The sequence below is a fragment of the Lygodium microphyllum genome, chromosome 25, assembly GCF_053477565.2.
Source record: "Lygodium microphyllum isolate KBCC chromosome 25, Lygodium_microphyllum_v1.1.10, whole genome shotgun sequence".
Taxonomy (NCBI): domain Eukaryota; kingdom Viridiplantae; phylum Streptophyta; class Polypodiopsida; order Schizaeales; family Lygodiaceae; genus Lygodium; species Lygodium microphyllum.
Genome location: NC_141159.1, coordinates 97,157,738 through 97,229,826, shown reverse-complemented (window position 1 = coordinate 97,229,826; position 72,089 = coordinate 97,157,738). Strand labels below are relative to the sequence as shown.

General features: G+C 40.8%; 1 protein-coding gene across 3 annotated transcripts; it reads right to left on the bottom strand.

The window, feature by feature from the left end:
• Positions 1–13,903: 13,903 nt before the first annotated feature.
• Positions 13,904–62,671, bottom strand: DDL (SMAD/FHA domain-containing protein). 3 transcript variants are annotated; one of them, XM_087667398.1, is made up of 12 exons: positions 62,415–62,671; positions 61,708–62,257; positions 16,870–16,898; positions 16,667–16,726; positions 16,094–16,169; positions 15,681–15,738; positions 15,498–15,590; positions 15,269–15,404; positions 15,112–15,159; positions 14,964–15,009; positions 14,754–14,824; positions 13,904–14,652 (listed from the first exon to the last, which is right to left on the bottom strand). In XM_087667398.1, exons 1-12 carry the CDS (start codon positions 62,477–62,479, stop codon positions 14,613–14,615), a joined length of 1,272 nt encoding a protein of 423 aa, XP_087523524.1. In that variant the 5' UTR covers positions 62,480–62,671; the 3' UTR covers positions 13,904–14,612. The 3 variants fall into 3 exon arrangements, with proteins under 3 accessions (XP_087523524.1, XP_087523526.1, XP_087523525.1); XM_087667399.1 differs by having other exon boundaries at positions 13,918–14,652; positions 15,269–15,383; positions 62,415–62,667; XM_087667400.1 differs by lacking the exon at positions 16,667–16,726 and having other exon boundaries at positions 13,906–14,652; positions 62,415–62,669.
• Between the last annotated feature and the right edge of the window lie 9,418 nt (positions 62,672–72,089).

Below are 72,089 nucleotides of genomic sequence, written 5' to 3'. Positions count from 1 at the left end.
CTCGGCCGCTATCCTAGCCACAAGCGCAACACTAGCAGGAGGGGATTCCCCAGCCTCAACGGCTAGGCCAGCGTGTAAGAAGCCTGCCTCCAAGGCCTCCACAATCAGATTTGGTGGGGTCTTGACAAAAATCATTCAGGAAGCATTGAGAGAGGCAAAAGGAGTTGAGGAAGAAGTGGGAGAGACACCCCATCGGTCACCTCACCTTGATGTAGAGCAATCAAGTGAGCAAACCATTAGTGACCGGGGAGAACAGGAGGTGTAGACGACCTAGGAGGCCAGGGCACAAGAGAAGTGACCAACTTACATTAGTTGTTATCGGAGCTACATACTCTCTTCTCCAACATCATTCTTCTCCGCTCTATCACACACACTTTACAACCATAAAATAAGGATAAGGCTTTTTCCTTATTTTTCAACACTCCCGCTCAGAATGAGCTTGCAAAGGTAATATTCCAAGTGCACTCCTGAAATACTCAAACTTATCTTTACCTAATGCTTTGGTAAAGATATCAGCAACTTGGTCATTTGTTTTGACATGGACCAGGTCAATCTCACCATCAATGACTTTTTCTCTAATGAAGTGATAGTGCACTTCTATGTGTTTTGTCCTTGCATGGTAGACTAGGTTCTTTGCCACCCAACATAATGCTGCTAACATTGTCACAATACATAATGACTCCACCATCAATCGCTATCCCCCTGTCATATAAGATCAATCTCATCCATGTCTACTCACATGTTGCCAATGCAATGCCTCTATACTCTGATTTAGTGCTTGATAGAGCAATTGTAGGTTGCTTCTTACTACTCCAATTTACCATGGCTAAACCAATGAGAATGCATAGCCATTAGTAGATCTTCTATCCATAGAGCTACCTGCCTAGTCTACATCTGAGTATCCAAACAATGTAGGCTTGATTCCTTTTTCATAAAACAAGCCATAGCCAACTGTCTTCTTCACATACCTAAGAACTCTTCTCACTACATCCAAATGTGATTTGCATGGTTTTTGCATAAACTGACTTATCAATCCAACACCATAACTCAAGTCTGGTGTGGTAATGGTCAAGTAAATAAGACTACCAACCATCTTTTTGAACATAGTGGCATCCTCAACATAAGATCCATCATCCATCAACATAACATTTTGATCCAATGGTGTATCAACTAGTTTGCATCCTCTCATGCCATATTTTTCCAACATTTCCAATGCATATTGCCTTTGTATCAGCCATATACCATGAGGGGTGTCAATAACCTCAATACCCAAGAAGTATCTCAACAAACCAAGTTCCTTTATATCAAACTCTTTATGTAACCCATGCTTGACTTCGGTAATCTCCTTCTCAAAAGTTCCTGTAATAATGAGGTCATCAACATAGATGACAACAACAACCATACCATCTTTTGTATGACTCACATAAAGTGAATAATTAGCTTTGCTCTGTTGAAATCCCATACTGCATAAGAATTTGCTAATTCTATCACACCATTCTCTTGGTGCTTGCTTCAGTCCATATAAAGCCTTCTTCAACCTGCATACATAATGTGGGTATTTTGGATCTACATAGCCCTCTGGCTGATCCATGTACACTTCCTCTTCTAAGTTTCCATTCAAAAATGCATTTTTCACATCCATTTGATAAAGCTTCCAGCCATAGATAGAAGCCAAGGCAATCACTGATCTCACTGTCGTCATTTTTGCTACTGGATTGAATGTTTCTTCATAGTCCAAGCCATAAGTTTATGCATATGCTTTTGCAACCAGCCTTGCTTTATACCTCTCAAGAGAACCATCCAACCATCTTCCACATGTTGATTTTCAGCCTCGTTGTTTGCTGAAATTTTCCTTCCATAGCCATCATCATCACTGCTTTCATAGGAATCAACATCCACTGCAATTTTGGGCTTGAACCATGATTCATATTCACTGAATCTGACATCCCTACTTATGTATACTTCCTTACTCACTGGATCATAGCATTTGTATCCCTTCTTCTCATCAGGATATCCAAGGAAAATGCATTTTACAGCCTTTGATTCCATCTTCTTTCTCAAATCATCCGGAACATGAACATAACAAACACATCCAAAGACTCTAAAGTATGCAATAGTGGGTGTCCTGCCATACATTTGCTCATATGGTGACATATTATGAGTCAAGGCTGTAGGTGTTCTTTTCATAATGTGAACTACAATATGCACTGCTTTTGCCCAATATGACAATGGCATGTTCATTTGGTTCATCATTGCCCTTGCCACCTCTACAATGATCCGATTTTTCCTTTCAACCACACCATTTTGCTAAGGTGTGTACCTGCATGTCAATTTCCTTTTGATACCATGATCTCTCAAGAAGTCACAAAACTCATATGACATGTACTCTCCACCATTATCTGACCTCAAACATTTTATGTAGCATCCAAATTGCTTTTCAATCATAGATTTAAATTCCAAAAACTTTTCAAATGCTTCACTTTTATGCTGCATAAAGTACACCCAAGTCATTCTGCTAAAATCATCAATGAAGGTGATATAGAATCTACATCTTTCGCTCATGGAAACATTCTAACATGGGCCCCAAATATCTGAGTGTACGATTTCCAAAGGATAGCTACTTATTCTCCCCCTCTTTGGAAATGGCAATATGGACTGCTTGCCAAATTGACAAGCCTCACATACATGATCGAAATTCACATATCCAAAATGTGGTAGACCACGGACTATCTGTCTCGATTGCATTTGCTTCAATCTTTGCAAAATGACATGACCAATCCTTCTATCCCATAATTCCACATCCTTATCTTGCCCATGTCCTTTCTCAACATACATAGAGTTTTGAATCACTGGAGTACCTGCATCCAAAGCAAATAATCTCCCTTTCTTTCTACCATGAGCAATCACCCTGCCAGGTCTTCCATTATGGAACTCCTCAATGAAACATCCAAACTTATTGAATCTCACTTGCAATCCTTGATCTGTCATTTGACCAAGCGATGCTAAGTTCTTAGTTATTGTGGGCACATAAAGTACATCACCTAGCTTATTCTCAATCCCATCTTTGGTAACAAGTGGCACACTACCAATATGAGTGATTTTATGTAAAGTATCATCACAAATGGCAACATATTTCTCATTCTGCATCTACTCCTTGCTATCAAACCACTCAGCATGATGAGTCATGTGGTTTGTAGCTCCTGAATCTAAAAACCAGTCATTCTCACGAAGAGGGTGAGTCATGCTCCCAAGCACATGCTCCATAGCAAATAGGTGACCTCTAGGCGATACACCTCTAGGTACATAACATGTACCACCATAAGTACCTGCATAGTGGCCATATTGGGTCACAATAATGACAAGTGCCATCTCTTTGTGAAGGACTAGACCGTCCTCTGCCTCTAGGGAAAGATTTTCCCTTGCCTCTATGCATGAAGTCACCACCACCAAGTTACCTCTTCCATGAGCAAAACCATAATTACTACGACCAAGTGAAGAGCCTCTAGCTCTAGATGAGCTGCCATGACCTCTTTGGTGATAGAAATCACTGTCTCCACCTACATTTTTGCCACTGCTAGATGCATTCAATTCCAACTTGATTTCTTCTGTAAGGAGCAATCCAATAAGCTCCTGTAAGTCAAGCATAGAGCCTCCTCTAACTAAAATAGAGATATCCAAAGATTTGAAAGCTGGTCCAAGTCCATTTAGTGTCACTGACACTAAATCGTCATCATCAATAGGTGCATTAATGGATGCAAGGTCTTCTGCAATTTGCTTTATTTTTGCCACATAGTCACTGATACTGCAATTGCCTCTCCATGCACCATGTAATCTCTACTTGAGTTGTATCTTACGAGCCTCTGTACATGTTCCATATATTTTTTCTATGATTTCCCATGCCTCCTTACCAGTACTTGCCTTTTTTATACGAGGAATCAAGGCTTCTGAAATACATATGGAGATCCAATGCAAAACCTTCATGTTTTTCCCTGCCTAATCCTTGTATGCTTTCTTTTTCTCTTCAGTTGGATGTTCAGGAACTTCTGGACATTCATCATCACCTGTTATGAGGTCCCATAGACCTCTAGCCATCAAAAAATTCTCCATCCTGTAAGACCAAACACTATAGTTGTCTTTGGTCAATTTGTCTCCCACAATCTGAGTGATATGTGCCGTGTCAGACATTATGGCTACTACAAATTCAGAAAAACCAGCAATACAACTTGTCCACAAATGGTATTCAGTAGCATGCCCCAATTCGGAACATCAATGGTCCAATCCGAGACCAAAAAGCATTAAAAATATTCCAAAAATGCATGTAAAAATAGCTTCCAACAATATGATTGTCATACGTGTGTCCAAAATCTTTTCATGTACATCCATCCATGATGCCAACATGTCATACATTCAGTTCCCAACAAGAAACATCCAATTTGGATTCCAAACAATGTCCGTATGATCCAAAATGCATCAAAACATGGGTCTAAAATTGACCATTTTTCCTGTAATTTTTCTACAATTTTTTATGCGAAGCTATAAGTACAGATCAAGTTGAAGCTATAGAAATTTTTGTGGAATTTTTCTGCAATTTTTGGCTTCCAAAAAGGCTAGGTCACCTCCTTGCTTTACTCATATGGGGTGTTGTAAATAGGCTCAGGCTTATCTCGGAAGAATGATCATACGGGATCCTGTTTGGAAGATTCGTGAGCATTATTTGATACTGGCACTGAGCATTGCTCAAAATGGAGAAAGCTGAGTGTTGTTCTTGGACACGTGGTGGCTTGAAGGTCTATCACTGCGCAGGGGAAGCAATGCTCTTCGAGTTAAACAACTAGGCCCAAAAACGACTTTCTCTATTCTCAAAGAGGACACAAAAGCAATTTTAGAGGATGTTAAGCTAACTCCAAGTGGATTGGTTGCAGTAACTTTGGGTGTTTTTGCAAGATGTTATGTGCTATTTGAATGGAAAAAAACGGTTCAGTTTGTTGGGGTTGATTTGCATAGGCCAGGTGCTTTATTCTCGGCTTAACTCCTACGAGAGTGCGGATGATGTCAAAGATGATCTATGGACTCCCCTGTTACTCCTGACCCAGCTCTAAAGGAAGGGGTCCATGCTTAGTTGTTGCTTAGATTGTCCAGCTATCCACGCAATTCAAGGAGCATCAGGAAACCTCAGCTACAGAAGAAACACCTTCTGCATGGTCAAACGCGGGAAACACACAAGAACAATAGCATGTAGCTGTTGGATGGACTGGTAATGACGATGGCTCCAAACTACAAAATCACTGAAACATTCAATCAGAAACGAAGGATGCTTCTCCTCCTTGTCCTTGATGTTGACTGTAGCAATCCTGTCTTCTTCTTCTCAACACCATAAGAGATGCTCCAAGCCCTACAAATGATTTTCTTCCAAAACGGCCCCTTTAGTAGGCCGTTATTCTGCTGCCCTCTCTTTGAGCAGCTCACAAGGCGCTTTCTGTAGTGGCTTCGACTCAGCTCCCCAGCTACTCTTCACATGATAAGGCTGCTTTTAGTCCACTTATCTCTTGGTTCTGCTCCACAGTTGGCTATCACCCAATAATCTCTAGCTTATTGCTCTGCTTTGATACCAACTGACCAACTTACATTAGTTGTTATCGAAGCTACATACTCTCTTCTCCAACATCATTCTTCTCTGCTCTATCACACACACTTTACAACCATAAAATAAGGATAAGGCTTTTTCCTTATTTTTCAACAAGAAGAAGAAGGTCACAAAACCCCAGCAATAGAGGAGGGAGGAGATGACGAAAGAAGAACAGGCGGAACTAAAAAGAGCCCAAAAAGAATCCAAAAGGGAGGAGGAAAGAGGAGGAAGAAATGAAGAGGGGGAGAGAGGAATCACAGAAAGTCGAGGAGGAGAGAAAACAGAGAGCAAAAGAAGAGGCTGAGGAGCTAAGGAGAAAGGAGGATGAAGACATGACGGAGGCCATGCACAGGTCTGTCGAGGAGACCCATGGTACTAGAGAGATAAACCCCTTGAGCCCATGACAGGAGGGCGAGCCCAACGGTAGCGTGGGAGCGGCCCTTGTTGTTGCAGGAAGGGGCAAGGCCCCACTACATCCCCTCCCTTCCAACTTTCGCATCTCAAACCACCACCGCCCCAACACAAGAGCCAGCGCTTGCCATGGACACCACTTAGCTCATGTCCATGATGGAGTTCTTGGTCATGAAAGTACAAGAGATAGTGCCAAAGGCAGGAGCCAAAAGGTTGGCTCCAACAGACGCCAAGTCAAGGCAAGACCCAAAGCGGCAAAAGTTGGAAGCGTCCACCACCATACCACCACCTACAATCCCCCTAGTTGCGAATTAAGACACATATGTAGTTGAACTTCTAGCCCAGTTGGAGAAGGCTAGGAGAAGAAGGCAACAGCGACAAAACCAGAAGCCAAAAGAGAAGTTTTTGTGACGCTAAGGCTAGAGGTGACATGGCAAGCCGTGGATAGAAAGAAATCCGAAAACTGAAGGAGCAACTCAATGCCAAAGAAAAGGAGGCACAAGAGAATGAAGATTGCCTAAGGCAGAGGCTGGAAGATGAGGCACAAGACCTGATGGCCGAGCAGCAAAGCCACAAGCTACTTGTCCTGGAATATGATGAGCTTCAAGCAAGGGTGCAAAAACTGGAAGAGATAAATGCAGAATTGTGAGAAAACCAGTGCGACAGATACCAGGCATCCGAAGAACAATGCCAAGAGCAGGATGATGCCATGGAATTCAGGTTGATTATGGAGCTAGAGGAGCAGGGAAGGCTCAAGAGAGAGATGGAAGCTGTAGTGCAAGAAAAGGAAGAGGAAATCAAGGAAGCTACCAGGATCCTGCAAGACAACCTGGAAAACGCCCAACAAGAAGTGGAGGCGTTGATGGCCATGGCCATGACCGAAAGAAGGCTGCACCGAGTAGAACTACAAAACCAAGCGCAAGTCAATGAAGAACTATAACAAAGGCTTGTTGAAACCCACATGCAATTCACCATGGCCGATCAAGGAAGAAGAATAGCCAAAGAGTAGCTGAACCGCAGGGACAAAGAGAAGACCCAAATGCTAGAAGTGTGAAATGAGCAGTAGCAGGTGGTAATGATGATATCTCAGGAAATGGAAAAGGGCAAGAAAGATTTGGAAGAGAAAGCACAACAATGGGAGAGGCACAATTTTGAAAGAGTGTGAGGATTGACAGAGCGCCTTGCAATGGCAGAGTGCGAGCAGAATCTAGAGCAGAAGTTGCAAAAGGATGCTCAGACACTCAAAGGCAAGCTTTTTTTTAGCACGGTGCTTCATGTCACTCAAGTTGAAGGCGAGGATTCGGTGGAGAGAATGAAAAGGAAGCTGGAGTTGATAACCAGAGCCCTGAGGTATGGCCTGCAAGAGAAGCGCACACTCCCAACCGGCACATGCATAACCAAGGAGCTACAACTTACAACAAGCTGGCCTCTCCACTGATGAGCTCAGGGAACTTCGATTCAAAGAACAAGAGCAGGCCCATCCACCCCCAGTCCAACCCATGATGGAACAAGACACCGAGGAAGGACCAACTTCGAGCACGAATTCGAAGAACCACAAACCAAAGAGCCCAATCCGCCCTTGCCTGACCTACCCCTAGAAGAGCTAGAGGGTGCCCAAGTCCTTGAATGCATCATTGCTGCTAGAAAAAGAAGACGAGAACTTGTGGAGCAAGCACAGCCACGATAACTTCCTATGACGAGTCCATGCCACTGCGTCAAGATCACCATCTCACCAACTAGCCGCACGCTTGAACTCCAATCCCGACCCTTTGAGTTCTCCTTGGACAGCGAGCCTTGGAACAAGTCCTACCTTTGGATGTGGTGGAAAGGATCATTCGCCTAGGCAACACCCTAGTAAACCAATGGGTCGAGGAGCGGAGCATCGTAATCACGCAATGGAGGTGGGAGCCCACGAATTACTGGGAGGACAAGGTCTATCAGGTTCCCAATTCCGTCCGAGAGTATGAGGCACAGCCAAAGTGGCGAATGAGGATTTGGGATACTAATTTTGATGCATGGATGGCCTTCTGCGGCACGCTACCTAAGGAACGGAATGATCCTATCTACATGCCCTACCCGCACAGATATGGAGTAGATTATGATAGGAATGTGCATGGAAGATACGACTTTTCAAAGATCTACAACGTCAATGCAAAGACTCTCGAGAGATGCATGACTTTCAAAACAGGGGACTTACGCCCATCCATCAACCGCTTCCTCCAGGATTTCTCTTCGTGCCCAGATCCTTCATTTATAACTACCTATAACTACCTTAGAACCATTAGGTTTTTACTTAAGCAAAAACTAGCAACTGAGGAAGCCCACCTTCCCCCACTCTTTTTTAACATTAACTTAGGAATAGATAGTTGCGCTATGGCTAGGCTCATGATGAGGGCAACCCTGCTTCCCTCTTTTTGTATGAAGATCCTTGAGGACATGAGCAATAGCCGCTTTACGAGGTGCAATCATCCTTTCTTATCCACCACACCTCTTAATGTAAAGGCTAGTATCAAGAAATACCTATAGAGCTGCGCCTTTTTGACTGAGTCCCTAAGACCACCTCGCAAATCGTCCAAGGAAGATCAGGGCACAGCCTAAGCACACCCCTGTGTTACAATGTCGGCTGTAATCATCTCATCCAAAAAAAAGGGAAGAAGGAAAAGAAAAAAAGAAGAAAAAGAAAAAGAAAGAAATGTGGAAACATTGGACCCCCCTAAAAGCATCTTGAGTGCCACAATCACTGCATCTATGGTTTCCATACCTAGCCCCATCCCCCACAGTACATGCTTAGGGCACATCAAGGGCAAGACATTCTCCCAAACCTCTCTCCCTAAGTGACATACCGCACATATGGCGCACGAACTGGGTCCGCAAGTGTGGGACACCACCAAGGGAGACCCATCTCCCAATTCCACAAGCACATACACCGCACACCACATAGTAAGGCAAACGCACCCCTTAGGAAGTGCACAACTTTGTCTTAAAGGTTAAGATCGTGTCGCATCAAGGAGAGGGCGCAATGAAGGAAACCCATCCAACCGCATCCTCAACCTTGAGAATAGGTCCACCATCTTCGGCTTCTCCAAGGAGGATCAGCCCAACACTATTTTTAACTTCAAGGGTAGATCCATACGTGGCCAAGGGGGTTTGCCTTAACACCATCGTCAATTTCAAAGGCAGATCGCCACCACAACCAGCTCCCCGGAGGGACTCACTCCAACACCATCTTTAATTTCAAGCATGAATCCCTCAAACACATCCTCAACTAGGACTTGTATACACACTCAAAAAGCCACCATCCAACTCACCACCCACCAGCAGTGCCATGGGACTGGCACTCGGCTAAGAGGGGGGTAATGTTTACTGCAAAGCAGAGAAAGCAGAAAAAGTGGCATCAATATTACAAAGCAAAGAAAGCGAAAAAAGAGGCATCAAGAGGAAAAGTGTTTGGCAAAAAAAAGTAAAAGGTTCCTCACAAGGGAACAAACCCGAAAAAAATCCAAAAGCATGGGAACAACCAGCAAGAGTCCAAGACGCAACCATGGAAGGTGCAAAAAAGCCAAAAGCAAGAAGGCACACCTTTAAATATAAAGGCGCAGCCAAAATCTTTATAAAAGAGCGTCAAGCTCCCTTCTATGCAATTTGTAACCATGGACAAGCGGTAGGACTAAGCTAGGAAGTCAGGGCAAAGGGAAAAAGGGCCTAGTAGGCCATGGTTGGCCATGTAAAAAGGGGATGACTAGCCAGGGGAAAGAGGGCATGTATATAAGCCAAAAAGTTAATGGAAACTCCCATTCTTGGAATATGACAAAAATCTTATTCTCTTCTTCTTGCCTTCTTGTGTATGCTTAAGTGAGGGAGTGAGTGTGTGAGAGTAAGGGATCGAGGAGAAGAAGCTCCCTATCTCTCATCTTCTCTTCTCTTCTCTTCTCTTCTCTTCTCTCACATGACTATGGAGGATGGAGCTTGATGGAGAGGGATTAAGGTTACTTGAGCTTGCATCCAAGATCATGGAGCTACCAATGTGCACTAGAGCAGGGTACTCGATTGGGCATCAAGGTAAGCTCATTACACCCCATAGGTAGGGAGAGCGTGTCGGCTATGTGAGAGGTAGCCATGGCCGCTCGGCTTGAAACGCGTAACCAATAAGCGGTCCGTAGGTCTCAAGGGTTGAGCAAGAAAGTTCCCTTCACCAAAAAACTAATTATTTCCTAGGATGCATTTTAAATAAAAGATAGCATTGACTAACTACTTTTGACACTCAAGTTAATTCAAGACTATCATTGAGCTATCCAATGGTTTAAGTCAATTAAAGACACTACAAGAAAGGATGTCATTTCAATAATATTATATCCCTATCATTTTTTAACTACACATTAATAATAAGCAAAACAATATCATGGTACCATGGTTTAGAACAAAAAGGATAATGGTTGTATAACGTGTGGAAGCTACACAATGTCACATACATACCTTGGTCACAAATTTGAATCCAAACAATAAGGTTGATTGATTTAGATCTTTGTTAATGATCTACTAAAAACCTATTTATTAAATCCTATCTTCACATTTTGAACTCAACAAATCATGATACTAATAACTGAAGCCTTTAAATACCAAGTTCTTACTATTCATCATTTGAGAAATCCTAGTGGTGATCAAAAGGCCTTTCAATGTAATAAAACCTTTAATTCCAAACATTAAACGGAGCTAAAAAACCAACATCACAGAATTATTTTCCTTGTATCATCCATCATTAGAGTATTATTCTTGAAGCATGTTGAGCATTTTTTAGTATTGGGCAAATTAGTCAAGTTGACTTATGGGGCACCCTCAAGTTTGATGCCAATAAACTACTATAGCCTAATATGGCAACCTCAATCATACATGCATACAACATCCATAGAGAACATAGTTGAGGAGAAGGCCCAATATCATTGTAGGTAAATCCTCTAATTTAGTTGGCCTAGCATGTTACACAACATCAACATGTCTCATGCAATCAACTCCCATTTTCACCTACAAACAAGAACCTATTAAGAAGGTGAAAAGTAAATATTTATTAGCACCTTGTGCAAATCTAAAGGATTTGTTGTAACTTCTTGATTCAACACTTTATAGAACCTCTAGTTGCATTACTTTATTGTCTTCTTTTTATATGTTTGTGCGTCTATCTGTCTAGTTTTTTGTTTTTGGGCAAAGAATGTGTATTGGTGTTGTCGATGTTTTTTTTTTTGTCAAGGATTTTTGGGGAGAGAGGGGTGCAAGAAAGATCAAAAGTGGGTGCAACAATGGAGCTATAAAAAGCTATTGTAATAGACTACGTGACATGAGTGAAACGAAAAGAAAGACACTACAAAGAAAAGAACTCAAGAAGAAATAGATACTCAAAAAATGAGATCCATATGCCAAGACAAGAGTATAAAAACATGAGTCACTGGTTGTATGGGCACTAGCACTTGCTCTCCCTCTCCATTGGTCCCTGCTATGGAAGTATGCAAAGTGATATAAAGAATGACAAAAGGAGGAAATGCTTGAATAAATAGGTCAAAAATATCCCATCAATATGATCAACTCAACTAACAATAAATACCTAAATTACCATGAAAATGTCATTAAAAACACCTAAAATATACGATTGTGCCAAGCCAACTAAAGTATGCACAAACTCATGAGCTGACATATCCAATCTCTCTCTGATCATGAGTAATCTAGTACAATACAATACACAATTATAATAAGCCATCGAAGCACATCCAACAACATTCATCAAATAGAACCATCAATACCCAAGCAATGGTTATGCAAGCCACTATCAAGGTGTCTCACAAATAACCTAATATCGATGTCAATCATACTAGCTCTTGAAAATAAACGAATTATAGCAACTCTCTGTCTATCAACAATGCCATTGAAATAGCACGTGACCATCTTACCACCAATGCTGCAGTGCATAAATGATCAACCATGGATTATCCACCTCTAGCCAAGCTGCCAAAGTGTCCCCTCATGAACTCGAACTAAAAGCCAAGCCCACTCCTCTATCAAATGGCTCATCATGAACTTAAATATCAATCCCAACTCCAAGATTTAAAAACCTACCAAACTTTAATCACCTCTCTAGATCCTGTAAACATGTATACCTATATAGATGAGACCGAACTACCCCATCTCACCACCCTTTTACACTCCCTATCTAGCACGGGAGAGATGTGAGGGATGTTCTCCATCACCTGTACTAGCAAGCAAGGGAGACCCTGACAACCATTGCCAAGGCCACATGATAAGATCCTAAACCTAGACCTATAGGTAGGAAAGACTCCTCAAGAGTCATCACCTTACATCATCTTCAACCTCTTCCCCATACTAAGACTTCATTTTCTCCTTCCATATATCATCCCTATCTAAAATTGGAATATCTGAAGCACCAAGAGACATCTTCACCAAGACCTAAATCTCAACATATCAAGTCTCCAATATCACACTCATAGATAAGCAAACAATGTCTGCATGCTTAGCATCAATATGAGAAGTTGAAGAAGCCATGATAAGGAAAATATAAAGAAGATGAATAGAGACAAGATATCTTGAGGCATAAATGTGTGCCAAAAATACAAACTCACAAGAGTTCCAAGAGTTTTAGTAAAAAAACACATATAAGAGTTTGGATCTACATTACACAGTGGTGTAGAGAAAAGCAACCACCAAAATGATAATCACAAAGGCTCATCAAAAAAATAAGACGACTGCGATGCAAAATAAGATAAGTTAGGAGAAATTAGAGCAAACGCAACCATGCAAATATCAATCAAACAGTTGGCAACATCAAGAGACCTAAAAATATTATATACCAACCTTCAAAGAATCAAAAACCTTAAAACACAAATAGCTGAAGCAAAAAGCACAAAGCAATAAATGCAACCATGTAGTGGTTAAGAAATCACCCCAACCAAGGAACAAGACAAAAACAATAAACCCAAATTATTGTAGTAAAAATGTAGGTTGAGAATGATAAAAACACACCAAAAGATACCAAGTTTTCAAAGCTGATAAAGACTCATGTCTAGATCAAGTCCAATGAATTGTAAACAATATCAAACACAAATCTACAACACTAGAGATCAACACTAACACACTGTAGATGACTGGTCACCAAGCAAGAGCAAAGCCCAAACTAAAATACAATACCATGTCAAAAGCAGATGTAGCAATGGATATATTAAAAATTGTTATAATAGATTATGTAACACAAGTGAAGAAAATCAAAATACTGCAAAAAAAAACTCGAAAAAAAACACTCAAGAAACGGAATCCATATACCAAATACGTGACAATACAAACTGGGTCATGGAATGTATAGATACTAGCACTTGTTCCCTCTTCCCATCGATCCCTGCCATGAAAGTACGTAGAGTAGTACGACGACTGAAAAGAGAAAGTGCTTGTATAAATAGACCAAAAATATGCCATCAATATGATCAAATCGACTAGCATTAAATATTGATTGACCCACGATGTCTAAATCACCATGAAAATAACAAACAAAAAATACCCTAAATATCTGATTATACTCAAGTCACTAAAACATGAACAAACTCACTTGAGAGTCGATATGTCCCCTTGCACATGTTTTTGTTTGGCGAGGGGAGAGAAAGTGTGGTAGTTTGTTGTAAGGGCTTTGTAACTATCGATGGCATTGGTGCCAAAAACATCTATATAGGGAGTACTCACTCAAGCTTTGATTGGTGTGTGCTACATATGATTCCCTAAGCTCGATGGTAAACACTCGCATGTGCAACATCATGAGGATGTAGTCCTAAGATGTGCCTCAACATTGTATCTTTCTATATCATGAATACAAAAAGAACTCCTTGTTGATATATATCGTCTTTTCGTTGTGCCATTTTTGTGCCTCCTAACAGGTTGACTTGGAAGTCTCATGAAGGTCCGTTACAGGGGGGAGGGAAGCAACGTCGACGCTGTGTGGGTGAAAGTATGGTAGGTGGATATGTGTGGGGTAGCAAACGCCACTTCCAAAATTGCACCCCAAAATGACTTCCATTGCAAACCTACTCACATTTGAATTTCCATGTAACATCTAGTTACTTTTTAACTTGGGTATAAGTAGCCAATCCTCCAAAATCCAACTCTAATGAACATCTAAATCCATTTGTGAGGATTACTTTGTATCGATTTTAAGACCTTTCCTGCTTGGGCACTGCTATGGGTATTTGTGAGGAATACATCATCCATTTTGTTCAGCACAACTTTGCATCTAATAGTTGCACTGAAAATTTTTGATACTACAGGAAAGACACAGACCACTTGGACCAAAGCGTCAATAAATCAGTAATACATTAGGCAAGTATACCCCAGCACAGTGATGTGAATTTTTCTATAGCCAAAACTCTGATGATTGATGTGCTCCAAGAATGGAAACTTGTGACTCCCTCCATTGTGTATCTAGGATAACCCTAGATGTGAATATACCAATACACCCCCAACATTCTTTTAGCAGATACTGCTACAATTAAGCCTGCACAAAAAGCAGTTTTTTTTTTTTAGCTTATTGCTTTCAGCCAGCAGAATGTTCATGGAGGAGGACATATTCCCGGCTGCAGGAAAAAAAAAACACAATCAAACTATGTTTTTTAATGCACAAAGGTAAAGCCTCCACATAATTGCACACATCTGTCAAAGCTAGATTGCAACACACCTGCTATTGCCAAACTTGATTGTATCCTTTTCAAAAAGCTCATAATAGCGCTCAGGTTCAATGCGCTCACCCTGCCAAATCAGATATTAGACAGCAAGAAAGAAATAACAAAGCAGCTTTAGTGAGATAAATGATAACATTCTCAAACATGGACACAGAATGTGAACCAGTTTTAGAAAAGAAGCCCAAGCAAAGAAAGAGAATATTCACATTTATGAAGGTGCCATTTGTGCTCCCAAGGTCCATCAAATATGGTCTGAAACCCACATTTACACAATGCCGTTAATATCCAAGAATACCTTTTGGTATCCATTACAAGCTAGTTATAATGTCCTTTCAAACACATGACAAACATTACTTGACTTCACTTGAGGTGGTACCATCCGCTGCTATTTTCTCAACAAGCCTGCAAAAGGCAGCAAAGCAAATACATTTTGGAGCCATTCGTCACAATGACAAAACGACTCCACCTGAATAGCAATGATACAGCAGTTAATTCATATTGGCTTTTGCACCTGTATTGAACGATGGCATGTTGCTTACTACATGATGGATGATCAGTAGGAACATCAGCAACTCTCCGCTCGCGTCCAAACAAATAGCAACTTAGCCGATGAATGTAAAGAGGTTCTGAATACAGCAACAAGGCCGCTGAGAGCTTTTAGATTCACAATGCACACTTTGTGATCCAGTTATACAAAACAAATATTAAGCCCCACAATCGGGTTACAAAGAGAATGTTACCTCCCAGAGGCTCTCCGTCCTTGAAAATGTACAATCGCCATCGTATGGTGGGCTTTCTTGCTTCTGGTGGCTCCGTGAAACGCAAAGTCACACCTGTAACATAAACAAGTAAAAATGTACGTGTTAACTATAGACAATACGGCTCATTTTGACAAGACTTAAACCGGTGAAAAAGCCTCTCACCCCTCACTTTGTTTGTTTCTGCTGCGAGTTTGCCAGAATATTCAAAAGATGGTTTTTCCTGTCCGCATTAACAGAATGAAGGCAATGAGTAGCATGATAACGTAATTCAATCAGACGGTGCCATATTCACCACAATCAAAAAGTTGCATCACTCAGTTTGCATTCTTAGACCTTGGTGAAGACCTTTTGAAATTTCAACAGAAAGTACGCATGCAACATTAGGAGTGGTTTTCAAATTTAGAAGTGGGATCTCTATAACCAACAAGGAAGACTTAGTTTAGTACAATCAGGGCCACTTGGCAATGTCACAGCACAGGTCAACTTAACTTAGAAGTTGCATCAGTGTAACACGCATTCAAACACCCAAACAAGACTTTAGATCAGCCAAAAACCCTGCTTGGGGGGAACAGTACCTTCGACTTTTGCTTTTCCTGAAGAGCAGCTTCAGTCGCATTCATCTTTGCTAATGAATCACCAGCATCATCAAACCTGAGAAATTTTCACAGTTTCAGAGTTTACTACTGACTGCTGGAGACTGCTGCTTGTTTACTTGTAAAAAATGTCACATACAAACTAATACACATGCTGAACCTTTCAAGCTGATGCTGTTACTAAAACTGTCAATATGAGAAGAGTTCTACAGAAGGAGATTCACACAAACTGGAGAGCCATCAGAAGGCGATGTAAGTCTCAGACAACAAATGACATCTACAACTTGTGGGTGCAATCTAAGGAGGTCCCTGTGCTGACTCATCCTCCGTAACAAATGAAGGAATGTACAGCCGCATACTGAGCTATTCAATCTGAATCTACTGCAAGTCTATGGCAGATGGCTACTCATGCATCTTTCAGTAATCAGAGCAGGCCTACAATATATAGACGCAAAGCTAAATGTTTCAGAGTGTTCAAAATTTGCTAAAAAGAAAATATAGCAGGCCACTTCAACTAGGGGATTTGTTTCTTTTAAGAACTGGTCAAGACAGGACTTTTCCAAAGTTTCCAGTGCAGAATTCGTCAGTTTCGCTGACTCGTTTCTTCGTCCAGACCTGGCAAACAATATATAGATATAACAAAGTGTAACCCCAAGCAAGTATTATGGAAAAATACAGACTCCTAAACTTGTCACATAATAAAGAAAGGGCCCTGACTGAAACTCGGGTATTGTATTCTTTTTTTTAAAGGAACTTACCAGTTTTCAGTGTCATGGTCTTTTACAGCCTGCAAAACAAGAAATTTCAAGCCTAAATTAGACAAGCAGTTCCATGTAATAAAAGACAGTCAGCATATAAAAAGTGCATAAAAATAAAGGCAGATGTTTTACAAAATTTGCAAAAAGGGATAGGGGGCAAAGCAATAGTACACACGCAATACTTGGTTTGTGCAAGGCTTGCAAGGGGTCTAACAATAGATAACAAATGAGTATGAGATGGTGAGAATTACAAAATGCTCTATATTTAATAGAAGGTAAGAAAAATATATTAATGCACTTCAAATTGGCACCTATTTTGATGATGAACAACTCAGCTTGCAGTGGCATTGTATGTAAGAAGAAGACAGCAAACATCCTGAGGTGGCTTGGCTTCCTAGATGCTTTTGGCAGTTATCCACTCCACAATTAGCTACCTAGCTAGCACTTTGTCACAAGACATGTAGCAATAAGCTTCAAGGTCGAACCTTTTGAGCAGCCTCTCAGAATGGAAATGTGAGAACAAGTGAGTTAATGAATTGTACCAGCAATGAACTCATTGGATAACAAATAAATGCTCATCTCTATACATCTGCCTCCACCAACCTCCGACAGCCCCCAATCAGTTTGCATGGGCAAGTCTCCTCCCTGACTGCCAAGTGGCACAGCTTCTAAAGTGAAAAGTACTCCTCATAGACATCAAGGAGAGAATCGCACCGGATGGGTAAGCTAGTGACAAGGAAGCTGGCTCAAAGAAGAGGGAAAGAAGGCATTTCATTATGTAAAGGCCTTGGGACAATGTGCATGAAACCAAACAAGTAGGATGATGACATCATTGCTAATTTGCACTCAACTGATCACAATTTCAGCGAATTGCAAATATGCAATAGCTTGCAACTAGGTGCCTCCAACCCACCTACTCAAAGGAGTTGATGTAACTTTACAATAGAACCATGAATCCAACCTTCCATCTTGGATAGGGTGGTGGTAGATGACCTGATTTTACACAATTTACAGCAAGCATAGAATTAAAAATCTGAAATAATTACTTTTCTACATAAATCTTGGACAGCCAACACCTAATTGACCCCCACATTGATGCCCCTTGTAGTATTTATTTAGCTTGTATTGCTTAAATTCAAAGTACAAGGAGGTATAGGCTGTCTCTACAAATTCCAACTCAATTTGGGCACAAATTAACAAAGAACACTTATATGCAAGCCAAATCAAAAATGGATCAGTTTTCCCCTTCAAATCAGCTACAATTTCTGCAATTGCAGCTGCTGCTCTGATCATCAAGTCTTCAATTAATGAACACAAACTTCAAGATGGCTGAAAAGCCCTAACTTCAAGGTGGCTATGGTAGACCCACCATCGAAAGCCAAAATCTTGTAGCCCAGATAAGCATACATGATCCCTTTAAAGGGAAGAAGAAGAAATGTGATGAGAGGAACATTGATTCATGGCTGGCCACTTGCAACGAAGATTGCTTAAAGGGCCATTGCTTCACTTCCCATCAAACGTTACTTTCATACTAATCATGAGTGCCCCCAAAACAAGAAGGCAAAGTCTACCTATAAGACTTCAATAAATACTCTTGAAGCTCCAAGTATATCATTCAAAATTTTATTCAAAGATTGTTTTGTTAATGCTAGTAATAGCAATAGTAGTTCCACTAATAAAATTGTTTTATGTCCCATGATCTCTTAAAGGTCACTGGGTGTATAAATGGCCAAGAAATTACGGTTTTATTCGATCACGGTTTTATGCTTATCAAATTTATCATGTCCAATATTCGAAGGGCCCTATGGTGGATTGTTGGGATCAAGTGGTACCAGACTTGGATCTTTTGATCCAACAGTATCATCAGATTATGGATTTCCGACTTATGAGCCTTGACCATGTCAATGTCATTCTTAGCATACAATAGTTCTTTGATAAATACTCATTGTATATTAATTATAAAAATCATATATTTTCTTTTGAACTTGATGATCCTTTCCATTTCTCACTAAAAGAAGAATGGCATGATCCACTTCTATATCGATTACAAAGATCTCGATAAGGTGACCATCAAGAGTAAATATACATCACCTAGGATGGATGACCTTATAGATAAACTTTGTGATACGTAGTATTTCACCAAGATCAATCTTGATCCAGTTACCATCAAATACAGATAGCTTCAGAGGATGTCTAAAAAATTGTATCTTAAATGCAATATGAAATATTATAAATTTTTCTACCTTTTGCATTGACCAATGCTCCTGCAACTTCCCAACAGATGATGAATGACTTATTTCGACTATATCTCGAAAAGTATAGTCATTTTTCTCGACGGCATCCTTACTTCTAGTAAGTCGTTGGAGAAACATACCAAATATTTATGTATCGTCTTACGTCTCTTAAGGTGAGAGCAATTGTTTGCCAAACTATCCAAGTGCAAATTTTTTCGCATGGAGTTGGTATACCTTGGTCATATCATCTCAATTGATGACATTCGGATTGATCTCCAAAAGGTACAATTAGTGCTCGTTAGGCCAATTCCAAGAACTGTTGGAGAGCGCAGGTAGCGGAAGCGTGAAGATTTGCAACAAGGGAAATGTGCAAGTGAGTGAGAGTGAGAGTGACGAGCTGATTTTGGTGTACCAACAATGTGTTGGTACACAAAGAATAAAATGTATTTATACTTAGGGCCCATAAGGGTGCATTCACATGTACAACATAACAATACACGTGTAAAATACACGGAGGTGAAAAAAGGGCCTTTACATCCCAATAACCTCCCACTTAAAGGTCCGGATTGAACCTTTAGCCAACTCCCACTAGTCGTATGCAATGCTCATGCTGAGCCTTGCCTAGACTTTTAGTGAGAACATCTGCAGAGTTGTCCTGTGTTTTGATCTTGGTCAATGTGATTAGACTATCCTCCAGAATCTCTCTGATAAAGTGATATCGCACATCAATATGCTTTGTGCGTGAATGATACATGGCATTTTTAGCCAGATACACAGCACTCTGGCTATCACATCCCAACACTGGAGTACTTATACACATGCCGAGATCCTCTGCAAGTCTGCTCAACCATATAGCTTCCTTAGAAGCTTCAGTAGCTGATATGTATTCAGCTTCAGTAGTACTCAGTGCTACGATGTTCTACAACATGGAGCACCAAGAGACGGCCCCTTCAGCAACTGTAAAGACATACCCGCTAGTGGACCTGCAAGTGTCTAAGTCACCTGCCGTGTCTGCATCACAATAACCCTGCAGATTAAGTGGCCAGCATTTGACATAAACCTGCTGACAACTCCCACTACATGAGCAATGTCTGGACAAGTAGCCACCATAGCATACATAAGAGAGCCACAAGCTGATGCATAAGGGACTCCCTTCATAGCATTGGCTTCCATGTCATCTTTTGGGCTGTTGGCTTTACTAAGCTTAAGGTATGGAGGTAAGGGTACTCCGAGAGGCTTAGCTTCATCCATGTTAAATCTGTCCAGTACCTTTTCAATGTACTTTTCTTGAGATAAGAACAGCAATTTCTGCGTTCTATCCCTACGAATCCTCATGCCCAATATATGCTCTGCATTCCCCAAATCTTTCATGGAAAAAGCTGATCTCAGCTGATCTTTGAGAGCATCCAAGCTAGTCTTTCTCTTCCCAGCTAGCAACATATCATCCACATACAACACAAGTATGATAGGGCTGCCATCTGTATCCTTTTTCATATACAAACAATGATCTGCATGGCTGCGAGTAAACCCATGAGAGAGCATAAAGTGTCAAACTTTTTGTACCACTGTCGCGGTGCTTGTTTCAGCCCATATAAGCTGCGTTTTAGTTTACACACCAACTGATCTTTTCCAGGAACTACAAAACCCTCGGGCTGTTTCATGTAGATCTCCTCATCAATGTCACCATGCAGAAAAGTTGTTTTCACATCCATTTGGTACAGCTCTAAATCCAATACAGCAGTGAGAGCAAAAAGCACATGTAGTGTGGTCATCTTCACGACAGGTGAAAAGACCTCCTAGAAGTCAATCCCTTCCTTCTGTGCATACCCTTTGGCAACCAATCTTGCCTTGTACTTGGGTTTCCCATCAACTGTCTTTACTTTGTAAACCCATTTGTTTGGAAGAGGCTTTCTTCCTTTGGGCAACGACACAAGATCCCAAGTATCATTAGCATACAGAGATTTAATCTCTTCCTGCATAGCTAGCTCCCACTTATTGTTGAATTTGCATGACTTGGCCTCTTTATATGTCAGAGGCTCACTCTCATCAGTACGCATCACATAATGCAAAGAGGGGTCATACCTATGTGGTTGCCTTCTTAGGCATGTAGACCTGCGTACCCAATGATCTACATTCTCAAGAATCGGATCTACATCTGGAGGCATGTTATTTTCACCATTTATTGGCTGCTGTAAGCCATTTTCAGCATGCTGTTCATGCTGTACAGCACCTTCATTTTCATTTCCAGCACCTGCATTTTCATAATCAGCAAGTCTATCTTGCTGTCCATGACCTCCCTGCGCTTCTATTTGCTGTCCATCATCATCTGGCTCAAAGATAACCGGCTGATCATCAGTTTCAGCCTGTGGTACAGCACCATGAGGCTCATCATATGGAGTAATAGGTGGCTGCAAATTCTGAAATTTGACCTTTTTCATGTCTTCATCAGAGGCTAAAGTACTTTTCAGCAACTTTGCCTCATTAAACACAACATGCCTTTGGTGGATTTCGGGTCATGTTTATTCCTCAGCTCATTTCTAACATGCACAAAAGCATCACAGCCAAATATTCGTAAATGGTCATATGAGGCCGGCTTGCCAGACCAAACCTCCTCAGGGATACCATTATTTAAGGACCTGTTTGGAGAGCGGTTGCAAATGTGAACCGCGGTTTTAAGTGCCTCTCCCCAAAATTCATGAGGGAGATTAGCAGTGGACAGCATGCACCGCACTCTCTCACATAGGGTCCTATTGTATCTTTCAGCCACACCATTAGAAGAAGGGTTGTAAGGGGCTGTAAGCTCCCTCTTGATTCCATGCAAGTCACAAAAGGACTTAAATTCATTAGATGTGAACTCACCCCCATTATCAGTTCTCAAGCATTTCAGCTTTCTACCTGTCTGAGTGGTCACAAATGCATGAAAAGTTTTAAAAACAGTAAACACTTCACTTTTCTTTTTCAACAAATAAACCCAAATCTTCCTGGAACAATCATCAATAAAAGAGGCAAAGTATGCAGCACCACCTAACGATTTCACAGGCATGCTACATACATCAGAATGCACTAAGTCCAAGACATTTAACTTACGGGACACACCAGAGTAAAAGGAATTTTTCATTTGCTTTCCAAACTGACAGTCATTATAAAAATCAAGTTTAGAGCCTTTTCCATCAACCCTCTTCAAAGAGGTAAGGACATCAAGTCCTTTCTGGCTCATATGGCCTAATCTCTTATGCCATAACTCCAAATGACAGCCAATTTCAGCAACTGCAAGAAACTTGCCATTCAAAGCTTTACAGTGCAGACAATACAAAGTGCCCTTCTTGGTTCCTTTAGCAATCAGCATGGAACCCCTTTTTAATTTCCACAAACCACCACCAAACAGTGTGGTGTAACCATGCAAGTCAAGCTGTCCAATAGATAGTAAACTCTTCTTGATGCCAAGCACATATCTAACATCTTTCAACACAAGTTCTTGCCCATTATCCAAAGACAAGTGTATGGTGCCAATCCCATCAATGCTGCAAGCATGATTATTTCAAAGGTAAACCTTGCCATAACAACTTGCATCAAAAGTAGCAAAGCACTCCAAGCATGGAGTCACATGGAAAGAGACACCAGAGTCTACAATCCAAGTCTGAGTGACACCATCATCAACTGACAAAAGTGCATCAATCACATCAGCCTTGGTAATCTGCATATCCTGCATGTGACATAGAAGGGCATTATAATCCATTGCACATAATACATCAGCCTCTGCATCCGAGAGATCCTCTATAACAACACTGGAGGCCGCATTGGCCTTTTCCTTGCCTTTGCCTACCTCAGATGCATCTGTCTTTTCCTCTTTCTTCTTTTTGTCTCCTGCATTCTTTTTTCTCTCTTGTTCCTTCTTGTAATACCTGCAATCAGGCTTCTTGTGGCCCTTCCGACCACACTGATAGCATGTAACATCACTCTTTTCTTTTCCTTTGCTCTTGCTCCTACTTCTCTGTCCAGCATTTGCATTTTTCTTTTCAGCCCTGCCTCTAACATTATAAGCTGAGTTGCTGCCTTCTCCACTAGACTTACGTCTAATTTCTTCATTCAAGATTAAACCCCTCACACCATCATATGTGAGATTGGGGTTATTACTAAGAGAAACAATCAAAGTCTCCCAAGAGTCAGGTAATGTCATGATCAAAAAGATCGCCCTCAACTTATCATCAAAATCCGAATTAGCATCCTTGAGCTGATTTAAAATACCAGTAAAAGCACTCAAGTGCTCAGCTGCAGACTTGGACTCATCCAGCTGCATATTCACCAACTTGCGCATTAAATGCACCTGATTAACGGGTGTGGTGATCTCATAGGTAGTCTTCAACTTCTCCCATATTGCATGACCAGTGTCTAAACCCTTAATGTCTATCAAAATGTCATCAGTGACACCCATCTTTATATAAGCCACAGCCTTTTTATTGACTTTGGCCCAATCTGCCTCAGACATTTGTGCGGGTTTATCCTTCTGCAAAGCATCCTCACAATCCTTTAAGAACAATATGCCCTACATACGATCTTTCCAAAGATCAAAACCCTGACCATCAAACCGTTTGATTCCCATCAAACTCTTAATGTCAGAACTGGAAGAAGTTGCTGCCATTTTTATCACAAACACAAGTGTAAGTGCACTATTCTGCAAGAGCACAAGCTGAACCAGCAAATACACTGCTGTTCTTGCCCAACCAGCAATAATCCTTCGCTGTTTTTACATAAACCAGCCGCCGCACTGACAAATAATGCAGAAATTTATCAAATTCTGCATAAAATCCCAAATTTCCAGGTCCAAATGTGCGCAAATGTCAGGCAAACTGACTCAGCTGAGCAAAATTACATCAATACATGAAAAACCCCAATTTTTATTGGTCCAATGCCAAGAAATTTTACTCGGATGAGCAAAATTCCAACAAATTTGGCAAAATCCCCAAATTAATTGAGGTTAATGCCCACAATGTCTGCAATTTCTGACATAGATGTCACTGTCGAGCATAAACAGCATCAAATATGGGAAAAGCCCCAAATTTCCAGGCTCAAATTTGCACAAATCTGAAAACTGTGCTTCCACGCGCGAACCCCTGTCAGTAAGGGGCTGCTTGCAGGAAATTTAAAAAATGAAAGAAAAATGCCTGAAAAAAGTGACAAATCTGCTGCCGTTGACCAGCCGCCTGCTGTCGTGACCTGGAAACTGCCGCCTGATGCCAGGGAAGCTGTCGCCAGCCTGTCGCCTGATCAAACACAACCTATCCTGCCGCCGCCTGATGAAAAACGACCTGTCCTGCTACCGCCTAATCAAAAACGACCTGTCCCTGCCTGCCAGGTCAAAAATGACCTGTCGCCTGACTGAATCTGCTGTCGCATGTCAAAAACGACCTGTCCTGCTGCCGCCAGGTCAAAAAACGACCTGTCCTCGCCTGCCAGGAAAAAAACGACCTGTTGATTTCGCGCGAGCGAAACACTGGAGATGCCTCACCCAGACTCCGAGGAGCGCGAGGATGCACGTAAGATTGATCATGATTTATTGTAAATACAAAATGCTAAAGTCTAAATTGTAAAGTATAAAGTTTAAACTTCAAAGTTCAAAGTTTAAAAGTTAAAACAACAAATTTTAAATGTTATGGTTAAGTGTTTAAACTTTACCTGCTTCGGACCTACCTATGCTCATCATAGCCCTCATCATGCGTAAGTTAGTGCGGCAATAGACTAGCCGCTCTAACTGTCATGTGCTAAGCCGATTGCGAATCTTTGTGTGAATGAGAGAATAGGCACTCCAATTTCTCTCACATGTACCCGAAGAGCAATCTTGGGCAAAGGCCCTCATGGCTAAGGGCTGAAGGGTCTCCAGTGCGTATCCAAAGTTTTGCCACCAAAATGAAGGCTTCACAAGTGACTCTCTCCTCCAACAAGTGGGAGAAGCAAAAGCCACATGCCCTCTCTAATCTGCATAGCATCCTAGCTCCTCTAGCATTGCATTGTGGTCATCAACAGGGACCACATGAGTCAAATAAGCAAGTTGGTCTGAACGGAACTCTCTATCATCCATGACCGCCGGTGACTTGTAGACTGGATGTACCGATGCGGCAAAACCATGGATGGCCTTATACATCCACGTCCATCTCCTCTCTGCTATCTCTAAAACATGTGCACGCTGTGTCTTTGTGATCACTATACAAGCATGTGCCTCCGCCAATGCCGCTCTAAAGAAGTGAACGAGAAGGCTCATGGTGGACCCCTCGCAATCACTCATACATAACACCCTATAAAAGGAAGTCACGACAATGACAACGGCACGGACTTTTTGCCAAAACTGCTCATTAAGGCACAAGCGTTACTGCATGGCTTTGGCCTCCTCTGTCTCATACTCATCCCACTCATTCCATAGAGTGGACACCACTGTCGGGCTGCACCTCATAAAGGCGCTCCAGCAATAACCACATGTAAGCAAAGCGAGTTTAAGAAGGCTTCTTCAACTCCAGTGTGCTATACTCACGATACATCGCAAGCACCTTTACCTTTACCGTGAAGAATGTGACAATTGATGTAGCTTTGTGGACCACCCTCTTCACCCACTTGAGCTTCCCAATGTCCTCCATGAGCAAGTTCAAACAATGACTTGCACATGAAGTCCACACAATGGTAGGAAACTTGGCCTCAAGCAAACGGCCCATGCGCCAACAATTCAATGCATTGTCGGTAACAACTTGCACCACATTTGAGGGGCCCACCTACAACCACAATTATGTATAAATCAAATTTCAATTATGAACCATGATATTCTCATAATGAAAGAAAGTGAAACAAATTTAAAACGCAAATTGCAATGTATACCTCAATGATAGCTTGTCGAATGTGGGGGTAGATGAATGCGCCCGTCGTTTTTCTCTCCCTCTTGCTGGTATCTACGGCCCGCAAAAAGTAAGTGCCGAGTGGACATGAGACAAGTATGTTGATGATGCCCCGTTTCTTACAATCACTCCATCTGTCGGTGAGAATGGAGCAATCATATTTTATCCATGTGGCCCGAATAGGATCAAGGGCTCTATCAATCCTCTCCTTCTCTTCATCAATCTTTCTCGTCCTCGTGCTGTTATATGTGACACCGGTCCATCCTTCACATGGACCCACATTGGCAATGGCTTTTACCATCTTCTTCCATTGCTCTTGCTTTAGGACATTGAACGCAAGATTGCACTCAATCACCGTGCGTGCAATTTCAATGTCCGCAAGTCGTTGCCTTTCTCTAAGAAAGGCAACCGATCCACGCACATGACCGGGAGCTTGAGAGAGAAACAATTGTCTCTCCAACACCGCATGAGCCTCCACTCTTTGTCTTTTATCAGAGCCGGATACAGATGTGGAGCCCCCACCACCAATGGTAGAGGCCTCTCCTGCATCAGTTAAAGATACGCCCACATTGAATACTTCCTCGTTAGTAGGCATAGGAGTTGGTGCCGATAAGCCACTTCCTCCTCTTATCTTGGCGAGAATCTCCTCCGCAATGTTTTGAGGGATTTCCTTGCATGGAGCAACTTGCCCCCCTTCCCCCCCCCCCCCCCCCCCGCGGTCTTGAAAAGATGTTGGAGAAGCCAAGTTGCACCACTTGTATAGCGCTTCTCGCAATACTTACATGTCCAATGGTGGGAGTTGGACTTCTGTGTGTCCCTCTCCACATGGATCGTATGCAAATTGAAGGCCTTGTGCTTCTCACAAGTCATGTTGCCGATGACGAATAAAGAGGCCCCACAGAGAGAGAGAGAGAGAGAGAGAGATGCTTGAGTCTCGACTCTCGACTCTTGAAACTTGAGTCTTAAAAGTTGAAAGGGAGGGAGACTCGAGAGGCCCGAGGGTGGGGGTAAAGTTAAAAGAGCAAGAGTGAGAGAGAGGAAATGGGAGATAAGAATGGCAAATGCTTTGATAGGGTGCGGAATAGAGGCCTGAGGGGATGGGAGATGAGATTGGAGAATGGCAAATGCTTCAATAGGATGCAGGAAAGAGGAAGATGAGAATGGTAGCTTGTAAGTGCTTGCTGAATTGGTGTGGAAGCATGGAGGAGAGAAGCATCTTTTGTAGATGAGAGAAGGGTCAAAGTTCAAAGTTCAAAGTTCAAAGTCTAAAGAGAGAAGGAATCCAAAGAGAGGGCTGCAAGCTAGAGCTTGGAAGGAATCCAAAGAGGAGCACCTTTTAAGTTTTGCATGGTTGGAATTTGGAAAAGGGAGGTGGGGTGAGATATCCAAGGCTTCCCACCCCCTAAAAAGCGCAACAATGCAGGAAAAGCGCGAAACGCGGGACGCAGAGGCACAGGAAACGTGGAACGAGGACACGCAGGCCAGGTGGCTGAAAGAGGCCAGTTTTATCGTACGAAATCGTTCCGTACGGTACCGTACAGATCGTATCGTATAGACTGTTCCGTACCACATACGGAGACAACTATGGTGGCGCTTGCCTGCGTGGCCTTGCCTATCCATGTGATGACTCTAACACCCCCTCTCAGATTCTGAACAAGGTAGCAAACGGAGGGATTTGGAATGTTGGCGAAGTAGAGCCTGGGAAAGTGCCTTCATAAACAAATCTACAAGACTGTCTTCGGTCTTAGAGTATTCCACATCGATGGTCTCATCCAAAAGCTTCTCCTTGATGAAGTGGTACTAGATCTCTGTGTGCTTCGTCTGGGCATGAAATCCAACATTCCATGTCAAGCCAATGCAACTCTCATTGTCGCACCACAAAATAGTAGGACAAGTCTAAGGGCAACCAAGCTCCTCCAACACTTGTCGAAGCCACACAGTCTCACATGTGGTAGATGACACGACCCAATACTCCGCCTCAATCGAAGAGAGGGCAACCATGAGCTCATTCTTGCTACTCCAAGAGATAGTACCAACACCCAAGGTAAAACAATAACTTGTAGTAGACCGCCTTTGGTCCACATCACCAGCCCAATCCAAATCACTCCAACTTGCAAGAACAAGATCGGAAGTACTTGCACCTACTGTATAGGAAATCCCAAGGTCAAGGGTCCTCCTCATAAACCGTAGTATCCTATGAGCAACCTATCAATACACCTGGTAAGATGCACTCATGAACCCAACCAAGAGACCTACATCAAAACATAGATCAACCCGTGTGCATAGCAACTAGAAACGTCAAAAACATTTAGAAATGAAACATTAGAAACGTGTTTCATAAGTTTCTTTCAAGAGAGTAAAATAAGAAACACAAGTTTTTTTATATAGGGATTTCAAATAGCTTTGACTAGGGAAAGAGGTTATAAACCTCTATGGAACACTCTCTTAAACAAAGAATGGCCAATTGAGCTTGAGTGATAATAGAGTCAATTGAGAATAATAAGTTACATATCCATGATCCATTATTGACTTATCACATCTGTCAAAGTTAGTCTTTGAACAAGCTATACTATGGTTTAGAACTCAAGCATTATGATTCATACATATCATATAAAGAAAATTGAAATTAACATGGAAATAGCCTATCTACAATATAGACTAAGTCAAATTGCAACATCATGATTCTCATTTCAAAACAAGCTAACAAAATGTCAAAATCGAGAATGAATCATAATATATCATAAATGAGACTAAAGTCGTATGATATCCAACTCTCAAGACATGAATAGATACTAGATTGGCAAAGTCCAATAACTAAACAAAATCACAAAAAAATTAGTCTCTCATCCAAAATCTTGAGCCCTCATGAGTCATCACACATCACCACCATCATGTTTGGCATTGCCCAATAGTTTTCGTAAAAGAAACCATGTTTTGGATTCCAACTCACCAAAAAAAAAAAACACCTACATTTTTTACTCTCAAAAACGTTTCATAAGTTTCAAATTCAAAGAAATGAGTTTCTTAGTTGCTACGCCCATGTGTTGAGAAACCAAATCAATGATCCAATCAGCTAATGATAGCGGGTAGCATCCGCCAAAGAAGAATCTACGCATGAAGTAGCCTTCCAATTCAGATCCATAGGAGTAGAAATGGACCGACAATCCTTCATCTCAAAAGTCACCAAGAGCTCCTGTACATATCTCTGCTGAGAGATGAAAATCCCCCTCTGAGTTTGATAAATCTCGTGGCCGAAAAAGAAATGAAGAAGTTCTAAATCCGTCATCTTGAACTTTTGATATAACGTTGCCTACGTCTCTTCGACATTCTGGGCATGGTGACCTGCAACAATCAAGTCATCAACGTACAAAACAAACAACACATGACCACCTTTGAAGTGTGCACATAAAGCTACGGATTGGCCCTAAAGCACCGATATCCCAACTTTGCCTGGAGAAACTAATCAATCTTCTCCTTCCAAGCACATGGAGCCTACTTCAAGCCATACAAGGCCTTCTTCAACCTGTAAACCTTCCCATCTAACAAACCAAAACCAAGAGGCTGCTCTACATAGATCTCCTCCTTCAAATCGCCATTCAAGAAGACCGACTTCACATCCGACTGAAAGACAAGCCATCTCCTATGACCAGTCAAGGATGAACAGCACGAATAGTCGCCATACAAGTAGTAGGGGCAAAAGAATCATGGAAATCAACACCGAGCTGCTGAGCAAAACCTTTAGCAACAGAGCCTTATGCTTGTCCAAAGAGCCATCACTATGGTACTTGATCTTGAAGACCCGTTTGACACCAATCAGCTTCTTATGAGAGGGACGAGGCACAAAGGACCAAGTGTCATTCCGCTCAATAGCCTCCAACTCGACTTCCATCGCTTTCCGCTAATGATCACACTATAAAGCCTCCTTCACAGAGGTAGGCTCTCTATCTTGCATAGCACAAGACATCAAGCAGTAGTTAGAGCAAACAAAATCCATAGTATGTGTCTGATGCCTCCGTGACCTCCACGGTCCATCCTACAATTGCTACTCCTCAAGGACCCCCCTCAATCCCTAAATCTTGAAGTGTGTCACGGGCCCAACAAGGAGGGGGTCAGATTTGGCCGTGGCGCTCTCTATCGGCTGCAGTTTTTGGAAGGTCCACCGACAACGAAGGACCAATCGGAGAATCCCGTGGCTAGGAAGTAGGCTCCTCATCCGAAGAAAAGTCCTCAAGAGACATAGACTCAAGAGAAACACTTGTTGGGGCCCAGCTATCACTGGGATCTCCAAGAACAGGGTGGTCCTCACCCCTCTCTAGGGCAGAAACCTCCACAAACCAAACGTCACGGCTTGTATAGACATTCCACTTTACAAGATCATACAATCGGTAGCCTTGAGATTGCGAGCTATAGCCCACAAACACCCGTCTTCTAGAAGCTGCTTCAAATTTGTCACGTTGTGTCTTCGGAATGTGAACATAAGCATCACACCCAAAAACACTGAAATAAGAAACATCATGCCTCATAAGGAGTCATGTCAACAACAGCGGAAGTAGGGGAACGATTAAGAATGTGAACTGCAGTAGCCACAGTCTCAGCCCATAGACAATGAGGTGTCTGACAGTGCTCCATCATGGTACCGTCCATCTCGATCACATTGCAATTCTTCCGCTCCAAGATGTCATTCTCCTAAGGGGTGTTTGTATTGGCAAACTCCTGACAAATACCACGATCTGCATAAAATTAAGTAAGCTCATTAAAAACAAATTCTCTGCCCTTATCTGATCGTAAGGTCTTCAGCTTCCGCCCTGATCGGTTCTCCTCAAGGGGCAACCAATCCTTTAAGTTGGAGAAAGCCTCCGACTTCAACTTCGAGAAATAGGACCATGTTATCCTGCTGTAATCATCTACAATGAGCATGAAATACAAGCTCCCTCGAAGGGGTTCCATCCGCATCGGTCCACAAAGATCAGTAGAAATAAGCTCCAACTATGCTGAAGACTACCTCGAAGCCTTGCTGGAAACAACATCACGAGTCTGCTTCCCACGAATGCAAGATACACAAGGCTGCTGACTCACCACTATATCTAGCAAACCTCGAACAAACTGGTCCTTAGTTGCCTTCCAAAGGTAATTATAATTGAGGTGGCCAAACCGAGCATGCCAAAGCTCGAACTGAGTTTGAGAGGTAAAAAGAAGAGAAGTCAAGGCACAAGAAGACCGCAACTTGTAGACTCCATTCTCCTCATAACTTGAAGAAAGAACTTATCTCGATCCTCGATCAAGAATCCGAAAAGAATCCACATCAAATTCGACCACAAGGCCAAGGACACAAATCTTGCGCACCGAGAGAAGATGATACCCCAAAGCCGGCACATAAAGTACCTCAAATGCATCGACACCACCACACCCATTTGGAATAAGATGCATGTTGCCCCGTCCCTCAATAGGAATAGACGAACTATCACCAATGAGAATCTGACCATGAGAAGGCCGCAAATGAGTAACACCTACAAAAGGAGAAGTCATGTGCCGAGGTGCCGAGAGACACCACTATCAACAATCCACTCTCGAATGAATGGGACCATTAACACAATATCATAAGCCAGCACGGTCGAATCCTCAACCACCTCCAAATGGAGAAAAGCAGCTGATGAGGAAGCAACCACTGCTCCAGAATCCTTTGAAGATTTCTCCTTCTCCTTCTTCTCCTTGTCAAGGCAATCCTTCTTCCAGTGACCTGTTTTGCCACAAATGTGACAAGTAGACTCCTTGTCTTTGTCCTTAGATTTGTCCTCCTTCTATTGGTCCTTCCCCTTCTTCTAAGAGAATTGACCAACCAAAGCCTTAGATTTCGAAGCATTGGTTCCTTTCAGTTGCTCCTCCTGGTCCAAGACCATAGGAACCAACTCTTCCTACCGAAGAGTCTTAGACCATTCTAAAGCAATCAATGCGGAATAAAAACCACTGAAGCGAGGCGATAACTGTGAAAGGAGAGTTACCGCCATGTCTTTAGAAGTGATCACCTTCCTTGTTTTTTTAACCTGCATCTGAAGCTACCTTAGCTTGTTGATATGCTCCCACATGGATGATGACTTGTTGACACTCATGGTCCGCATTAACACTTTCAAAGAGACTCGCTTCATACAGTCATCCGATTATACATCTAATCCAACTCTAACTATATCTCCCTAGCCACTGTCAAATGCTCTATATGAGAGATAATAGCTGTAGTACATGAGAGAAACAGAAACGAATAAATGCAAGCATTGAGTTTATCTCAATGTGCCTAAGCCTTTGCCAACTCCACCTTCTCACTAGAAGAGAGTCGAGAATCATCACGCAAAGAAGGACAATTGATAGCCTCCGTAACAAGCTCCGCCAAATCATAGGACTCCAATATAGCAAGCATCATGACCCGCCAGATGCGGTAATTCTCACCATTGAGCTTTTGATCTGAAGGAAGAGCCGGTAGGACGAGCACCTTCCAGTCCATGATCACCTGAAACTCTATCTTGACCTCAGAAGACATCTTCCCCTACAATGCCTGCACAAAACACAAAGAGCAACCCCCTCTGACTATAAAAATACAGCCTACTAGGGCTGTGGTTCCCTTGTCCCGCTCATTCTTCACCCACCAAAGGCGATGAAAATGTAAAATCTACACTTGAAGACCCAAAACGCAGCCTTCTTCCTTCTCTAACAGCAAAAAACAACAACAGCTTCAACAAATCTGTTGGGAATAAAGAGCCATCGTGCCTTTTATATGTACACGGGTGTGAACACACCCTTAGCACATTTGTACTTTCATATATATCTATCTAAAACCTAAAGAGGTACACTAGTCTTTTGTATCCAAGAACATCGTGTCTCACTCTCTACTCTACACTGCTCTCTACTCTCTATGTGTGTGTATTATCCATCAGGCTCTTAACAAACTAGTAACAGAGCGGGTGACGGGTATAAGGTAACTAGCGTAAGGTGACATGTCTGAAGTGATAGGCAACAGTCAAGGAGTGCGAGAGTTAGGGCAAGTTGAGGAGAAGACGCCAGGTTGCAGATTGGGCACGTCGGCAGGCAACAGACAGTTGAGGCGACCAAGTTCAAGTCACACGCTACAGACAAAACAAGTCGCAGGCAGGCTCGACAAAAGAAGTTGCACGAGTTGTAGGTGTCGCAAGCGAGCAAGAGTTTCAAGTGTCACAGGGCACGCGATAGGTCGACGGATGGGTCAGGCAGCTCAAGCATTGCCAGGCAGACGGGTCAGGCAGTTGACGCGCAAGGCGGACAGGATCAGCGATCAAGATCAGCGCGCCACAAGACTAGCATGCAGCGATCAGTCCATGGTAGCCAGGCGACGACGGGATGGCAATCAACTTTTTTTTTAAATCTGAAAAATCTTTTTTTTTTCCATCCCTTCTCTATCGGGCGTTCACAGCAAATGCACAAAGTGAAATTTTGCCCAAGAAAATTGGGGCTTTTCTCCAATTTAGAAATCTCAGCGCGGGACAAGACAATCTGACTCAGAAATTGCATATTTGGTGCACATCTACCCGAGAAATTTTGAGGATTTGTCCAAATATGATGCAAGTAAGACACAACAATGATATTTGCCTCAAAAATTGCGGGAATTTGTGACATCTTGCCTCCGACATTTGGGGCCTTTAATGTACATGCAAGAATTGGGCTGAATTTTGAACAATTTCTCGACATTGATGCACATTGGGCCCCGTGCAATTTGGAGCTTTTGCTGTTTGGGCGAAATTTGTGCACTATTTGGTCATCTTATGTACATGCGGGTTTGATTCCAGAAAATTTGGGGGTTTTGCTGAAACTGCTCTATTTTGGCAAATTTTGCCTATTCTATGCCTGTTAGAGACAATGCAGATGTATGGTTGATGCTTTGAGCACAAAAATTTTGGGGCTTTTGACCGTGCATATCAAATATTGTGCCCATGGATGCATGTACAAGAGAAATTGCAGCTAAAATTTGGGACTTCTCAAGTAATGAGATGTATTTGTCCTTGGAACAACTGTAATCAGTTGTGGAGTGCTCTAGCACAAGGTTTAGTGCTTCTGGAAATTTATTTGCAAGTCTGAAATTTCTACTTTTACATTGTCATTTATTGTTGGCTGATACTTGTTTGTACCTTGGTCACTTGTGTGACAGTTTGGAACCGCATTTGCTGAATTTTTTGGTCACATTTGGGCTGAAATCATGGCTGGCAGCAGTGACAACAATCATCTCATACACATTAAGAAGCTTGAAGGAGCACATAACTTTGCACTCTAGTAAAAACAATGCTATAATATCCTATTGCACAAGAAGAAGGCAAAGCCGAACAAGAAGATTGGGATGAGTTAAATGAGCTTGCACGCTCAACCATCGAGCTATCAATTTCTGATGCCTTGCTTTTCAACATTCAAGGTTTGGATTCTACCTATGCTATTTGGACTCGACTGGAAGAATTGTATGCACAGAAAAGTGCCGCAAGCAAAGTTTATTGGCTGAAAAAGCTTATGGATTTGCGTATGAAAAAGGGTACAGCAATGTCTACTCACTTGAGTGAGTTTAACTCCATTTTCAGCCAGTTGGTTGCCTTGAAGTTCATGATTGATGAAGAATTTAAGGCTACGTTCTTGCTTTGCACTCTGCCAGAGAGTTCGGATACATTCAGGACTACTATGAGCAATTCTAATGCGATCCTTCTAGATGTTGATGTAGAGAGTGCTCTACTCATGAAAGAAATGAATTGGCAAAACAATGCATCCAGTAAGTCTTCCAGTGCTTTGCATACTAGGGGCAGATCACAGCAGAAAGGCAAATCTAATAGCAAGGGGCGCACTAAATCACGTGGTAAGGATGTTGAATGCCATCATTGTGGCAAGAAGGGCCACTTTAAACGTGATTCCTACGAATGGAAGAAAGAGAAAGAAAAGGGCAAGAAGACAGATGATAGCAAGGAAGAGAAGAAAAAGAGTCAGCCGAAGAATAGCAGTGTCAAAATTAAAGAGGTGAATGTAGTCACTCATGACAGTGACAATGGAAATGACGTACTCTTTGTATCTTCACACTTTAGTACACATGCTTTACTTGCAGATACGGATGATGACATGCATACTTGGATTCTAGATTTTAGTGCTTCCTTTCATGTCACCCCTCATCATGAGTGGTTTTCTGACTATACAGGGGGTCGACATGGTGTTGTCCATCTTGGGGACAACTATGCATGTGGCATTGCAGGTATTGGCAATGTGCAGTTGCAGTTTCAGCATGGTTCTGTATTCACACTTCAGCATGTACGGCATGTACCTCAGCTCAAGAATAGCTTGATTAGCACAGGGCAGCTAGATAACAATAGATTTCATACCACATTTGGTGATGGGAAATGGAAGATCTGTAAGGGATCTAGAGTGATTGCCAGAGGTTGTAAAATTGATACCTTATATTCTCTCCATGTATCCAGTGTGTGTGACCATGTTGTTGCCGTGACCGAGCAGTCAAGTGTTTCTTTGTGGCATGGCCGGTTGGGACACATGAGTCAAACTGGAATGAAAGTGCTTTCTTGTTTGGGTTATTGCCTTGTCTTCGTTAAGCTGATTTTAAGCATTGTGATCATTGTGTTTATGATAAACATGCACAAACGTCTCATAAGAAGTCTCTTTTGCTGAAATCTTCTCATCTAGAGTTAGTACATTCCGATGTATGTCAAATGCCAAGGTTATCTTTAGGGGGAAAGAAATACCTTGTCACCTTTGTCGATGATGCTACATGGAAGGTATGGGTTTACCCTATTCATAACAAGACGAAGTGCTTAATAAGTTTCAAAAATTCTTGGCATTGATTGAGAATCAGACTAATAAGACACTTAAGTGTCTTTGCTCTAGCAATGATGGGGAATATGTGTCCAAGGCCTTTCAAGCATTTTGTGACAGCAAAGAAATAAAAAGGGAGCTCACTGCCCCCCATAATCCGCCCCAAAATGGTGTTGCAAAGCATACGAATCCAACCATTCAAGGCAAGGTCCGCACAATGTTGTCGCATGCTGCTTTACCTCATGGTTTTTGGGCAGAGGCTGTTATGACAGCTATTCACTTGATTAATTAGTCACCGAACACGTCTTTGAGAGGGGGAATCCCTCAGGAAACATGGTCAGGCAAGCCACCTTCATATGCTCACCTAAAAGTGTTTGGCTGCGAGACTTTTGTGCACATTCGTAAAATAGAACGCAGCAAACTTGAGACAAAGTCCTGTAAATGCATTTTCCTAGGATATGGTGACGAGGGTGAAATGGGTATAGATTATAAAATCCCGAGAAAAGGAAAATAGTACGCAGCAATTATGTTATCTTCCGAGAAGATCGCGTGCATAAACAGCCCGAAAAACTAAGGAGGTCCATAGGGTTGTATTCCGGGAAGAAATACCTTTTGGACAGCAAAATATGCCCGCTATACAACAGCAAATATCTGCTGTAAATGAACTTGCAAATGCAAAAAATAATACTGGAAATGATCAGCCAGCCACTAGATGTGCAGGAACAATCAGAACAACAAGCTATTAATGCTGATTTGGAGGCTGAAATGCCAAGACAACAAGCTGAAAATGGAAATTTGCAAGCTCAACAGCCAACAAACAATGATCATTGGGTTAGGAGATTGTCTAGGGCTATTAGACAACCTGATAGATTCGTTCCTAGTGCAAACAATGTGCTTGATTATGTCATGTTGACCATAGTACGAGGGAGTTTCGAAAACGGGGAAAACGGAAATGGAAAAAACTGGAGTTTTGACCAATTTTTGGAAACGGGAAAACGACGTTTCGGATTGTACACTAAAAAAATACAGTAATATGTGGGTATGTAAATTTTAAATATACCAATACCTACAATAACATGTATTCAAATTTCATACAAAACTTTTGAGTCTTCATGTTATATGATCGAAACCATGATTCATTATACATTTCACAACTCACGACTCACAAGTGAAGATTGAGGAGTCAAGACTAAGGACTCAATGGTTGAAACTTAAGACAGCTTAACACAATTAAGACTCAATTTTCAAAACATAAAGCAACAAAATGAATTAGAATTTAAGACTCATGAATAATCTATGATTTAAAGAGTAGTGAAGACTAACATTAAGAACAATGGAATAAAAATCAAGATGCATAATAAGTGGGATTAAGATACAATGATAGTAACTATGTCATGTGAATAATCTGTCAAAACTCCAAAGTCCAGTAAGTCTATAAGTATCAACATCAATGAACAACCGATAACTCTAGTCTGGACTCTGCACTGCTAAACTGACTCTTGTATATCACGAGTCATCTGGGCTCTGAGAATCTGTGCACCATCTCCTCGTCCAACTCCGAGGACCCTAATCGATAAGTTGATGAAGCAATCTTAGCGTCATCCTCAGATTCTGGCTCTGACTCTACCTATGATGCACGACTACGTGTGGCCCTCACTCTAACCCTCCTCTATGCACGAGTCTCATGCACCGGTGCCGATAGCTCCTCATAGAGCATAGAGTAGATATTAGGCTGGGATACGTGGCCAAAACATACTTAAAATCTCGTACGAAACAATACGAAACAGTACGGATACGTACCGTACGGTTCGTATGGTACGAACCTGTCCATTCGACGTACGAGTGCAACCTTGGCTCATCCTCATCCAAAGTACACTTATAAATGCATGCTCATCAAGAAGAGCATCTACTTCCAAATTTTTCACAAAATGTGGCCCCCTTGTATCTAGCAGTCTTTGTAGTGCATTGAGGCAAAGGAGCATCAATCTTACTCTACTAAAGAGTCTGTAACAACTTTCTCAGGACTGTTTTTCTTGCATTTACAACAACACTTTCTTACTCAATTGTTTGGTCCACTGCTGAAGGCAAAAAGCATCAAAACGGCTGATCTAGAGCAAGTGGAGCAACAACAACTTGTTGTAATACATTTATTTCTGCATTTACATCATGCATGGATCCCACTGCAAGTGAAAAAAGTATAGAAACATGAAATGGGGAACGGGAATGGGGAACGGGGACGGTGATAGTGACGGGGACGCCAAACCTAGGGAACAGGGACGTGGGATGGGAACGGCATTTAAAAATTGAAAATTCATGAAAAAAAATTAATATTTCACTCATAATCCATGTGAACTCAAATCATTTTTAAATTTTAACATTAAGATATCATGCATCATTCTAAAACTACTCATTAGAAATTGAATTGTAACAATGATAAAACAATGAACAATGAACTAAACTTTTAAGTCTAAGCTCAAAGAACATGCCTATGGTACCATTGCCAAAAAACTTAAAAGATTACAAATATAAAGTCTAAATTCTAATCTTTGAAAGAACATGCTCATTGTCCTAAAAAAGACTACAAATATAAAGTCTAATCTCTAGACTGAAGCAAAATGCGGCATGCCAAAATAGCCGAAAGGGCAACTACAAGCCTGCAAGTACAAATATAATATCGGCATGGCGCAACAGCCCAAGTGTCATGACTCACACTGTCATCAATGATCATAATATCATATACAATATACATGTGTCATGTATCATGAGACTCATGATAAGTAAACTAAATCAAAGATCATATCGGCATGGCGCAACAGCCCAAGTGTCATGACTCACACTGTCATCAATGATCATAATATCATATACAATGTACATGTGTCATGTATCATGAGACTCATGATAAGTAAACTAAATCAAAGATCATCATCATGATCTAAGACTGCTCTAGCTACTCCTGAAGTGCGAGCCTCATCATCATGTGTACCATGAATTGCTACATCTCCCTCAACATCAACATGTGTCTCCTCTTCTTGTTGCATCTCCCACTCTATGAATGGATCGGGCTTTGTTGTCAAATTGTTACATAACATCCTCAAATTAGCACTAACCAATACTAGAGTGTTTGCCCTCTCCACACCAAGACGGTTCCTCTTCTTTGAAGCAATGTGAGCGTATGTACTCCACAATTGCTCCGAACAAGAGGAGCTAACTGACTGACTCAAAATATGGATGGCTAGTTGCGGCAACTCAGGACCATCTAAACCATAGTCCTCCCACCACAAAGCTGCCCCAATCTTACAGCGATCCTCATGTGCATCTCCACAACCAAAAGAACCCTGAAAGGTCCTATAACATGAAAGCTGATCTCTAATCTTTCGTCTATTGCCATGATCAGGCACTAGACGAGACAATATAAGTCTCCATGCATCCATAACCTCAATGTCATTCTCCTGACCCTTGCCCTGGAACTCAAGATCCACAACAAATGCAGCTGCATGCATGGGTGAGCTATAGGAGTTCCACCTTGTCGCAACTAAATGGCATACCTTCTCATACGCCTCATCATTTGGTGCCAACTCCTGCTACTTTTCGTTCAGTCTATCCATGGCCTCATATACCTTGCCAATGCAAGGTTGCATAACATCCATAACCCTCAATAAATGCACAATAGGTGATACCATAGCATCTATCCGCTTTATATCATCCCAAAAAGTGGAGTTATTTGCTTTCTCCAAGCATAAGATACCTGTAGAACTATCTACCAATGTTGATGAGGTAAACTCATCACTAAGAAATAACTACCTCAAGGCACCACTGCATTCTCTTAATCTGCCTAGCATCAAGAAGTTAAAGGCAAACCTAGTATCAGAGTATTTTAAAAGTGTCTTCTTTGACAGCAAAGAGAAGTGATGGCAAAGAAACTGGTGATTCAAAACAAAGCTAACCATTTGAGCTCCTTGCTCTATGACAGGTACAATCCATGACAAGTTGCCGATATCCTTTAGTAGGTTGTTCAAGCAATGAGCCATACAATATGAAACTGTGATATGCGGATAATATCCCTGGATAATAGCACCTGCTATCTTATTTGCGAACTCTCCATGTGCAACAAATTCCACAACATGCTCTGGGCCAATAAGCTCAATACCTGTAACCCACTCTGCTGCAAGTACATCTGCTGACTTTCATGTCCTCGATGCATCATGTGAAGATATGAAATACATTTCCCCACGAGAATAAGCAACCATACCATGAATGGATCGCTTGCGTATATCACTCCAACCATCAACAATCAAGAAAACTCCATTTTTAGCCCACAGGCTCTTTCTAGTCACTATTGCTTGCTCAACAAGGCGCGTTTCCTTGTCGAGCAAAGTGGTGCGTAAGGTCTCTGATAATGGAGATACATACGAAGGGCCATACTCACCAATCTTCTTGCACATCAATTTAAAATACTCTAACCTGGCTGCACGAAATTGAATGTAGTCATGACTAAAAAAATGTACAAATGACGTATCCACCTCTTCCTTCTTCTTGGGATCCCAACTAGCATCAAGTGTATTTTGTCTATGTGCAACATGTGACGTTGTTGATGCCATGGCCGATGCAATGCCTGCAGTAGATATGGAGGTAGCACTTCCTGATACTAACCCTGATCTAGACGCATCTGACGGGGATGGTGTCACAAAAGTTGCAGAGTTAACTGCAGCACATCGTGGTCTAGATGCAAGATAAGCTTGTTGACCTGCTACACAATCACGAAGCTCCCTTTGCTTCACCAAGATCACATTCGGACAAAACTGTACCTCTAAATTTGGCTCATGTAGGAGATGACTCAGACTTGATTATATATAAAACGGAACAAGTGGCAATTGGTATTCCATATTCTAATATTTAAGTAACTTTGAAAAATTAAAATCAATAAAAATTCAAAATACAAATGCTCAGCTCAATGGATTACCTTGTTTGCTCCACTAGTTCGCTTGTATGGGCAAAGCTTGCAAGTCCATGGTCGAGATCTTCCACCACTCAATGGGCAGTCGGTATTTACTTCTTCCCACCATGACCAATCATCAGACCTTCCTCGAACACCAACCCAACAAGCAAGGCGGAAAGATGAAGACATTTTAGGCTGAAAATTGAAATAAAAATGTCTCGAGAGAAGTGAGAACTCGAGTCTCAAGAGAAGGAAGAAGAGAAGAGGAGAAGGAGAAAGAGAACTTAAGAAGGTTCAAGGGAGAAGGTTCAATGGAGAAGATCCAAGGAAGAAGGAAGAAGGAAGAAGGAAGAAGGAAGAAGAGAAGGAAAAGAAGGGAGGAGAGGGGGGGATTGGCGGCTAGAGCCTGGTGGACTGGTCACCAGGGGCGGGAACGGGTAGACAAAGCAGACGGAAACGGACAGTCACAGTCTGCAGACTATCAGACAGGAGCAGCGGCCGACCAAAGATAAGTGGATGCCACATGGCGTTCCCTGTCTGAAACGGGACAAGGAACATTCCATCGATTAGCAACACATCCCATGATGCCTCGTGCCGGGGATGGCGATTCCGCGTGCCGGGAGGCCGCTCTGGCCGTTTCCTGTTTCTATGGAAAAAAAACCCTCAAAGACATCAACATTCTCATAGGTGTCTAGCATCTCAAATTGATCTTGGGAATAGACTGCATTTTCAGCAAAAATGACATCTCTTTTGACAAAAACTTTTCAAGTGCAAAGATTATATACAAAAGATAGCCTTTACTCTCCGAACTGTATCCAACAAAAATACATTTAAGTGCTTTATCATCTAGCTTCCCACGAAGCTCCTCAAGAACATGAGCATATGCTTGCATCCAAACACACAAAAGTAATCAACCTTTGGTTTCCTATCATGCTATGCCTCAAAAGGAGTGATCATCTTAAGTGCTTTAGTTGAAGCATGATTTGCACATTAAGACCCTCAAGCCAAACAATGTGCATGTGTGGGCTGAAAGCTTGAAATGCACATTTCTTTGCATAGGAAAGTCACATGAAGATTCTGATACCGTTTTTGCGATGTAAACAGAAAAAACTTTCATATGACACCTATATTGGGGGGTCCCTAAATTTTAGGAGCCTCAAATTAGCCTAAAAATGCTAGTCCTAAAAAAATAGGGATGTCATTCTAAAAATAGTAAATTCTGTACTCTGACTGTGCTTACTAAATTTGGTTGTTTCTATTCTTAACAGTATTCAGCCCAAAAAGGAAGGCCATAGAGAAGAGACAAGTGTCAAGACACTTGTCACACAAGTTTCCAAGAGTCCCACCACTTGTCACATCTCATGACATGTGGCTGGACACTTGTCTTGTGCTACTCCACTTTCCCCTTTTGTACTAGCTCTTTCCTCTCCTATAAATAAGAGCTCGTTTTTCTTCATTCAGCATCATTTTTCTTTGCTGTAAACTCATGTACAGCACCCACAGATAGCCAGAAACTGGCCCCATCCATCCCCATCATTATTTCCCACTTCTCCATTATCAAATTCCTCCATATTCCCTCTTCTATCACTGCTGTTTTACAGGGCAGCAAGCCTGTAAACTCATTACAGCACCTCCTTCTCGAGCTCTTTCTTCCATTTTAGCAACAAGAAGCAAGCCTTATCCATGTACTGCTGATCAACGATGGAGAAAGGTTGATTTCCCCTCTTTCTTCTCTCATACTGTAAAGAAATCAGTTCTTATTATTGCATAATAGATAATGCATGTGTGTTTGTACATCTTTGCATGATCTTGTGAGAGTGAGAATTACTTCTCCTCACTCTCAGGTTGATTGTAACTGAGCTCTTCCCTAAGGGACTCGGGTTGAGCAGAAATACATTCCTTCGGAGGGGGGGGGGGAGGGGGTGCCCATCTTCAACCCTCAATCTTGTCTCCATTACTTTAACATTTTCATGGCTGTAATTTTGTGAGTAATTTTCATTTTTAGCTTTAAGTGTTCATTTTCTTTTATATTAAATCTCGAAAACAAGAGAATATCATAATTGTTAAGCATACTACGTTGTTCGGGGCGTTTACATTATTTCGGTGTCTTAAAAAGTAATCTAACTGGCCAATAATTAAATTGACTGGGCAACTTCCATTCTCGAGTGTCTTTGCGCCATCTTTGACCATCAGATTGACATTAGGTACCATTAAATGCCACTTTTCTAGTGTCACCAAGTGACACTTATGGCCAAATGAATGACCTAGACCAACAACTGTCACCAAATACCACCAAGTACATGTGCGAGATAACTTATAGTAACTTTTGCCTTTGACATCCAATGATTTCCTCGGGTCTCAGGCTCGTGAATTTATTCTAACCCCAGTTACACCTCACATTTGCAACATTTACTTAACCATGTGATTAAAAATTAATCCACATGTTAAGTGAGGTTTCAAAAATACATGTCCTCATGACATCTCATGCATTTGAAACATTCTTACTTGAGTATGACATTACACATCAGGCCATTGTGCGAATGACATGCCAATAGATTGGAGTGGTTGAAAGAAAGAATCTCAAAGTCATGGAAATGGCCATATGTGTGCTAAAAAAGCAGAGGAGAGGCATTTCATGATCATGCCATCTTGTTGATTGTAACTGTCTGTTTTGGCGGATCTAGCCCACACTTCAAGGCATCAATCCTTTCTGTGTGCGAGTCTAACCCTGATATGCCTGAGTTATAGTCACAAGCGCCCAATCGGGCCATATAGGTGGAAGTATGAACTATCTTTTCTCTAACCCACCACGTGGATCCACCATAACTTGTGACCACTCATCAGTGGCCAGCTCCAATACACTTTTCTTTATATCTAATTAGTGCAAAGGAAACAAATTTAATAAATCATTATATAGACAAATTAATGAAAAAGGATACAAATTCTGTTTCTATAGAGTTGTGACAAATAATTATTAGATTAATTTCCAGTATTTACAGACTGAAAATTAATATTTAAGTATGGATAATGACACCGAAATAATTATTAGATTAATTTTCAATATTTAAAGACTGAAAATTAATATTTAAGTATAGATGATGCTAGAAAAACCATTTGGAAAGGTTGCTACATGTCAAAAATGCCCAAGCTGCTACATGTCAAAAATGCCCATGCAAGACTAAAAAATATCTTTAGAGGCTAAAGAGAGGCATTTTCAGTATATTCAGCTTGCAAGAGAAAGAGAGCAGATGCTACTGGTATGATTTGCAACCATTGGAGGATCTTCTGAGATAGCCAGGGGCAAGAGAAGACCAATCAACAACAGGTGACGATATCTACAAGCTGTTGAGACAAGGCAGCAGCAGTAAATAACTGATTTTCTTCAGTTCTTTGCATCTACAAGCTGTTGAGACAAGGTAGCAGCAGTAAATGATAGATTTTATTCAAATCTTCGCAACACAGAAAGTCTGAATTTTATCTCTTCTTAACATTCTCTCTTATCTCCTAGCCTTTCTACAGCCTTGCTCCGAAGATTACAACATTGAGGTCACCAGAGGCTAAGAAAGTTCAGATTTCTCTACTGTAAGCCCTAATCTACAATAAAAATTAGGATTTAGCAACACCATCGAGAAGCGTGCCAAAATTTGAAAGCTGCAAGACTTGGATTCAACACAGTTGAAGCTGTTTTCAATCAAATTCAAGTGGAGGGACTAGCAAATCATTGAATTTGGAGCATTTTCCATCTCCATCAAAGCGGGTGAAGGCCAATTGATTGCCTGAATCAAGGGGCAAATCAGATTGAAGACTTACTAGTCATTTTGGATAGCAAGGGAAGTTGAAATACCGAAAGGGATTGGGAGAATCCCATTGTACAACTTCTTCTTCTTTTTCTTCTTCAATTAAGTTAAATAAATACCAAAAGGGACGCAAATTTTGGGGCCAACAGGATGTCCAATGTCCAAGATTATATGGTAAAGTGTGCATTTCAGTTTTGTGAATTTGTTAATTGCTGTAAATAGTGCTTAATCAAGTTATTTACCACCCCATTCAAGGAGGAAAGTTGGTTTCATGAGACATATACTTCCCCTCCCCCTTTGCCCCCGATCCATGCATAGTGTTTGCACCTTCAAACCTATTTCTGCTTCCAACTTTGCAACCAAGTGTTTCAAGTACAAGAATACAACCAACTTTGCCTTGAGACCCATACATCCATGTGTAACTAGAATAGTGATCTACAAATGTAACAAAATACAAATGGCATTGAGTGCTCTCATCCGCATAGGACAATACACATCAAAGTGTATGAGCTATATTTTCTAGACAGCACATGAAACCAGCCTTCCTTCTTGAATAGGGCAGTATAACTTCATTAAGCACTAAATTCCAACAATTAATGAATGAGCACAAACTGAAATGCACACTTTCTAACCATTAAATTAACTTCCAGAAGGGCTAATAATTAATTTCAGCCCTTCTTAACCTTACCCAATATTAAATGTGCCGGTCCATAATAAATTGGCTAGGCCATTTTGCAACCTGGAGTGGTCCCCAAGCTTTGTTGACCCTTAGACTGGCATTAATTCATTAATTAATGCTAGTCTCTAGTGTCACCACTGACACTTATTGGCCAAACAATTGTCCTGGGGTCAAAACTAACACAAATTGACCACCAAAACCTAGCTAACATGACTTGTTATAATTTTTGCCTTTGACACCATAGTAGCAAGGGAACATGAACGAGAATGAGAATGAGAGGTCTTGGGGGAATGGGAACGGGGCCATAGGGGAAACGGGAACATGAGAGAAACGACTTCTACTATATAAATAATACATATATGTCTAAATTTAATTATTCATATATATACCTCACAAAAGCTCTTGAAATAAATATGTACAATTTGCATAACGTGATAGTCTACTCCATAATGATACATTACTTATATCTAAATAGACCATGAGACCCAAAATAAATAATAATCTAAGATCAAACTAGATAAAAGAGTCAAGAAATCAGATAGCTAAAAGTGATACAAGTAGTTGTTGGTTTTTTTTAATAGGTTTTTTTTTGGGGGGCCGGAGATATATATATATATATCTATTTTAGTGCTATGATTGATCCATGCATATGACCATGGAAAGGGGGCAAAGGCAATGGTGTACAGATATCCAACACATATGAGATTTCTTTTCTCTTTCCCAATAATTTACTATGAAGTCCCACATTCCCCTTTGGTGGAATGACAACTTGGGCATTCCCTTTTGCATTTCCCTTCACGTTCTCCTCGTTCCCCTTGTTGGATGTTCAGGTTTCCCCATTCCCTAGTTCTTTTTAGGGGGTGGACGGCATTCCCCCATTCCTAAGGGGCTAGAACGGCGTTTCTTTCTGCTACTATGTTTGACACCCACTCCATTCTCGAGGTCCTTGGCATGTTACCATGAAATAACTACCATGTGCAACACATGTGCTTAATAAGCTTACACATTTGATTATTAACATGATCAAATGTTACTAACAAAAGTATATTGCACTAGAATTTCCGTAAGGCATCAAAGTCACAACATTAGCCACTATTGTCTAGTTATGACATGGCCCATATATCCAAAACTTGCTAAAAATTTCCAGCCAACATTAACATCAGATAAAACTGAAAACCATTCCAAAATTGTTGCTAGAAACCCATTGGATGCATCCTTAATTTTATATTTCTCAATTTTTCTGACTAAACAACCATAGAAAAGCATAAGCTGAGCATAAACCATGGCTGAAACTATCAATGGCATTCGCTAACATGTTGCTATCCATGGAACAAGCTGTAGACCAATGAAATCTCGACCATTAACCATTGACTATTGCACACCATGATACTTAAAGATAAGCTACAAAAAACAATTGTGCAATATAATCAACCTTTGTTTTCTTCCTCACCAGAATGAAATGGGCCTGCTCGCTAGACCTGTAAAAGATAGTTCATATCTCATTATTCTCGATAGGTGTCCTAGAAAGCTCAAAAATAAAATCCATTGCAATGTTTTGCCAAGGCTTGTCTAGAATAGGCAAGGGCTGCGACGAACCCGGCATCTTTTGCCTATCATGCTTGACCTTCTTACATATGATGCATATTATGACAGATTGCTCTACATCAATGCCTCAAAACTGGCCAATAAAAGAAATGTTCCAACATCTTGATTGTTGCACCAATATCTCTATGTCTTACATACAAAAGAGCACAGAGTTTCACTGATCACTCTAAGCCTCAACTACTTTGTGACAAAGAGTCGTCTATGCATCATCAAAAATCCGTCTCTTAGCACAAAGTGCTCATGTCTCTAGCCATTGCAAAGCTTATCATAAACATTAGTAAAGTCCAAATCAACAACATATTACTTCTTCATGGCATCCAATTCAGTGTGATAAACCATGCTAACGTTTATGGGTTATGTGATAGTGCATCAGCCACAATATTCTTTTTACATCAATATGTACAATTTGAAAACGAAACATAGAGAGAAATTTTACCCATCTCATATGCTTCTTTGTCAATTTTGTCTAGGTTAGAAAGTACCTCAAAGTCTAATGATTTGTTTGCACTGTAAAATTAGCCCCTAACGAATATATTAATAATGTTTCCACGTAGACAATACATGAATTACACCCAAGAGTTCTTTCTCATAGACCTCCAAATTTCTCTTTGTACCGTGGAGAAAACACCTTTCATAAGCCACAACTTAATCATTCAGTATTAAAATAACCCCAATGTTATTTCTGCATGCATCATACTGAACCATGAATGACTTCCTTAGGTCGGGCAATACAAGCACAAGATCTAAAGTCATATTTTTCTTTAACTTTTCATATGCCAAAATTTCCATTGCTATCCATCCAAATTGCACATTTTTCTTTTGCAAAGCATGCAATGGAGATGCAATTTCAACAAACTCGCACGTATACTTTCTGTAGGAAGAACATAAACCCAAGAAGCTGCATATCTCATGTACATTCTTCAAAGGTAGCCACGATCGTATTGCCTCAACCTTTGCAGCGTCCATACGAATATCATCAACCAATATGATATATCCCAAAAAGTGAATTTTATACAAAAAGGAATTCACTTTTCTTATCATTAATGACCAGCCTATGCTTGTACTGCTCATTGAACACAATGTCCAAATGCCTTCTATACAATGTTAGCAATCATGTTTATCATACTTTGTCATCTCCTATAAGTAAATCTCAATCTGAGTCAGACGAGGACTTTTGGAGCTCTGGCAGGTCTGTCATGTGTTTTGATGGGAAAGGCTACTCTATCTAGAGTGGCTATCTAGATGCATTTCTTTTGTTTGTCAAATTCCAGTATATTTTCCATGAGCGATTTCTGCATTTTCGAAGCTGTCCACACCTCTTGAGGACGTTAACCCTCAAGTCGGATTTTTTGGTGGCCATCTAACATTTTCTAGGCATTTATTATATCACGATCAGCATTAAATACCGATAGATCAACATTTGTAGCATTTCCGAATTTCAATAGGCCAGTTTAGGGGTTTTGTGGCTATTTATAGCCATTCCCCACTTGGCAATCTTTCATGTCATTTATCTTCCTTCTTCCCTGACAAGTGCACACTCAAGCTCCATCATCTTCCCCCGTCTCCGGTGTTGATTATCATCATCAATCTCATCTCGTGTTCTCACTCACGTGGTTGGCTGCGTGTAGAGACTGATTAGTCCATCATTGTATCAGCATTCTTCTTCAATCGATGCATTATTCTTTCCTCATCTTCTGCTCTCTCTCTCTCTCTCTCTCTCTCTCTCTCTCTCTCTCTCTCTCTCTCTGTGTGCTTCTCTCTGTGTTCGTGTTTCTCTTCTGTTGTGCACTCTCACATACTCTGCCTCATTCTTTGAGTAGGCAATCATGTCATCAAAGAAAGTAGCCACAAATCCTCTATGTGGCCTAAAAATGCGATCTATCATCCGATTAAAAGTGACACGAATATTTGTAAGTCCAAAAGGCATGACAAAAAACTCATACAATCCAAAAGATGTCTTGAAAGCTATCTTAGATGTATCCTTCAATCTCCGTACTTGATGATACTCACTTTTCAAATCTATATGGCTGAAAATGACTGCTCCATGCAATCTATCCATAACATCATCGATTTAGGGAATCAAAAATGAATTCTTTATCATAATTTTGTTCAAAGCACAATAGTCAATGCACATACATCATGAACCATCATTTTTCCGCACCAAAAGCACTAGAGAATAAAAAGAAGATAAGCTGGGCTAAATCAATCCTTTTTTTAACAGCTCATTTACCTGACTCATTATCTTCTAATGGGTTGCATTGACTCTTTAGGGTGGCTTATTAGGTGGGCTACTTACGAGAATAAGATCTATGACATGATCTTCAAGCCTTTCAAGCAGTACTTGCCTTGAAAGTGAATGAGAGAAGCAATCAGCATACATTTTCAGAAATGACATGCAATCCTTCTCTAACTTAGACATATCCTTAGCAAAAACCAAGTATACTGAAAGACAATTTTTTATTACTTTAAAAATGGCAGTTGCAAATATAACAAGGACAAATTTCCCTTTCAATTTTACATCCAGTGTAAGAGTTTTTCCCTTATGCTAAATAGGAATCTCTTTTGCACGTGAATCAATCACCGCATGCATATGGTGACACCATGGCATACCAAGTAGCACATCACAATCCTCAAGTGGAGCAATAAAGAACACTTCGCCATCCACATATCCCTAAATGTGCAACCGAAGCTTTCCAATGAGCAATGTGGCAAGCTCTACATGGCCTTTACATACTATTCCAAGTTCATAGTTTCCATATGTTTCGAAAACGGGAGTTTCAAAAATTGGAAGAAATGAAATTTCAAAGATTCGACCATTTGAAATTTTTGTGGAAACATGGTTTTCAAATATACCAAAAAATTACGATATAAATAATACACACACACACACATATATACATCCTAAGCATACTAGAGACTAGAGTCACTAAATTATCTTACCTTTTCACACAAAAATCCAAGATCCATGATTTTCAGTACGCAATTTCACACAATTATCAATTTTGCTAGCTACAACTTGCAAGATTCTTTAGTATTAAGTAATCTTGAATCACCCAAAATAACTTACAATATATTTTGAAACAAAACAATCCACATGTGATATGTCACATGAAACCCATATTAAAAGTGTAACATCATAATATTTATCATCCAAGAATCATGACTCAAAACTTAGAAGTCAAGTTCATAAGAGTTACATGGCACCTATTAGAATCAGGGGCCATGGTAATTTGTTGGCTATAAGTTTCCTAAACATCAAACAAACACCACATAACGTACACATGGTTGGCAAGAGTAAAAAATTATTATTGTCTTGACTGAAATTTGCAAAAATTCTGGTCTAAAATCTGCAGCAAAACAAGTTGAATGTCCACAAACAAATGACTCCTAAGACTGAAACAGTATGAAGATGGCTGGCAAGACAAAAAAATTCATATGCCTTGGCTGAAATTCGCACAAATTCAGGTCTGAAATCTGCAAAAAAACAAACTGAATGTTCACAGCTGAACCTTACCTTTCGAGAAGAAAGCGTTCAATGTTGCCAAGGTGACCATGGGCTGTTGAGTAGCAATTGGGGCTGGTGTGCAGCAATTGGGGCTGGTTTGCAACAGTTTGAGAAGGTCCAGCAATCCAAAACATACAGGGAATATGTAAGACAAGCAGGCAACAAAAAAATGCAGCCAAAAAGGGGGTTTTACCTTGCTTATCAATCGACCTATCCAATAAACCATTTCCAAGAAACGGAAACAGCCAGAAATGGTTGTCCCATTTCAACAAGTCTAAAACACCATTTCTAGAAACTATGATTCTAACTTCCCCCATGGGTCCCATCTCATCCTCTCTCATGCCTAAATGGGTTGCCATGTATACAAAGATGAAGTTGGCTCATTCACCATTATCAAAGAATATCAATGCATGCTGATCCGTGATTTTGCCCCATGCTCTGCATAACTCAATAGCATCATCATTGGGCTGATCAGTAACAACATCGGGCATCAACTCTACTGACATTTTGGGCTTCTTTCACCTAGGATGTTACATTAACACAATGTAACTTATGGGAGAACAACACGAGAGATGACTGTCTGGGGGCCTTGGCCGCCCGTACGGGGTTCAAGGGGATTAGGAAGCAAGTGAGTTATAAATTAGCATAACTCGCTAGAAATTGACGACTGGCAGGAGACATTTTTTCTTCCGGCATCTTCCTGAGCGTGGCTGGGTGGCGAATCGAGAGCTCTCGTGTTTCCTGGCTAGTGGCGATTTAACACTAGTATCAAAGCAACAATCTAGTCCACTCGCGATTTGTAGACAGGGCGTCGCTCCAGCGTGACAGGGCAGCCCAGCTTTCTTGCCTAATAGGAAAGCACGAAAGCTCCACCTCATTTTCTACGGCCCGTCTATCGTCACACTACCCACAATCCTCCTAGGTCTTACTTCGTCAACCGACAGCCCATTTAATGTGCCGACAGCCCTACTCGACAATCTGCCTGCAATCCTCCTAATTGTCGCTGCAGTCATCCAGTTTGTGCGCTGAGTTGCAACTTCGCCTGTAGCTCCGGCCACGTAGCTGCTTGACATCCATGCGGCACTTGACCTGACGAGCAGCCCATCAGCAAACATCATCTTCCAACTCAACCGTGCGCCATACTGCCGTTGATTCCCACGTGTCTGTTCCCGCCTGTAGGCACAATATAGAGAAGTACCCCACCTTTGTCTGCAAATTTCTTACATTTTCTTTCCAATTCCAGCGTATAGATGGAGGGGAAAGAGAGAGAGGGGGCAACGGAACGCTCTAGTTCCACGGACCACCCTATGGTGGATCCCCATAAAACTAAAATGCAAAAAGAACACTGGGAAGAATTTTTTGCTACACGAGAGCAATTTGATGATTTAACTGCTCGTGTGCAAGCACAGGGGGTTCAAATGGAGTTGCTAACTCAAGCACTTTCCAAAATAAAATCCCAATTAGCCATATTGTTAGAAAGGGCTGAAAGGGATAAAGGTAAAGCAAAGGCCTCAAATATTCCATCTTCATCAAAAGATGTAGATGTGACTATGCGAGACCCGAAGGAGCCCCACCAAAAGCTGAGGGATAGCCCAGTGTTAAAAGACATGAAACCCCCTCAGTTTCATGGGGAGGAAAAAGATAGAAACAAAGACGCTATCTTTAACCTCCTCCAAAAATGGGAGGATTTGCACAAATTAAAGAATACTCCACCACATGTTCAAGCGCTGGAGGCCAGTTTAACCTTGGGGCCAAAGGCATATAAATGGTGGAGAACTTTAAAGGAGGTAAATAAAATACCTGAAACTTGGGCTCAATTTGAATCGGTCTTTTTAAAAGAATTCCTCCCTGAAAATGAAATGGAAAGAAATTGGGAAGATTGGGATTTTGTCAGACAAAAGGAAAGACCTTTGCTGAGATATCTTGAGGAGTATCGTGAGATAATCCTCAAGTTGGAAGGAATAGATGAATTTCAAAAGACAAGAGGATTTATAAGGGGACTAGATAAGGCCTGTAAAAAGGAAGTGAAAAGGAGTTCACCTAAGACGCTTGAAGAGGCAATTAAATTTGCATTAATGAATGAAGATAATCCGCGTCCATGTGCACTTACTAGTCTCACCGACACAGAGCCCAAGACTAAGGAATTTGAGGCCTCAAAATTTGTAGGTAAATCCAAAAGGAAAATGTCATTCCTTAAGGGTAAGAAACACCCCTTTGAAAAGAGACAATATGTATGGCCAAAGCTAAGTCAAGATGACTTTGATAAGGCCAAAAAAAAAGGTTGTGTTTCAATTGCCCATCTCCTAACCATGCTGCTTGGAATTGCCCTCAAAAGAAGAAGGGGGAAGATAAAGGAAAGGATAAGGACAAGGGCAAGGGAAAAGAGAAACAAATCCATGTAGTGCAGACCTTGGAATTAAATGGGCATAAAAGGTATAAATTTTTAGAGGTCTTGCACAAGGATATACAACACAGGTGTTGTATGTCAACTTCCATATGGCAACCTACCTTCGGGCCACATAATTTACTTAGAGTGCATGGATCGATAGGTGGGAAGAGGGTTAGAGTCATGATTGATGACTCTGCCACCCACAATTTCATAAGTTATGCACTTGTCAAAAAGTTGAAACTTCCCCAACAAAAGAGTGGGCATCAATATATTGTTTGTATGACGCAAGGCCAGGATAACAAAATATGGGATACAATGGTATCCAATTTGAAAATCAAGATCCAAGGATATAAAGATAAGCTTGATTTCCAAATTATGAATATGGAAAGGGCTGATATTGCTTTAGGGAGGGAGTGGCTATGGGGATTGGAACCATCCTTAAAGCGTAGTTATCATCATAATACACTTGAGTTTGAAAGGGATGGTAAGACTTTTGTGATTCAAGGTAAACATGAAGTATCTGATAACCCTTTGATGTGTTCCCTTGAGGTACAGAAGTTGATGAAGAAGGAAGCTTGTGAGGTATACATGTTATGGTCCCTCCCTGTACAGGACACTTTTACTTCTTGTAATATAAAGCAACAATTTTCTTATGCTTGTGAGTTGAATGTAAATAATGAATTAAGTGGTTTGTTAGATGAATTTAAAGATGCGTTTCCATCTGGCTTACCTAGTGGCCTTCCACCAGATAGGGGTGATGTAAATCACCCAATTGACATAGATAGGGATACACACCCTGTTTCTAAATCACCTTACAGGCTAAGTGAAACACAGCACCAAGAAGTCGAAAGGCAAATCAAGGATTACCTGGATAAGAGGTTTATACAACCCAACAATTCACCTTGGGCTTTGCCAATTTTACTGGGTAAAAAAAAAGATGGCTCTATGCGACTTTGTGTTGATTATAGAGCACTTAATAAGATAACAGTGAAGAATAAATTTCCTATGCCCAGAATGGAAGATCTTTTTGATCAATCACAAGGGGCAAAATTATTCACAAAGATTGGCTTAAGATCAGGCTATCACCAAGTAAGAATTAAGGCCCAAGATATTCCTAAGATGGCATTTCGTACTAGATACGGGCATTATGATTTTTTGGTGATGCCTTTTGGCCTCACAAATGCACCAGCTACATTTATGAAGCTAATGAATACTATGTTACGGCCCTATCTAGGATGCTTTGTAGTAGTCTTTTTGGATGATAATTGACCTTTAGTAAATCAAGAGAAAAACATTTGGAACACTTCGGTTAGTATTCCAATTGTTAAAAACCCATTCCCTTTATATGAAGAAAACTAAATTTGAATTATTCACACACGAGGTCAAATATTTGGGACATATTATCTTGAAAGAGGGAATCAAGATGGATCCAGAAAAAGTAAAGGCAATTATTGAATGGCCATCTCCAAGGAACCTAGAAGAGCTGCAGATCTTCCTAGGTTTATCTGGATTTTATCATAAATTCATTCAAGATTATACCAAGATAGTTGTTCCAATGACGGACCAACTTAAAGGGAAAGGGAAGAGCTTTAATTGGGGAACAGACCAAAATGAAAGTTTTAAAAAACTTAAGGTAGTTATTCCTACAGCTCCAATACTATTAATTGTGGATCCCAATAAACCATTCGTGGTTGAATCTGATGTCAGTGACAAAGCAGTAGGCGTGGTCTTATTACAAGAGGGTCAACTGGTTGCTTTTGAAAGCAAGAAATGAGACCGTGCAAAACGGAATTATTCTGTTTATGAGAGGAAGCTGTATGCAATAGTACATGCAATGAAGAAATGGAGGCACTATCTATACAGTGCCAAACTTTTGATGTTGTCGGATCATGAAAGCATTAAGTGGCTTAATGACCAACCGGATCTACAAGGATGTAAAGCCAAATGGGCCGAACTCCTTCAAGAGTTCGATTATGAGATAAGGTATAGAAAAGGAAAGTACAATATAGTGGCTGGTGCGCTTAGCAGAATGCCCATCATAAATGAATTGAGTTTTACTCAGTTCACTTCTGATTTGCTTGAATCCTTAGAAGGGAAATGCCAGGTTGATCCGTCATATTCCAACATATGGGAAGCAATTGAAAATGGGGATCTGAATGTAAGGGCCTCCACTAAGGAAGGAACATCTGAGGATGTTCAACAAGGAAATGGAGCATCAGGGGTTGCTCAAATGGGATTCAAGTGGAAGAATTTTACCATTGATAATGGTTATTTACCATTGACAAATATAGTTTCTGATCGGGATAGAAAATTTGATAGTCAATTTTGGCATGCTGTATTTAGGAAGTTGGATACTAAACTTAGCATGAGCACGGCGGAGCATCCACAAACTGATGGGCAAACTGAAAGGGTTAACCAAATCCTTAAAGATATGTTGAGAGCATATATAAGTAAAAGGCAAACTAATTGGGAATAGTATTTACCGATAGCAGAGTTTGCAAATAATAGTGCCAGACACTCTTCCACTAGATATAGTCTATTTATGCTAATGTATGGGTTTCAGCCCAGAGCTCCTCATGCAGTAGGACTGCATAGGAAAAGGTTCAAGCAGCAAAGGATTTTTTTGGAGGATATGAATAGTATGTTAAAATTTGCTCAAGAAAATATTAGGAAAGCTCAAGACCGAGCTAGAGCTTATGCAGATCCTCACCGAAGAGACGTCTCCTTTGAAGAAGGGGAATTGGTCTATCTTAAAGTGCCTGGACAAACTAAAACCATGAAAAACGGGACGATGTCCAAAACTTTCACCCAGGTATTGTGGCCCTTTCACAATACTTAAGAGGGTGGGGGAACAAGCTTACAAGCTCCAACTACCTACTGGTAGTAAAACACGTCCAGTTTTCCTTGTAAGCAAGCTAAGAAAGAAGCTGGGTGATATGGATAATCTAATCTTAAATGATAAGATTGAGGAGCTATTCAGTGACCAATCTATTCCACATGAACCAGAAAGAATTTTAAATGTTCGTAATAGACGAACAAGGCATAATATTTATCAAGAATGTCTGGTAAAATGGAGAGATTGTTCAGAAGAAAGCTCAACATGGGAGTGAGTAAGCACTTTAAGAAAAAGGTTTTCCAATTTACAGTTAGACCTTCCAAGTATCGTTTTCGAGGATAAAACCGATTCTTAAGGGGGAGAAAATGTTACATTAACACAATGTAACTTATGGAAAAACAACACGAGAGATGACCGTCCGAGGGCCTTGGGCACTCATACGAGATTCAGGGGGCTTAGGAAGCGAGTTATAAATTAGCATAACTCGCTAGAAATTGAAGGCTGGCAGAAGGAGACGTTTTTCCTTCCGGCATCTTCCTGAGCATGGCTGGGTGGTGAATTGAGAGCTCTCGTGTTTCCTGACTGGCGGTGATTTAACATAGGATCTCCTTGATTTTCTAATTTTCCAACTTACTACCTATTGGGACAATCCTTTGCAATATGCCTCCTATTCATAAATAAAGCATTGATTTGAAGCCATCAATTTCCTGCATTGTGCCAATGATTTTTTGCCCTTTCTTTGCTGTTTTGGTCTCTTTTCAAACTGATTTTCAGATCTGCCCCTTTTCTCAGCCTTAAACAACTACTTATTCAACTTCTCCCACTCTCTTGGAAGCTGGAATCATTCCAACACAATAAAGCATCGACTATAACAGCAATCTCTATAAGCTAAGACATGCTAGACACGATGGATTTTATGCAAAAATCCTTGATTCCTTTGGACAGCTCACATACATATTTTTCCACTTGCTCATGAAAGGGTACGTGACGAGACGAAGTGACGAGTAGCAACGCATCCCAAAACTTCTTTTTTCCGAATCTTAGAGGATTCGGTAAAGTTTTTCCCTAGAAAGGGAGCATCAGTAACATAGATATAGAGAAGCCTAGATGACAACACTGTGGGAAGAGAACACATTCTAAAGAGAAATGTTTGAAGTAGTACCCTAACCTTTGTCTGAGAATGAAGGATGGACTAAATCATCTAAGCCTTCCTCTACCTCTACACCAACTGTTACCCATAAGTTTGTGTTCCTTCACATCCCTGCATCGGAGGAGCCTTCTTCAATGGATGCCTCATCTTCCGAGAGGCCTTGGCTTATTAGCAATGGTGCTTTGAGTCATATAACTCCACAAGGAGATTTACTACATGATCTTCATCCATCTGAGGGACTTGTCACTATTGGTGGCATTTGTTTGATGCCTATTAGTGGTGTTGGCACTTTACCGTTATTCCTAGCCCATCGTGAAACCAACCTTCCTCCTCAATAGGGTGGTAAAGAACCGATTAAGTATTAATATAGAAAGCATCAAATTCACATAAACTGAAAATGCACACTTTACCACTTTAATCTTAGACATTGGACACTCAGTTGGCCCCAAAACTGATGCCCCTTACAATATTTATTTATCTTATATTGCAAATGGAAGAAGTACAATTAAGATCCTCTAATCTCCTTCGCTAATCCAAGCACCTCTTGTTAAAACTAACCAACAAGCCACCAAACCAATTCGCCCCTTGGTTCGCTTGGAAATTGGCCTTCACCCTACTCCTTGAAAAATAAATTCAACCCCAAATCTGATATTGGTTGGCTAGACTCTTGAATCTCCTTGAAATTCCTCAATTTCAACTGTTGGAATTCGAGTCCTAGACCCTCAATTCTGAGCACACATCCTGAGGCAACTCTCAAAATCCTAACTTCTGCTGTAAATTAGGATTTACAATAGAGATTGACTAAAATCTCTTCCTCTAATGGCTCAAACTGCTAGAAAATCCTAAGATAACTTGAGAGATGTTTGGGGGATGAGAGAGAATGCTGTACAGAAACTTTAGAGTTTCATTGTGAGAAATATTGAAAAACTATTGTTGCCCTACTCAAACAACCATAGAAGCTATCGGCTACAACTTAGGACCACCAGAAAGACTGTTGCCCCCTTCTGTATGCTGTCATCTGCACCAAAAGGATCTTGGGTTGTTGTCACCTACTCTTAGAAAGCTCCACATTGTTTTCACATGCTGTAGGACTGATCTCTTGTGGCTGCAAATCACATCAGAAGCCTCTCCTTGCTCTTTAATAGCCTCCTTCTCTCTCACAATGGCTAGAATAGACTTCCACTAACCCCTAAAAACGTTTTTTTCACTTGCATGGGCAAGTTTTGCCAAGTGGCAACCTTTTAATCCCATTTTTCAACATTATTCAGTTTATTAAATTAATTTTTAAAATATTAATTTTGAAAATTAATTTGATAATTATTCTAATGCTCAAAAAATTAACTTCACCAACCAATAATTAAATTAGCTAAGCCAATATGTCTTTCAAGTATCCTTGAGCAATTATTGACCTTTAGACTAGCATTAATTACTTGATTGATGTCTAATCTCTAATGTCACCACTGACATTAGTGGCCAATAAATTAGTCTAAGCCAAAATCTGACACCGAGTACCACCTAGTACCTATCAAGCATAACTTATTACAACTTTTACCTTTGACACCTGCTACATCCTTGGGGTCCTTGGTCTATTACCATAAAATAACTACCATGTGCATCACATGTACTAAACAACCTTGCACATTTGATTAATAACTTAATCAAATGTTATCGATAAGATTAATGTATGTTAAATTTTCATGTCTCTGTGACACATCAAGCTCCACTTTGGAAATCCTACATGTTCCTGACTTGAGCTTTCCACTCCTCTCTGTTCATAGCCTTTCTTGACTCGATACCTGGGTTGTCTTTACCAAGCAGGTCATCTTTATTGGGGATTCTTCTTCAAACTACAGGAACTATTTTAGCGACAAGTCCGCAGGAGAGCGGCCTTTTCAAGCTCCATTCTCCTTCTCTTATATAGGTCTTCCAAGGCAATTATCTATTGTTGTACCCGTTGCCACTTGTGCACCATCTATCCCACAAGTTCCATCCCATCCTCCACCCACTTCTCTGGTGGTTTTCTCGTACCTCCCATCCCTTTCAAAGGGGGACGTTATTAGAAATACGCCTATGGATTCCTTGGACTTATTGTTTCAAAGGGGGGTTCACAGGATCCTCTACATGGAGAGACTTTATCAATATTCCGATTCTTCTTATCACCCTCAGATCTGCATCCTTTTTGGCCTTCAACCACATTCACAATCTGAGAGAGAGTGTTAATAATCATGTTTACACACACTATCATCTCTTGCCTATGAGCCTCAATCTAAGTCAAACGGGGGCATTAGCACCTCTGACATCTCCGTCATGTTTAAACAAAGGAGACAGCTCTTTCTAGAGCATACATTTCTTTATCAATTGGTTTTGGTGTGTTTATACTATGCATTCAACCAATTTTCAGCCTTCGCAGAGGCCAATAGTCAATATGTGTGCATTTGGAGTAGATGGCCTATTTTTCTCAAAGCGGCAACAATTTATATATATTTCAAGTTGGTTGGCCAATTTTTAACTAGCCAACTGCATTTTTGAGACCCCAAGCTGTCAGTCAACCAATCTTAGAGTCTTTTGGCTATATATAGCTAGCCCCCACTTGGAACAAATCATTCTCTTCTTCCTCTTACAGATGCAAACTCTAACTTCGCCATTCTTCTTTGGCATTTGCGAGGGGGGTTGCTGGTTGCACGCTCCATCTGAAAACCAATCTTACTCCTTAGATAGGGTGGTAAATAACCTGATTTAGCACTAATTACTGCAAGCATAAAATTCACACAATTTGCAACTTTAATCTTGGACATTGGACATCCTGTTGATCCCAAAATTGGTGGCCCTTATGGTATTTCTTTATCTTAAATTGCAAATGGAAGGAGTACAACTAAGATCTTTTGATCTCCTCTACTAATCCAAGTGTCTCTTGTTGTCAAAACTGACCAACAAGCTTCCAAACAAATTTGCCCCTTGGTTTGCTTGGAAATTGGTCTTTACCCTGCTCCTTGCAAGACAAATTCAAGCCCAAATCTGATATTGCTTGGCTGGCCTCGTGAATCTCCTTAAAATTCATTAATTTCAGATACTGGAACTTAAGTCCTAGGCCCTCAATTTTGAGAACACGTTCCGAGATGTCTCTCAAAATCCTAATTTCTACTCTAAATTAGGCTTTATAGCAGAGATTGATTGAAATCTCTTCCGTTGATAGCTCAAACTACTAGAAAATGCTGAGATAACTTGAGAGATGCTTAAGAGATAAGAGAGAATGCTATAGAGAGAAATTTCAGAGTTTCATTGCGAGAAACACTAAAAAACTACTGCTACCCTATTCAAATAGCCATGGAAGCTGTCATCTACACCTTAGGACCACCACACGCACCGGCGCCCTATTCTATATGCTATCATAAACGACAAAAGGACCTTGGGCTGCTATCAACTGCTCTTGGAGGGCTCCAAACTGCTATCACATGCTGTAGGACTAATCCCCGGTGGCTGAAATCACATCAGCAACCTCTCCTTACTCTCGAACCGCCTGCTTCTCTCTTACAACGGCTGGAATACACTTTCACTAGCCCCTAAAATCGTTTTTTCCACTTGCATGAGCAAGTTTTGCCAAGTGGCAACCTTCTAATCTCATTTTCAACAGTTTCAAGTTATTAAATTAATTTTTAAAATATTAATTCTAAAAATTAATTTAATATATTCTCTCCAAATGCAATGGGAAGCACAAAATCAATCGTTTCTGGCAATACACCAATACAAGTAAACTCTTCCCAAATGCAATAAGAGAAAAAAATCAATCAAAGCAAAAAAAGTAAACTCACAACCAAAGTCAATTTTTACTATTCAAAGATGATACGTAGTTTGCCTCTCCAATAATATCATTCATTCTAAGTCAGCTCTCACTATCCAAAGACCACAATAGTTTGTCTCCTTAGCAATATGACTCATCCCTAGAACCTCCGATATATCTCATCCTTCGTAAACAAGTTGATAAAGTGAAATGGCTCTTCATGTGTCATTCTGAGACAAAGGCTCTCAATATTTCCTGCCTCATAAACAAGATGTCCAAATATAGCTCCCTTCCCAACCCCCAAACGGCTAGTAACAAATCACGTAGAATATCTCAATTCTCAACTAGCCTTCTACACAAGGCCTCTAGAGGGAATTAGCCATCTACACAAAACTTTTAAAGGGAGTTAGCCTTCTACACAATACCTCTAAAGGGAGTCAACCATCTACACAAAACCTTTAAGGGGAGGTAGCGTCAATGGATTCTCCTCTACAAATGAAACATTCTCAACAAACCGTGTCAATAAATATATCTGCTTGAATCACAATAACTCTAGGATGTGAATTGGGCATTCTTAGAAAAGCCACTATCATGTTTGCCTCCACAGGATGCACCATCACTAAACAACACTTAAATAAGAGGTAAGACCTTGTAACCCACTTTGAGAACTGCACTAAGGTTGTCTTTTGGCAATTATGACTTCAACTATGCTCTATAACTAAATGTCTCTAGGACACCTACAAAGCCAAAAGGGAAAGGTCAGCCACCAATGGTGCACTAACATATATTTTGTAAACCATCCCAATATATTTAAATTTACTATTATCTCTCCCATGATTTTTAGCAAACGCCATCCACACCTTCTAGCTCATCCTTTGCAGCCAACAGTGGCATAAAGTTCTAAAGTTGTAAATATGAGCCTCCATACCCATACAAGACCAAGCACTACTAAAAGGAAAGTGAGAAAGAATCACATCATTTTAACATACAAATGTGATCACATGAAATCCATCTCCTTTGGCAGCCAAGAAGAAACAAGGTGACTATATGCACTTTCAGTATTGTGTCTACACAAAAACTGGCAAATGTTGACCTAGAGAGTTAGGCGTGATCTTTCAATAAAGGCACACAATACTGGACAAAGAACCAACTTGGTCTTCTATTGGAAAACTCTAATTGACATAGTTGAACTTCAATATAGGAACAAGAGGCAACAGGTAATGGATTTCACCAGACACCTCGTTCCGCATGGCAGTGGCAGCAGTCCTGGCCTTGACTGGTGAAGAAGACGTGTTTATCTTTCTTGGAGAGGGCTGAGTACGAGTTTCATGTTCACTGGTAGGAGATGCTGACTTTGCAGAATGGGCTCTTGTGGGCGATCGCCTGTGCCCTGCTCCTCTTCTGTCCTCTCTTCCCCTCTCTCCCTTCTCTCTGGCATGGTCAGGATCTTTGTCTCTGTCCCTGTCCCTGTCCCTGTCCCGGTCCCTGTATCTGTTCTTTTCCCTGTCCCTCTCCCTCTCCCTGCTGCGCTCTGCATGACGGTCAATGTCCCTGCCATCCCTATCCCTCCCTCTGGAAATAAATCGGTCCTCGTCCCTTTCTCTGTCTCTGCCTCGCCCTTCATCTTTCTCCCTCCTGGAATGATCCCTGTCTCTGGCCCTGTCAGAACCTTTCAAGTGCCCAGATATTGCATTCTCTTCATGCTGTCTGCGTGGCCGCTTCAAACTAGGTGAAGGTGAACGGGAGACCTCCCTAACAGGAGACCCAGATAAGGACCTGGATGAGGACCTGGACAATCAAGTAGTCTGTTTGAAACAATGAACTTCATATAAAGGCTTTAGTGTTACAGACAACAACACAAGGAGGCAATGCAGAAGAAACACACACAAACATGTGCGTCGTGTTTTTAAAAGACGAGAGCCAAAACAGAACTAGGTAAATATACCTGCGGGAGCGATACTTGGTCCGGGGATGAGGGGAGCGCGAGTCGCCGTTCCTGTGTCCAGCCATACCGGCCAGTCTGTGTTAGGGTTTAAGTGACACAGGGAGCAAAGAGCTCAGTAGCCTGCCGTCTTAGGACTCCATTGGAGGAAGGTTGGAGCACAACCAATTCGTCTCGTGTCTACTGGCGAGTTATTGTTCGAAATTAAGTTACAACATTGGCGCATTATCTGGAAATTAAGTTACAACATTGACGCATTATTCTTCAACCCGTTTAAACAACACATTAGGACTCAAGCTGGTGCAGCATCTATATCTACCTTCTATCTATCTATCTATACTACTTATTTTCAAATCTACTGAAGCAAGTATCAAACCTAACACTTGTTAACATGGCATCATTTTAAGAGTACTTTGAAATTGAAATAGACGGTGCTTTCAAAATCCTATGTGGCTCCAATGCCTATAGCTTTATTTTTAAAAACTTATTTTTTAAAGGTTTAGAATACTTCCAACTTACAAGCTATTTTCAAATGCCACCAACTCTAAACATAGAGAGTTACAACTCATCTCTCTCTTTCACATCTTCTCTCCTCCCACTTGGCACATGTCAATGGTGCTAGTGCTTGTCCCTCTCTCTCTCTCTCTCTCTCTCTCTCTCTCTCTCTCTCTCTCTCTCTACCGCATACTTCTCTACTAATGGCAAGTTACATTCCATGGCACCAAGTGCCTCTCCCTATCTGCAACCCTACAACTACTTGAAATGCATCCATCTCGCAATCCTTCATGCCAACCACAACACATGTAGAAGTTATCCCTTTGCAACTTCCATGCTAGCCCCCTCATGTTTACTATGCCGCTAGCAAGCCCTACTTGTTTGCTTCGCTCCCAACCATTGTCGCAGCGCGTAGGGTTGAAGGTCACCACAAGGGTTTAGCAAGAAAACTGGACAAGATAGATAGAGATGTGTCTTCAAGAGATAAGTAGATTACATTGAATGTTTAAAGGTTCAAGAGATACTTCACGGTCAATCACAGGGGTTTGAGAGAGCTGAATGTATGGGGGTTCAAGAGCTTAGACTCGAAAGATGGTGGAGATAAGAGAAAGTTGAAGGTTTCAAGCCAAGTTCTTGAAGATATTAATAGAGCTTCCAACTGCATGTTCTTAGCAAAGATCACAAGAGTATTATCTCATAAGTTCTAACTCAAATCAAGCTTGCTTTCTTGACTGTAAGAGCAATCACAAATTATAAAATCAAGTACAATATGTTGTCATGTATCATAAACAACTCTACATCCCATCATGCATACATGATGCCATAGCATGAATCAACTTTGCATGATTACATTCAATGTAGACTGTTAGGGACAAAAGCTTATGAGTCAATTACAAGGCTTGTTAGGCAAAGAGACTTGCTTCAAGAGAGCTTCAAATTGAGTTCCTGATAAGGATAAGTTACCACAGCCAATAAATAAGAGAAAAATCTCCTCTTAATTCAACTCAAAGCATCTATGAATTATCTACAAACATTGCCCTGCCATAGGGGCACATAATACTTGCATATTTTGGTAAGATGTCTTCTGAAGAGTAAGAAATGAATTAAAAGAACATTGTTGTAGCTAATTCTCTGAATATAGCTGAAGATATCAGCCCCAAATCAACCCAAATATCTTTCAGAATTCACCTTTGATGATAGCATAAACTTTCCCTAACACGATGTCGCTGAGTTTGGTGTTGAAAGTCTACCATGGGGGTAAGAGACAACAAGGTGAAGGAAGATTCATGGAGAGGAGTAGATGGAAGAGAAGGGGTTTGAAGAAATAGAAGACGTAGAAAAATACTCATAGAAAGAAATAGAAAATGTAGAAGAATACTAACAAAGATGAAGCCTATTAGTTTATTTCTGCATTATGAGAAGATAAAACTTTTATAGACAAAAATGTGTATAAAATAATACCTTCCTCTATGCTACTTAAATCGCCAATCTGATGCTTTCATTGGCTCTAAAAGGGGGGTAAAATACTAGCACACCTGGCCAGAATTGTGCCAGATCACTCCCTTTTCATCTCCCACTTTAGAGTGTTGTTCACTGCCTGAAAACAGCGATTACGCATCGCGTGATTTCGTTAATCTTTCTTTTTACATAAAATCCTCTCAAAATAGCTGAAAGCTATATGCTTTCTTTTACACGTTATTCTAATCTAGAAGTTGTCTATAGTTTTATGGATTTTTACAAGAGATAATATCTAAAATATCAAAATTTGGCTAAAACTTGTCCAAAAATCTAATATTTTTGAACCATGGACACTAATACTAATGCCTAAAGTGGCATTGGCTCTCTAGATCTATAAGGAAGTCGCACTCTAGAGTTTTTCACATGATGCGCACTGTCGTGATGTTATGAGAACACAATGTGAAAAAGCATGGAATGCATCATCATCCAACTTCTTTATTGATCTAGAGAGTTAATGTGATCTGAGTCATTAGTACTAGTGTGAGTTGCATGGATTATCCAAAAATACTAGATTTTTGGATAATTTTAACCTATTTTTTATATTATTTATTGTAAAAATTCGAAAAAGTTAAAAAAGCTTCTAGATTAGGATGGCATGCAAAAAGCAAGTTGCTTTTTCAGTCAGTTATGGGATTTTCATAAAAAAGATAGATTGACGAAATTGTGCGCATCGCGATTGCTGTTGATAGGCTGAAAACTGCAGTTTGAACTGGAAGAGGAAGAGTAAGTGATTTGGGAGATCCGTGACCAGGCGTCCTAGGGTTTTACTCTCCTTCCGGAGCCAAGGGAGCCATCAGATTTGGATTTCGAGCAGCAGAGAAGGAGCTATTATTTCTAATCCACGTTTTTGTTCTACGAAAGAAGCTCCAGAAGATCTAATGCCTAGAGAGTGCTTCTGAGTAGTACTAAACAAAGGATTTCAGGTTCTATCAATACATATTGATTTGATTCATTGTGCTTTGTCATTATTGTGTTTACCTCTTGTGTATTCTTTATCTTCTCTTGCATCTCCTATCTCTACTTCCTTCTATCTCTGATCCCCCGTGGATTCAACCTTTCGATAAAAACCCCTCCGACATTGGTGAACCTGACATGAAAGGTCGTCAAAAGAAGGAAAGACAAGATGAGAGAACCTTCAAACACAATCTCTAGTGATGTTTTGTAACAGTTGGTACAAAATATGAATATGCTTATGCAGGTACAACAACAACAATAGGTGATGGAAGCTTCTGCTCAAACAGAAAGTGTTGTGATGAATGCTTTGCAAGCAGTTGAGCGTGAGGTAAAGTTGTTCAATGGCAAAAATGTATCTGCATATGTGCATACCTATGCTCAAAAGATGGAATTCTTTGGAATGGCTCAACCTGCATGGAGCCAGTATTTTGTACGTAATGTACATGAACTGAAAGCACGGATTACTGAATTATACATGCAAGATGCTGATTGGGTAGCCTTCAAGAAGACACTGATTATGCGCAAGACTTTTCAAGAGTGGGTTTTACAACCCAATAAGGGTCTTGTGGCTACAGAATTATTAAGAGAATTTAAAAGTCGATTTGAGCAGTTGGATCTTGCAGAATAGCAAGCTCTTGCAAGTCAGAAAATTGAATTGTTTCTATAGGCACTTGATCTTGAGCTTCAAGAAAAGCTTGATGATTTGCTGGAGGATCAGACTATAGAGACTGGTCTGAAAACAGAGTGAAGACATGTCAAGGAAGTTGTTACTGCACTTGTGAAGAAGCATAGAAGAAGAGAAAATTTGCATGTCTCTAGCTCACTGTTATGGGCAAGACAGTTGATGTATCCAGTAAGCCACCTACTTTTGTGGCAAACCCTATGGTTGTACCTGCTATTGTTCCCTCTATTAGGGAAGATGTCTTAGATGAATTGGTCAAAGGCATGCGGAATCTTCAATTGAAGGTTGCAAAATTGGATGAAAAAGGACAAGAGGAAAGGGGACGGGCAGCAGCCCCTAAGCCAAGAAAAAGATGTATGTGGTGTGATAGTTTGCAGCATGAGAGAATGGATTGTGCTACCTATCAAGAGGCTTTGGCACGATAACTGGAAAGATGGCAAGATCCATGCACAAGAAATGGGATTGCCTCTTGCTTTGAATTTCGAAAAGGGAGGTATGCAGAAGTTGTTGGAAGACTTGCCAGTTCGAAATGCTTATGCGGCGGTAATCAAAGACTGGAGTGAGGTTAACACCGCACTACTCGATTCCCCTACCCATAAGGTAAAATCTCAGCTCCGGCCCCCTAAAACAGTATTAAACTTGGTAACTAATCCTACCGATATTGGGAGGGTCATGACTTAATCAGCTCTATCTAGTGTTCAATAGTTACTCGACTTATCGGGTCCACCTAGCCGCGTTCAATCATCAGGATCAAAGACTCCCACATTCCTTGATTGGGTTTGCTTAGTTTTCTAATTAGCAAAGCATAATACCATGATGTTTGGACATATAAAATCATCTTCCTTTTATTACTTCATTAAGTTGGGTTTGTTAAACTCAATTTAGCACATAACAAACAATTCAGAAATCAGATACTTTATTTTACTATCATTCCACAAAGTGGTACAAAATCGCCTTTCTGTAGAAAGACACCATCTAGCCTAGGATAGGACCTTCCAATCCCTTGAGATTGGGATGTATATGATCGCACTCCATCCATGGTCAATAGGGAATTTACTGGCTTAGAGCCCCTCTAAGCTTCATTGAGCCTTCGGGGCCATCCTACATAATAGGGGCACTTATCACTTGGCCCTTTTGCCTCTCAAGTGCTGAAGTGATCAAATATCAAAAACACCGATCTCCCTTAGGAGCATAGGACCCCTACCCACATGTGAGTTTTTCCAAAAACACCTACCTCCCTCAAGAGCGTAGGACCCCCACGCGCATATGAGTTTTTCCACACTCCGCACAAAGAGTTTAGGGAGCATTGGGTTGGGGACCCTAGTGACTTGAACCACCACAATCCACAACTTGTCTGACTATGCAAGCCCATAATCCATAAGAGACATAATTCATCATTCACAAATTTGAAAGCACTCATAACCATAAAACATTTTTAATACACTTGTCAATGTATGTGATGCATAGAATCTATTTCTCTCATCCATTCCTATGTACTTTCCTAAAAAGTAATTGATAATAATAACACGCTTTTGGAAGTTTACAGATTTCGTCATGCAACTCATTAGTGGCTTGCTGTCCATACATTCCATGTGGTCCATGCTGCCCATGCATATAATTTCCATGAGGGCCATGCTAGCCAAGTAGTCCATAAGGGCCTTACTGCCCATGATTACCAAGTGGGTCATGCTACCCAAACTAAAGATTATGGCCTTATTACCCAAAAGTACCATGTGCACATTGCCCATGAGTGCCATGCATACCATGTTGTAATTTTGAATTTCCAAAAGGTATGCATGGTAACTTACAGATTTGAAATTTGTAATTTTTGCATCAGAGAATGGTAAACACTCTCAAAATTGCAGTATGTCTTGAAATTGTGTGTCTATGAGCTTACAAAGGTAAAATAGAGCCTAAAATGGACTCAAATGGCCAAAATATACATCATTTTGCTTTCACATCAAATCTCATGTAGCAATTTGAGATTTTTTCTTTGCCCATCTTCTGGTGCCTCCGTAGGCACTACCCAAGGGAAGGAGAGAGAGAATGGGAAAACTTCTTACCGATTGCTTGCTATCCTTGTGCCTTTTTCTTTGCTTGAGCCTTTAAAATGAGCCTCTCTCAATGGCACCACTCTAATACCATGTCAGAAATCACATGGAAGGGGACTTTCTTGAGCTAATGCACCACAAACATACTTAATACACACAAGAGAAGGTTTACTCAAGAATGCATAATGAGAGATGGAGACCAAAATGTTTTCTTGCTACTTTCTTTCTTTGTTTCTCACACACTATAATGTATACAAAGTATAGCTAAGATATAATAAAAAGTAAAGTGACCTACTAGATCAAAGAGTGAATAATTCACTATACCAATTGGCATGAATTATAACTATGCTAGCTATAGGTAGGTGTGATAAACCAAATATTATAAGTGATAAGTCAGTGGTGGCCATGTGAGGATCATAATGATCACCGCATGCTAAGTGTACATGTGCGGACCTAGGTAACTAGGTAGTTCGTCATCAATGTCCACACGCATTTGTAACGAAGTGAACCTAATAGGACCTAAGAGAGAGAATAAGGAGTGCAAAAGAGAGAGAAAAAGAGTGACGAGGAGAGAGAAAAACTAGAAGAAGAAAGAGAAAGAAGAGGAAGGAAGCCATGGAAGTTGTGAAGGTGAAGAGAGAGTATCTTGGTTAATCCATGATGACCGACCTAACCCTCTTACACCTTAAATACCATTGATGTGACCAGTATTTTCCTTGTAATTCTCATATATCATGTTCATTACAAGCCACCGTGGTGACGAATAAGGTTTTTGTCCCCAAAAACAAAAGGAAAGTGGGGGGAGAGGCATTAGAGTACTACTCTCTATAGGAAAACAAGGGAAATGAGCAGAGAAGGAGACTAAGTGCCATGTGAAATGGCCTACATAGGTGTAGGGAGTATGCAGCATCATAAAAGTGGGCCCACACATAAGATGATCCATCTTTTCATGAAAATTGGGGCCTTGGATGAATTGGACAACATGCTATCTAGAACATGATTGCTATAGAAAAATTATCATTTGTGCCGGGGAGCTATGAATAGGATGGTTGAGATGAAAATGCAGAGCTCATGAAGCATACTTTTAGTTCATATAGGTCAAGTTAGGTTGAAAATTTTTTAGGATCAAAACTAGTGCAAAATAGTCTGTTGTTCAGAAGTAGTTTGCAGTCCAAACAAGGCCAACAAACAGGGCCAAGTTTTAGCCACAAAATAGCATCCCTGAGGTGGGGAAATTCCTCCAAGATGGGTGAGTCTCCAAGAGACTTCATTTAGAGGTAGGACTTGCCATTTGATCAAGTACTCTCTAATTGATTAGGTGTGAAGTTGCTTTTCTCTCTACTAAACAACTACTTTAGGAATGTATTGAATAAGACCCTCTTCATTCATGGGAGGCAACTCCTCCACATAGTCTTTTGGGGACCCAATGAATGGTTTTAGCTAGCTCACATGTAACACATCATGGATCTTAGTGGAGGGAGGGAGTTGGAGGTGATAGGCCAAGTCACGCACTTTCTTGACTATCTTATATGGCCCATAATAGCAATGTGCCAACTTATTGCATGAGCCATCCTTGAGTGTGGCATATCGAGACTTGGCGACGTTGAGAAGTGCCAACTCACCTTTTTATCACTCAAGAGAGCACCTCCTTTCATCAAAATTGAGCTTCATGTGGTCTTGGGTCTTTTTAAGGTTCGCTTTACATTGGTGAAGCAAGGCATGCATGTGGTCTAATTCCTCTTTCCCATGTGGGTTGAGCTTTTCATGAAAGATGATTGTAGGAAGAGGCACCAGATAGCCATATAAGACCTCAAAGGGGGACACTCCAATGCTAAAATGAGTGGAGTTGTTGTAAGCAAACTCAGTCAAGTGCATCCCCATACATGTTGGAAATCATGACAAAAATGTTTGAAGTAGGTTTCAAGCCACTTGTTGACCCACTCTATTTGAACATCAGTCTAAGGGTGATAAGATGGAGCCAATTTCATCCCATGGAGCTGAAAATTGACTGCCAAAAATGGCTCATAAATTGTATATCTTGGTCATGCACTATGACATGTGGTAACCCATGCAACTTGAATACATGCTCCATAAACTGACTAGCCACTTGAGATGCTGTAAATTGTGACTTGGCAGGGATAAAATGGGCATTTAGTGAGTGTGTTAACTACCACATAAATGTTCTTCCAATCCTTCCTGGTTATGTGCAAATTGGTGATAAAATCCATCGTAATCTAGGTCCACTTGCCTTCAAGCATGGGAAGTGGCTGACGTAATCCACCCGACTTAAGGTTACTATCCTTATTTTGCTAATAAGTTGGCACACATTGAGACACAAAGTCCTTAACATCTTTCCAAAGGTCCCTCTAATAAAAGCTCTTTGTGAGGAAATCATAGGTCTTAAACACCCATACTTGACCATCGATCAACAAAGAATACATCTCTTCTAGGATTCGCTGTGTGAAAGAGGAGGTGTGGGAATTTACAATCCAGCCATGTGCTCGAATGAGACCATTTTTTAGCTAAGATGGGGAGTGCTCATCCATAATTTCTAAAAGATAGGGATGAATTCAATAATGAGCAAGTAGACCTCTTGAAGTTCCTCTATCCAATCACTGTGAAGTTCTGTGATCGATGAGACTTTGCATGTCCACATACGTGAGAGTGAATCAGCCACCACATTATCCTTTCCACAGATATGAGTGATCCCCAAAACATAGTTTTGCAAAGTTTCCATCCATCGCCTTTGCTTAGGAGTCAAATTAGACTACTTCAAGAAGTATTTAAGCATCCAATGGTCATTTTTTAACTTAAATCTATTGCCATATAGATGGTGGTGTCACTTCTTAATAGCATGAATGATTGCCATTATCTCCTAATCATAAACATGCAATTGCCTCTCTTTTTCATCCAATTTGCAGCTCTCAAAGACAATAACACCATGTTCTTGGAGCAAAACAACCCCAATACCCCTTCCACTAGAATCACACTATATAGTGAATTCTTTTGTAAAGTTAGGTCACACAACAATGCGAGCTGAAGCAAGCAATTCATTCAGCTATTAGAAGCTATGATCGGCTAAAGCATCCCAAAAAATAAGCCTCTTTTTTCAGTCTATTTGTTAATGGTACTACAATAGTAGCATAATGGTGAATAAATCTTTGATAAAAGGAGGAGAGACCAAGAAAGCCACATAAAAAGGTAGTATTAGAGGGTGTGGGCCAATCCTAACACACTACACCTTCTTGGGGTCAGCTTGGATCCCCTTTTCACTCACAATATGGCCCAAATGCTCAATCTCAATCTTCATGAAAATACATTTTCTTTCCTTGGCAAACAATCTATACTCATGTAATACATCAAATACATATTATACATGCTATAGGTGCTCTCTCAATGTCCTGTTGTAGGTGAGTATATCATTGAAAAAGACAAGCACAAACTAAAAAAGGAAGGGATGCAAGATCTTGTTCATAAGACTCTAAAAAGTGGCAGGGGCATTTGTTAGCCCAAATGGCATGACAAGAATGTGATACAACCCCCGATCAATTTTGAATATTGTTGTTTTGATTTTATCACCTACCATCATGCATATCTAACAATAACAAAACCTTAGATTTATCTTAGTGAAGAAGCAAGTGTCCTTGACTCATCCAACAAGTCGTCAATTCTAGTTATGGGGTACCTATACTTAACAGTAATCATGTTAAGGTCACGGTAATCGATACACATCCTAAAGAAGCCATCCTTCTTCTTGACCAATAAGACATGAGATGCATAGGGGAAAGAGCTAGGCTCGATAAACCCATCTCAATGAGCTCTTTAACTTACTTGGCAACTACCTCACGCTCACACTTAGGAAGCCTATAGGGCAGCTTATTGACTGATTTCAAGTGGGGTTCCAAGTCAATAGGATGATCCACTTGCCTTTTTGGTGGGAGAGCTATAGATAACTAAAAGAGGTCCTTCTATTCATCC

Excerpts from the sequence above, each read along its gene's own strand:
- DDL (XM_087667398.1), bottom strand. The coding sequence starts at position 62,479 with ATGGCTGGACACAGGAACGGCGACTCGCGCTCCCCTCATCCCCGGACC. Across the intron at positions 62,258-62,414 it reads ACCAAGTATCGCTCCCGCAG|GTCCTCATCCAGGTCCTTAT; the intron begins GTATATTTACCT and ends TTGATTGTCCAG. Across the intron at positions 16,727-16,869 it reads GACCATGACACTGAAAACTG|GTCTGGACGAAGAAACGAGT; the intron begins GTAAGTTCCTTT and ends ATTGTTTGCCAG.